The following is a 71,687-nucleotide window of genomic DNA, read 5'->3' as shown; positions in this document are numbered from 1 at the left end:
TAAGCAAAACTTGGTGGGGGGAAGAAATACTATCACTATCCCATGTTGTTATGTGTGATCTCACTGTGGTTCATCTGGGCATGAGTGGGAGCTGGGCACACAGAGAAGGATTGCTCAGCATCTTCCCCAGCCAGATAAGAAGGTTTTCAGATAAGGGAAGGGATTAAATAAATCATCCAATCCAGCAGGCACAAGCATATGCTGGAAACTGTCTCTTGTCTTTTTGTTCCATTCGGGAAAAAGGAGGCAAGAGGTACGAGTAGGACTGGGCTCATAGAAGCAACATCCTGAAGGGTGAGCCACAGTCTTGGGCCTTGTGGCAAAAAGGACTGGACTCTCCTGCCATCACCTGGAGGCACTACTATATCCAATCCATTCCTGAAATGGAAGATACTGCTGCTTTTATTTGGGCGAGCCAAGAGTGTAGCAGGTCAGGAAGGGTTGTAAAAGAATGTGTTCATCCATACAAAAATGTAACATATTAGTGAAAATATTCTTGTAGCAGACACTTATCTGTCCAGCTTAACAAGGAAAATCTTACTGGATGTTGCAGCGATGGTGTGGATTTTCCCTCCTTCCCTCTTTTATCTGCTGTGTCACTTGTAATCTTTGCAGGCAAGGGACCGTGTCTAGCGCGGTTGAGATCCTTCTGTGATACAAAAGATGCTAGTCAGTGCTCATTATCAGTACTGTTTGCTTGGATTATATTGTCTTTTGAGGTTGAATACACAGTGCATTAAAAAGCACACATAGTGGAACTATAAATGTATTTTGGCCCACTCCTCAGATGCTGTAAATTATTCTGTATGCACTGTAAACCTCCTGATAAAGTGCCGCCTTTTTACATGGCATAGTAAAATACATGTTTAAGCAGGTTTAGGAAGAGACATTAATAAAGCTAAGATCACGTGACAGGCAGTTTGATAAAGTGGCTTAAAATAAAAAGCTTTCGACAGACGTATTCAGCAGGATGGGTTTACGAGCTCTCTTTCTGTGCCGATTACAGCATGCACTTTTTGAGTCAGAAGGAAGGCAGGATTAAAGCCAGAGCTTGTCTGAGAACCATGTTGAAGGATGACATTTGGAATTGGCAGGAGGCAGCAACATTTAATGTCATTAAACGCAACACACCAACCATGTTGCTTCACACAGAACTCCCTGGCATTGGTTACGAGACATGAATTGGGCACTGAGTCCTTCCCTGAGCTTCTTACCTTTTTTTCCTTGGCCTGGTATGCTAATGAAAGCCCTGGCCCAGCTCTTTCATCTTGTCCCACATTTTCCTTTGTTGATGTGGAAAAGGAGGGAGGGAGGGAGGGGGCCTGGACTGGAGAAGGAGAGATAAAGCAAGTTTGGTTTTGGCTGAGTCAGAGGACAGCCAGATGAAGAGTTTTCTTTGTAACTTAATAGCTGCATTAATCACTGGGACTGCAGCTACTCCCACTAATGGCCAGAAAAGGGCCTCAATTTCCCACAACTTTGGTGATACCAAATGAGTTCTCTGCAAAAGCGCTCTACTAGCAGGTACAATTAGAGTGCTTTAATAGGCATGCAGGACATTTGGAAAGATTTTCAATTATATTGCATTAAACACAGCATAACCTCATAGCAGGAACAATCTCTTTTTGTCATTTCAGATTAAGTGAAATTATTTTTTATAGTAGTAATGTAATAAGAGCATCCCTGGGCAACTGGCTAAGAGTGGCTGTTTCTTTAAAGGAAATAAGGTCTGGATTTGGCAGTGCTAGGTTCATGGTTGGACTTCATGATCTAAGAGGTCCTTTACAATATAAACAGGTCTGTCATTCTATGATAATGCTAATACTTTATCACACTGCATATACTGACAAGGGGCTTAATGAGAAGCAATCAGTTTGGTTTGGACTGGGTGAAATCATGGGCTGAATTTGCAGAATTCAAGTGTTTAAACACACTTGTGTCAGGTACTGTACATTTCTCCCCGTTTTCCTTTATGAAGAAAAGAAGGGAGAGGTAAGATTTCCTTGGTGAACAGTTTATCCCAGTGGAAGGAAGTTCAGCACTTTACCGGGCTTTGGCAAATGTCTGTAACTGAAGATTTTTGTGCTCCTAACTTTCATCTGGTTCCATATCCCTGGTTTCCAAGCAAAGCTTTTCTAAAGTAGCTGCCTGAGTAACTATAAAACCTAGAGAAAACAAATGGGAATCACTAAGGCATCTTTGGAAAGCTTCCTCTTAAACAGAGGAACAGTTTCCTGGAAACAAGGTGGAGGAACTAAAATGACAGATTATTCATTTTTCTGAATGAAAATAGTACAAGGATGAGGGAAAGTGGAGTAAAAGATCACAACCCCTTGAATTATCCTGAAGTCCTACTCTTCTTGTCAATGCTGCCAGCCTTAGATCCCCAAGTGCTGAATTGTCCCAGTTTCTTTTTGTTTGGATGAGCTCAGCCTCTGCTGTGGGCAGGGATATGTTCAGAGCCTCTAGATTCAGTTCCTTTACTTTCTCCCTGTCAGGTCTCCTGCCAGTGCTCGCACATGGACAAGATGCAGCAGAGGAGTCTTCCCAGGCTGACCTCTCTCACCTCTTTGTCTGGAGCTTACCCTCTTCTCCCCGGCACTGCTGCCAGTTCCCACCTAAAAAAGCCTAAATGCTTTCGTGTCTGCCTGCTCTGTGTTTGCTGGAGCCAGCTTAATGTCTGCCATGTGCACAGCACACAGGCTCCAGTTTCTACTTGCCTGATTGCCCAGAGCATATGTGGGGTTTTATATCCCCCTATAAAAGTTGTATCTTCTCAATCTCCCTACGTCCCACTGATGAATGCATGCAATCCCACCCGCTCCTAGCACCACACTGTCTGGCAGTGCAGGCATTGCTCCTATCCAGCCCCATTGCTGCAGGGTCTGTTTTATACCACCACAGGCTTTTTTGGTTTTTCCACCCCTCTCTCTCTCTCTTTTTGTTGTTGGCAGTGTGATTGCCAGTCTGGACAGTCATTTTCAGTCTGGAAGGCAAGTGAATGTCAGGGAGGAGCTGGAGGGTGTGCAAATAGAAGTGGCATATGTTCCTGGCTCACTGGTGCAACACTGCGGCAGAACGGACCTGTAGCTGCCAAGGGAAGTGGGCATTTCCTTGAGTTTGAAAAGTGGAAAGCTGACTGGATCCATGCTGCAAAGCACTGCCTCTCCACTGGTGGTTGGCCATGTGGGTTTATTTTCAACCTTTATTGTGGTCCCTTCTATAATTGCAGCGTGCTAGACCTGTAAAAACAGCCCCTCCTGCTCTCTGCAGGCTGACTCATAATTCCTTGCTGCCACTGGTGGCAGAACCAAGGCGGGCAGCCATGCAGGGGGCATGTTCCTGCCTGCAGCTCAGCGTGAAGGATGCTTTATGGATAGTGAGGGGATGGGAGGGTGCAAGCGGCCTGCCTCCCACACCCAGTGCTCCGTGCTAGGGCAGCTCCATGGAAGCTGCATCAGGGATGCCTGTGAGAGGCAAATTCTCCCCTCCTGGCCCGGGACAAGGGCCTTGCCTTTGAAAAGCTCAGATAAAGTGTGGCTATGGAAAGAGTCAGTGGGAAACAGCCTGTACTGGGGGAGTTTGGCTGGCATATTTATGTGGTTTCTCATAAAGGTGGTTATACTCTGAGACAAAAAACTCTTGGCTGGTCAGTGTGAAAGTCCTTCACAACTAAACGTGTGATGGAAATACCTGTGGACAGCCCGTGCTTTAAGGCAAAGGCTTGGAATACACAAAAACTTCTATGTGCAACCTGCTTTTCTATTCTCTGCAAACTTACTCTGTTGATTCTCAAATACCACCTACCAGAGGATTTGGAAGATTCCTTTCAAAAGATGGATTTCTAGACCATTGACTGTTTCAGATCACTTCTCATTAACATAGAGGAGAAAAGGAAAATTATTCCTTCTGTCTCTTGAAAAACAGATGATTCTTAGCACTGTTACAATCATATTCCTCAGGGCATTATCCAAACTTACTCTTCATGAGCAATGGTTTGTTCTGAAGACCACTGCTGGAGGGAGAGTGCTGGAGCTCTCCAGATGAACAGAAAGTCTGGGCAAAATGTGAAGCCTCTGTGCTCCTTTCCCCATTGCATGTGCTCACCTAAGCTTTCTACTTTCCACACTGATGTACCTTCCTAGCCTCACTATTCCACATGGGAATGATGGTCAATAGTGTTGCTCCAGCAATCACATGAAGGGAGGTGGGCCGAGGCCAGCAGAGCCAGGACAATATAGACATAAAGGAGATAAACCCACACAATATTTGAAAACAGCAATTTCTGCTATCCAGTGCAGCAAATCCATCCCTTGTGCACAGCCACTGATATCAACAGATTTAAATGCAAGATGTGTTTGGCTCAGTGGGTGGAATTGAACATTTCTCTAATCTGGTGATTTTCAGATTAGCATCCATGATCACAGGTTGCAGAGAGGAACCACTGTCCTCCTTGGACCTTCCAAGCAAGTTGCAGGAGCCTGGGGAACAGGGCAGGGGCCTCAGCTCTCCCAGGTGATGCAAGAGGGGGCAGAGGGCCAGATCCTTACCCTCTTCTCATATCCTTTAATTAGGTGGAAATCAAACAAGCTTATTGAGGACTGGGATAATTTCATTTCATATGTCGGGGGGTGGAGGCCTGCCTGTATTTCCTAGTTATTTAGGACATGTGTGAGGACAACAGGTACAACAGAAGGGACCATGAATGGAACATGCTGTAAAAAGAAGGTAATTGTCTTGATGAGACTGCAGTTTAGAAATACAGCAACTCCATAATCCAAAAAGGAGTTTCTGTGCTGAATTCTTCTATGTTAGAAATAAACCTATTTCATCATAAATCAAATATTTCTCCAGGCAGCATGTTTGTACATACTGAGCTTATGCGCCAGTCACTAAAATTAGTCTGCAGTTCTTTTGCACCTCAGGAGACCTTGGTTCTACTGTGCATAAGTGGAAGAACTAAAAATTCTGCCTGTAATGTGGATGGACACTTACATTTGTTAGTCTAAGTCAAGAGATTTAGATATAAGAATGCCTAGCTGGTGCCAGACAACAGCTAATCTTCTAAGTCCTCCAAGGTACCATAAGCACAGCGTGCTCTTTCAGAGGATGAAATTAATTTCCTTTTCTTGTACCAATCAAAGGAGACCAGGTCAAACACTTAATTCTTCACATCACCCTTGGCCCTCAAGAGGCTGACTGTGCATCCACAATGAGCTATTTCTAGCTCATTTTGGAGCTCAGGAAAGACAGGAGTTTCTTTCCCAATGATGGGATGATGAATGCAATGGAAAATCCTGCTTGTTTCAGTCAGAGCTCCTGGAGGCAAAGGGATCATGCTGCAGGAGGACCACCATGAGGATTTCTTGGTTTTGGCCATGCCTCATGTTAGCCCTTCTCTTTTTAGGAGGTAAGTTTGGCAAGAGCCAGTTCCCCAGTGTGCCAGGCCTCCCTCAGGATATGCTGGCTGGCAGGGTTGCGAGGGGAGGGGAAAGGCACAGCAGCTCTCTGTTGAGGCAGCACCACTTGAACGAAGCATGCCTGAAAAATTCCTAACCACAGATCTGCTCTTAGCTGCAGGAAGATAAAAGGCATATTTTATGGAAGTAACACATTCCGGTGTTGCACGTGTGTGTCAGGAGATGGACAGCATGCACATGAGTGCTTGCTGTTTGTTTGAGTTCATCATTTTGCATCTATAGGATCAAATGTTTATTGTTTCTGCTTAATAACAGATCTTGAGACCATCCTACCTGGCTGTGAGCCACGTAATGGGGGTGTAATATGCTTTGTTATTCTGCTGGGGTTTTCTCTTTTGTTGAAAGACATTTTTTTGAGTATGCTATTTTCTGAGGTGAAATGCAAGATGCAGGAGTAGAACTGTGGTATCTGGGATGATTTAAGGGTAAAAGAGAAGAAAGGTTTGGTTTTTTGACTAAAAGTCTTTTGTCAGATCAAGTAATGTGGCTGGAAAGATAGACAGGCTTTCCACCTCAGTATCCCTTTGTCATGTCTCTTTTTTTCACACCTAAGCTTTCCTAGCTGGTCCCATGCAAGGTGCCAGTTCTCCCATAGCAGGGCAGGACTGAAGTGCTCTTGCACTATTTGCTAATCCAGGAATAAGGGGAAGTCAAACTGTCAGCTTCATAGACCTGTGGTCCAAAATGATCCTTTGAAGATGATCTTTCACTCTTGAAGCCCTTAACCACCCATCATACAGTCATCCAAAGTAAAAGTGGAATTGCCTATCTTTCCAAAAGTTATGCTTTAACTCAGCCACAAAACGTAGGTTTGATAAAAGATTAGATTTACAAGATGAGATTGCATACTTTGCCCTGTGACAGGGACCAATTGTATTATCAAACCAGTTCCTTCTGGCTTTAAAATTTAATCTCTGTGAAAAGTAGCCCACTGTTTTAAGCTATGGCTGTATGCAGGATAGAGCATACTTAGAAAATGGTCTCTGTTACGTCTCTTTCAGCCATCTCGTGCTGGCACATCCATCTGTTTTTTGTGTTTGCTGTTTTCCTGCAAGGCAGTGGTTTGCTGACCTCCTGACAGTGTCTCAGGGCTTTCACAGTTGAGAGGAAGATGTGGAAAAAATATCCTTTACCTGAAGCAAACTGACATTCCTGCAGTTGCAGGGCTGGCAGTCCACAGCTGCATGAATTTCCCTGCTCTCTTGTGCTGGAGGCACAAGCCACGTGTTTGCAGGCTGTGGGAGCCATGGGATCCTGGGTCTCTGTAAACCTGCTGGGTTTTAAGCAGCAGTAAAGCCCACTTTGAGCCCTATCCTTGCCTGCACTGCTCCTCAATCTCCACGTTGCCTTACAAGGCTCTGCTGCCAAGGCTCACTCTGTACCACAGCTCTACTGAAGTAAATCCTTACTATAGGGCCAAGCTGCCCTCTGCTAAAAAAAATTTATAACATTCATAGAGAACAGGTACACTGTATGCAGAAGTATGTTGTGTTGCTCCTTTCTTGAAGAAGTGACCAGCCCTCTTCTTGCATGTACTAAAGAGAAAGATAATGTCAATAGGTCTGGAGAGGTAAGGTCAGTAACTCATACACAGAAATTTTTTCTTGAATCCCTTAAAAAAATGACAAAATGTATTCTTTCAGCAGAAATCATCTGTATTTAAAACTTGTAGGAAAAAAGCAAAATGGTATTTTTGTAAGTCCTTGCTTCGCATCATGGATTATCCTAAGTGCATCCATTGCTGAAGTCAACCTTCCTTCCTGCCATGCTGCCCCCTCACACCCCCTCTCTCCAGGTTTTCCTGTCTCTCTGCACTGAGTTTGGAGCCTCTTGTTTTCACAAGTGATGCCCTTCCTGACCCCTGTCTCTATATCTGCTCACACATTCCTCCCTTATCTTGCTCTCAGGCTGCTCCAGATTCCCTCCTGACCATAAACCATACTAGACCACACGTGTTTACAGAGCCCAGCTTGGTGCCTTCTAACAAAACTGGCTTCCATCCTGACACTGAGTCATATGACCTTCCTCTCTTTTTTCCAAAACCTTCTGTATATGCATGAACCCTTTAAACGGTGGCATCTGAAATGTTTCTCCATCCATCTCCTTATTTGTAAGTCTGCATATATGATCAATGTTTATATTAGGTAGCTGTTATGCTATTCTGAATCTGTTCTAGCTGTATTTTACCTAGACTGTGGTGACCTCTGGGCAAAGGCTGTGCTGTGCATGTTTATAAATCATTAAATACGCCACTGAGGCTCAAAAAATAAGAACATTATTCATCTTTGAAAGGGACTTTTCAAATTAATTTTATGTGTGGAAGCAGCTTGAGAAAAATCTGTGGGGTGAGAATTTAGTCAATAAAGTCAGTGGGAATTCTGCCACAGGGTGTTTTTGAGTACAGTCTTACAATTATTGTTGTCCTGTTGCAGATTTAGGTTATTAGTTTGCTTTGACTTTATTTTTATATAGATAAATATTGTCTATACAAAGCTCCCTTTCTGTCTTAAATGTCACAGATTCATATGTCTTCTGGCTTTGTAAATTTGTAAGTGGGATTACGTTTTGCTTGTTAAAATAATGTGATCTCAATTAAGCATATTTTTTTCCCAAATGGGCCACATGGGGCAACACCTCCTCTTTTAGGGTGATATTCAGCTCCAGGGAGAGAAGACTCTAAAATACTCTGAATGCACGTTGCTATAACGTCTGTGCCAAAATATGTGGTGCTGTTACAAACTTCAGCCATGTAGAAACCCTATTGTTTATCATTCTGAGAGGCTCCACCCCTAACAGTAATTGGAGCGAAGCTCCTGCCATAAATCTTCTGGCATCCCAAGTGAAGCCGGTGCTCTCTGGAAACAGAGGTTATTGCCTCCTTTTGCTGCTGGTCCTTTGAACTTCCTGTGGTCAGGGAATCCTCCTGGTTTCAGCTAGAATAACAATTATGAAACTATCCCTGCTCTCCTGGCTAGGGTTCATGTCTAATTAACTTTAACAGGAGTCATAATTTTAAGAGTGATTTCTCAAAAGCGTTATAACTCAAGACAATTTAAGGCTTGAGAGCGCGCGAGACGGGGAAGGGAGGAAAACAGAGGCACTCCTTGGGGCAGGGCACTTCATGCGTATTAAAGAGATGTGACTCATTCCTGCCTCTAGCTCCAGCAGAAGTAATACCTTCTGAATAAGTTCTGCGTGCTAGATAAAAACTTGTTTGCTGGTGCAAAAATTGTATCGCGCGTGTTAGAACAAGCACCCTGATGGGTTATTCCCATCAAAAACAAGGGCACGCAGCAGTGGATCTTTCAGTGTGTCAGTGTAAATTTTGCTCAGGGTTTTCAGCTGTGGAACCTCATCAGTGTCTGCAGAAAAAAGGGATTGAGGGGAAGGAAATGCAGACCAATGAATGAATGAATGAATGCAGTTGCTCCTCTGGAACAGGACGTTTTTATTCTTGTTATGCATGAAATATGTGGTAGTGTATATAGAATACACCCATCAGTCAATTTGATAGGCAAAACCTGATCTTCTCGAGGACATGTGAAACTAGAAGGGAGATTATAGCAACGTAGAACATGAAAATCCTGGGGACCTCTAGGTCTGTCTTTTTGTGTGTTTATTTAAAAGTAGCTCTGCATGCAGTAATGATAGGTATTATCTTAAGCCAGGGCATCCCACAGACCTCTCATAGGCATGATGCCAAGGAGGACAACATCTCTATGCATGAAGGATCCAGCCTTCTGTGAACATACGGAAATCAGGTTTTGTGACAGAAATCTGAAACTTTTCCTTGAAATCTGAAATGATTGTAGGGAAAACTCCTGTTGCTACTACAGGGGTGATCCCTTTCTTTACTAGTGGCATGAGGATTCTAGAGGAAACAGGGTGGTTTTTATCACAAAACCGGCTCAGAGCAAGTTTAGTCAAATAGAGCCAGCCAGTGTACACAAAATCCTAAACGATGTTCCTGGGGATGGACTGTTGCTAAAGCCACAGTGGACTATGTCACTGAAGGACTGTATCCCCTGCTCCAGATGAAGCAACACAGCAAAATGAATATCTCAGTATGACGACAGACTACAAGTGAGCCTACACAACCCGTGGTCTGCTCGGGAAGCAAACCCTGACCGCCTCGGGAAGAAAAGTCTGACCTAAGCAGTGGAGTGTCTTGTGTCCTTGGAGCTGGGACTTGGGAATTTGGTGGCCTCTGGGAGGGAGAGAGTTGATTTTCTCAATGTAGAAGCCTGGGGGCAAACCAGCATATAAGTGGTATGGACGATCAGGGGCCCAGGAGTGAAACAGGGAGCAAACCGCAATGATAGTGTAGATGTGTCCTAAGGATGATGCCTAATGGTTTTACAGTGTATTGTTGTAAGCAATGAACATTAATCTTCAACTGTAAATCAGCTTGTTTGCTATTTATTCATAAGAATTTTGCATTGTTTTCTGCTTGTTAAATTTCTAATGTTAGCATAGCTATTGTGTTGTCTCATCTCATTAGGGTTCATTTGGCACCTCTCAGAGATGCCAAAATACAGGGGAGATTTTTGGAAAGTATTTTGTCACTATTGTTACTGGCAAAATTATGACCAGCTCTAGTGTTTTAGCATGCTTGAATGTGAATATCACTAGCACTTGGACACATCTATGTCCCTTATTCTTCCATTATAAAAACAATGCTGACAGCTCCACTTTCTCCTAATTGCTATCATCCAGCAACAAGAAATAAATTTGAAAAAACATGCCCTAGGAAAAGCCTTGTCTTCATCCACCCAAGACGCAGAAGTATCAGGGTCTCTACTGAGTCTGTCAGAATTTGTGTGTATGCTGATGAATAACAAAGAAGGTGATTTATATCCTTTGGAATGAGGACATTCCAGGCCAGAGAAGATGTGATGATGCTGCTATCAAACCTTTCTGCGGGACAGTGGTGAATGCAAAAGCTTTGTTACATGAATGTTGATTGGGAATAGTCAACATGGATTTACCAAGGTCAGATCATCAGATCACGTAGGCTGCAGGACCTCTAGAGGTCTCTCATCCCACCCCTGCACAAAGTAGGTCCGGGTAGAGCAGGTTGTTCAGGGTCTTGCCCAGCTGAATTTTGAGTATCTCCAGGGTGGAGACTCCACAGCCTCCCTGGGCACCTGCTCAGTTTACCTGAGTGTTTACCCTCATGGTAAACTTATTTTCCCTAATATTGACTGGGAATTTCCCCTGCTTGACAAAACTTATTGCTCTGTGTGATAAGGGAAGAAGAGGAGTTGTTACCTGCTTTGGTACACAGGAGAGTCCCTTCCTCCCCCCGCCCAGCTGCACAGGAGCTCTCCTTGGGCACAGTGTCTCTCTCATGCCAATTCCCATGTGCCCTTTGCCCAGCTCACAGGCAGGCAGAGCAAGGCCTGAGTGCTCCTCCCTCTCCCAGAAGAGCCAGGTTGTGCTTCCTCTTGTTCTTGTCTGCATCAACAAGCTGCATTAGTTACAAAAGCACAAGAAAGCGCGGTGCTCTACACAGCAGTCTAGTTCATAATTATTATTTTATTGCTTTCTTGCAGACAAAACTTTTTTCGAGGATGTGGCTAGAATCTGTCCTGGAGTAGGGGCCATACCAGTCATGCAACTGGCAGGACTGGACTTGTTCTTAATTTAAACTCATACTCCATCTAACAGAGTGGCATGGGCAAGTGAAATTTCTGCTCATATTGAAGGAAATCATGTATACAGTGTGTTACATAGTTTTCCATATTGAGTGGTTTTACAGGATCTGTTCACAGGTATTTTAAACCCTACTTAGCACATTTAGGTCACTGAGACCAATGCAAAAGGAGGCATTTGTACAGTGAGTTGATCTGGTTTCCCACAATGCCAGTTAGAGGTAATTTTCTAGGAATCCACGCAGAAAAAATCAAAACTGTTGATCCCTCAGTGCCAGCATAAGAGCTCAGAGCTGTGCCAGCATAAGAGCTCAGAGCTATGCCAAGAAAGTTAACACAAAGTAGTCCTTTTACTTCCTTGTTTCCCATCAAAGTCGTTTTGTATGTAGAGGGTTGACTCTGGCTGGATGCCAGACACCCACCAAGGGGAGAGAAAACAGAACAAAGGGTTCCTGAGTTGAGATAAGGACCAGGAGAGAGCATTCACCGAATACCATGGGCAGAACAGACTTGACTTGTGGATATTAGTTGACTTTATTATTAACAAAATCAAAATAGGATAATAAGAAGTAAAATAAATCTTAAAAACACCTTTCCCCCATCCCTTCCTCCTTCCCAGTTCTACCTCCTCTGCCATGGTGGCACAGGGAGACAGAGAATGGGGGTTATGGTCAGTCCATCACAGGTTGTTCCTGCTGCTTCTCAGAGAGAAGAGTCCTTCCCCTGCTGCAACTTCGGGCCCTTCCCACAGGAAACAGTTCTCCATGAACTTCTCCAGTGTGAGTCCATCCAATGGCAACAGTACTCCATAAAGTGTTCCAACATGTGCCATCTTTCCACAGGGTGCAGTCCTTCAGGCACAGGCTGCTCCAGCGTGGGTTGCCTATGGGGTCAGAAGTCCCACCAGGAAAACTGCTCCAGCATGGACTCCTCTTTCCACAGGTCCACAGGTGGAAAGTGGAGTCTGCTCCAGCATGGGCTTCCCACAGATTCACAGGCATCCACCTGCTGTGGTGTGGGTCTCCTCCATGGGCTGCATGTGAATCTCTGCATCCCCATGGTCCTCCATGGTGATGCCTTAGGTTTTAACTTTCATATTTTTCAAATCCTGTACTGCCTAGTGTGTAACTCTGAAGTTTCTTGCAGCCTGTTAACTTCTTCTCTCTCCTGCTAGGTAGACATAACAAAGCCTCTCCAGGCCTGCTCTCCAAGGACACCCAGACTGTCCTAGGCCCAAAAAATATAAACCAAAAGCCTCTTAAGGGGGGCAAGCAGAGGGGAATGACATCATTAAACGGAAGCTTTAACTGGAGAATTAACCCTGATATGCAAATGAACCAGACCTATAAAAGTGTGAAGAACTCGTGACCTGGGGTCCATCTTGGGGTCCATCTTGGCAACAGCCTCTGGCTCCCCAGGGGTACCTTTGAAGGCCCTTCAAATAAATACCTGCCTTTATTCCCTTACTCCTTTCTAGTCTCTGTTTTTAGGCGGCCTCTCAAGGCATCAGTGGGCTGCAGGGACACGGCTGTCTCACTGTGATCTTCACCACGGGCTACAGGGGAATTTCAGCTCCTGGAACACTTCCTCCTGCTCTTTCTCCACTGACCTTGGTATCTGCAGGGCTGTTCCTCTCATATATTCTCACTGCTCTTCTCTGGCTGCAAACTACTTCTGCAATAACTTTTTTTCCTTCCTAAATATGTTATCACAGAAGAGTTACTATCACTCCTGATTGACTCAGCCTTGGCCAGTGATGGGTCTGTCCTGAAACGGTCTGGCACTGGCTCTGGGGAAGCTTCTGGCAGTTTCTCACAGAAGCCACCCCTGCAGCCCCTCTGCTACCAAAACCAGGCCATGCAAACCCAACATAGATGTCAGCCTTGTGGGTTCTTATGCTGCTAATCATGCAAAAGATGAGCATTTTTATGGAAACAGCTGATGTTTCCTAAAGGGAGCTAAATCACCCTAGCAGAAAAGTGGATCTGAATAGAAAAAGAGGAAATAAAACAGTAACTTTATTTCCTACATGTCTTTCTCAGACTTACTTACATAGAGAAGATATTGTAGATACCCACACATCCAAATCAGATGGAGAGCTGGGAAGAAAACACTGATGCAAAGTAGCGTCTTTAGCATCTCATCATATTAGGACTCTAATTCTCTGGTCTCTTTATCAGACTTTTGTAATTACATGGAGCATGGAATGAGAAGGCAGAAAACTAAATGCAATTGATTCTGCTATTTGAACTACAAAGTTTGTGTAGGTGTTTGGGGTAAGGAAACAAAGCACATCAGCTCCTGCATGCTGAGCAGCAGCACTATAGCGATAATTGAGGACTGAGGAGGAGGAGAATATTGCAAGTCTGAGAGAAACTTAGGCAGCACTGGAATTTGGTCTAGACTGGAGAACACTTCCACATTTACATTGCCACATCTTGAAAGCTGCGGAAATCGCAGATGTTTCATGATCCCCAGTGGCTGCCTTGTAGTATTCTGGTCCCTCGATAACAACTGCTCAAAGTTTAAATGAGTTCTAGCAAAGGTTGTGCTTTTATAATGGAGGAAAATACCGCTGCAATAAAAGAGGTCCCATTTCTGATCAACACGACTCAGCTGGAGGGAGGAGAGAGGCTGACTTTGACTTCTCACTTCTGAATTTGTCCTTAGAGAGTAAAGGGATGTGTGTGTGAAAGACAAGGCTGCCTCTTTTTCCTTTCTTTTCTCACTTGTACTGCAAACTTGACAGTAACAAAATCCCCTGTTAAATGATGAGAATAAAAGGACTCTTAGGAAACTTGCTGAAGTCAAGTTTTATTTATTTGAAAAGGCTTTTTCCGCACCCATCAATCCTTAAAGCTGCCTTTGCCAAGTAGCGCAAGGTCTCTTTGGTGTGGTGAGCTCTTGTCGGCTAGGTGTACAAGCACACACAGCTGGAGCACACAACACTGCGATAACATCTGGAATTTGTACAGAAGGTATCTTGGTAAGGAGATTTCCAATTCTACCAGAAGATAAATTGCCCTTTGTAGCCTCAGGGTTTCAGAGAACAAAATATTCCTGTAAGGATGACACCTCCACAACTCAGCTGTGAGAAACAGAGTTTCTGGCGCAGTAAAGAACCAGATCTTTACTTTCCCTGGTTGTTATCAAAGTAGTTGTGGTATGACCCACAAATTGAACATGAAATTACAGGTCTGATTGCAAAAATTAGTGCAATGTGAGTAAATTGGAATTCCTTTATATATATCAGATCAAATTCTCCATTATCCTCCACAATCTTGTATGCACCATAAAAGTTCAGGGAGATGTGCATGAAAACCTTTTTATAAAGTTCTATCCTTCCCTCCTCCATTACGTCGGTAGAGATGCTTGGAACCTTTATAACTGCTCTGATCTGGTATTCACTCTTACAAGGTACTTTAAATTATGGTGGTAACATTTTAATAAGGCTATCAGTGCCTCAGGCCCATGCCATAACCCAGTTATTTGAGATGCTGGGATGACAAACATCTGTTACGATGCGCAACCTTGCTAATGGAAGATTCACTCTAATGAGGGGGAACCCTGGGTGTCCACAGGGCTAGTGTAGAGGCTCCCATTTGATCCTTCACTTTCATTTCCAAGAATGAGGGCACAAGCAGAAGAAAGGGACGGGTGTCAATAAAATCATGGTACTCCTTATCCCCTTGGGCTTGAAGACACCTGGGTGTAAATTAGAGCAGCCTCATTGTGAAGCAAGTGTAAAGATCCCTTGAGAGCTTCTACTGTCCTACTTCTCACCTTGTGCTGCGTGTGGTTGAACAGCTCTGTGGTATCTAACACCAATTATCAAACCTGAATAATGAGGGGCAGATGCACCTTGCCAAAAGTTCATGTTTTATTAAAATAATTCATCCTCACAAATGAATGCATTTTGCATGCATGGCATGTGGCTGAAAAGATTTCTGTCCAACTACTAAAGAATAACCAGTCAGAAATAGCCTTGTATTGCTCTCAGCACTATTAAGTATCTTGCAATATGTTAACTTCTCAAGCTCCAGCAAACATCACCAGCTGTTGATGAAAGAAACAGAATCATGAAGTGAGACTTTAAAGGAACCATAATAATGTAACATTAAATATTTGACCTTGTACAGTCACTGTTCGAGTGCTCTACTTGCAGCAACACGAAATCAAGAGCTGTGTAGAAATACTTGTGTGCATGCTCTGTGGGTCATGGTAGGACCATGCTGGGAAAACAACGTCCCATGCTGGTGTCCTCCACCTGAAGCTGAAGAGTGAGGCATCATGAAACTTTTTGTCTGAGTAGTCAGTCAGGTTTGACAAGGCTGACACCTCCCTTACCACACCCTCTACTTTTGCATGGTATAGAAGGAATTGTGCAGTCCTAAGCTTCATTCTTCCTGATGAATTCAAAGACTTTTTTTTTTAACCCTGCCAGAGACTGAGATGGTAATATTCCAGGGATTCTCTGGAAGGAGCACAGCAGGCGTCCAGTGTTGGGTCCCTCCCCCCTGCCATGTGGTCCTGGGAGAGGGGACCTGGGGGGGAGGCACGGGGTTTCCCTGCCCCTGGTCAGCCTCCTTCCCATTGGTTGTTCTGTGTTCCCCTGCGCGGGCAAGGACCCTCGGGTCCCGGGATTGAGCAGTTCCTTGGCGGATGGAGAAATAAACTTCTCTCTGAAACATCTATCAAGAATCGGTCCATAGATATTTCTTTCCCACGGGCCTCGTTGTTTGATACAGCGTGTTGCAGTATCTGCACTGTAACAGTCCAGGGAGCTGGAAATGACAGCTCTTGGCAGGCAGCTCTGGACTTGATTGCACACAGGCTCACAGTGAGCGTCTTGTATCAGTTGTTCCCTGCCCTCCCCAAACTCTCCAAACACTCACTGGGGCATATCTACTTTTTAAAGTGCATTTTGCTGCAGGGCACTGTCAATCTGCCCATAATTAGGCACCATTTGAGTGTATTTAAGACAGATCTTCTCCAGTGTTGGGGTCTCCTCCCCCTGCCATGTGGTCCTGGGAGAGGGGCCCTGGGGGACAGACACGGGGTTTCCCTGCCCCTGGTCAGCCTCGTTCCCCATTGGTTGTTTTGTGTTCCCCTGCACGGGCAAGGACCCTCGGGTCCCATGATTGCTGCAGTTCCTGGGCAGATCCCGGCCATGTGGCTGGAGAAATAAAGATCTCTGAAACATCTAGCAAGAATCTGTCCACAGATACTTCTTTCCCACGGGCCTCCTTGTTTGATACATCATGTTACAGAATCCCCACTGTAACACTCCATGATAGGGATATACCTGAATAAGTTGTCTGAGCCCTCTCAGTTTGTTGTTAATGACATTTCAGACCATGTCTGCTGTTGCTACAGAGGTGTTCCTACTGGCACCAGCCTCTTTTCACATGGATAGAACAGCTCAGACTCTGGAGTGCTAACTGTCCATTTGCTGGGGAGAATTCTGCCTGAGCAAAGGGAGAAAGTGGAAATTCCCAGGACTGACTTCCATGTCATCACAAACACGGACTTTGTGAATGCTGCCACTCAGCTTAAGCTGCCTCTTCCCAGGCAGCCCCTGCACAGGAGGGCTGGTGCACATCAAGCACCTTACAAAGACTCATAGCCAGATTAGTGGCTTGCACGTGCAAACTTGTCCTTACTGCCCAAAACTGTAGGAGTTAGGAACACAAGAGTCACATGCTGGTTTACCTGGATGATTTGATCTGTTTGGAAGGCCAGAGCTGGTTTTTTTGCAAGCTACCATAATGGGAATCAGTTACGAAGTCATATTCAGATTTGTACTTTGAATGTCAGATGTCACTGGTTATCAATGTGTTTCAGCTACTTTAAATTTATTTGGTTCCTATCCAGGCAAGGAGGGCATTAAAGAGAGGATGCCATTAAATAAGCTCAGAAGAGGCTATGTGAAATAGGAGGGGCTGGCAACTACTGCCAAAAGCAATGAATTACCAAGCCATTGAAGGGAATTTCAGTGCGCCCCTGGGAATTCAGTTAAAGAATAAAATACAGAGATAAAATACAGAGGTTTCCCTGGTATAGGCAGGGACCAACACAGGGTGTTAAGTTCAGCTCAGGTAGTGTCCTTAGTAAAGACCCACTGTCCAGCAGCCTAAAATAGAGCTTTTAGATCCACCATTTGGGGTTGGGAAGGAGCCTTTTATTAAAACTAAAGAGATATGCCTAGCACTAATATGATGTATAAAGGAACTTTCCTATGTTTACTGAAGCAGTCGTCAGCTGCTGACACTTTGCCTCCTTGGAACTGCTGTTTCCTAATATCCTCATGGCATCTGCAATTCTAAGGGAGGCACATTAGGAAACAGGGCTGCAGCATGGACTTTAGCTCTAGCTTGGGTTCAGGTGCCTGTAGGGAATATTACATCTCCTTTAGACTAACTTGCTTACAGAGTTTCTCCTAAGACCCACACAATTTTAATAGATTCTTACCTTAGGAAACAGAATGGAAGGGAGATGAACTATAAACTCCAAATTACTGCATTTTATTCTCTCCTGCATGTAGTTTTCCTTGGGAAAATCATACAATCATGGTCTGGTTTGGGTTGGAAGGGACCTTAAAGATCAGCTGCTTCCAACTCCACTGCCATGGGGAGGGACACCATGAGGGAGGGACACTATGAGACTGCAGTTTGCAGCTCACTGGCCATTTGCACTCAAAAATTCTTTGATACCAAAGAAAGTCAAGGAACTTAGGATGTGGCCTTAGGTATGTCCTAAGGACTGTCCTAAGGACTGGGCCTTTCCAGGAATAGTGGAGAAAGGTTTAAGTGAGATCATACAGCTATGACACTGATATTTTCATGCATTTGGATGAATTTCAAGCAATATCTATGTGACTTGATCCTGCTTCAAGATAACTGAGTCCAGCTAGGGTAAGTACCCAAGAAACATTGATGGTTTCAGCAAATTTAATTATTTGTATTTATTTCTTTCATTTCTCTAGCTATGAAAACAGCTAAGATAGGAGAACTGCTTTTCACCGTATCTCAGTCTTATCCTCTCACCTTCATTTCAGTGGGGCTAACTGTGCAAGTAGGACCACCAGAACCCAGTCATTATTTAAGCATTTAAGTATTTTTCTACGTGTCCAGGTAGCAGTGACTCATCCAGGCCTCTGGGCGTATCACACACATGCTGTCTCCATCACAGATAATGGTGTGTCTCACTGAGCTGGCACACCAGTCCAAGCTGAAAGGTGGGGCTGATTGGAGGTGGTGCGAAAACTCAGCAAGAACCTCAAATCAGCATAATACATTTGGATCTCTAAATATGCATAAGTATAAACAGACAGCTTTCAAAGGGACTTGCTGGGGGAAAAAAAAAGCTTTATGTTTGTATGTCTAAATACAAGTGCCTGGCTTGATACACAGTCCCTCAAAAAACTCTGACTTTTATGTACATTGGTGGTAGTAATTCAGAGATCTGTATTTACGTTTCAAAAAGTTTGGAGTGGAGTATCAAAGCACAAAGTTCAAGTTTTTGTCATTCTGCATTTCCTGCCTATTCTACATCTGTTTTCTACTTTTTTCCTTCCTTCTTTACAGCATTAGCCTCTATATTTGTTTTTCTTACTCATCCTTGATTTATATTCTGCTCCCTTATGGCTTTGAAACGTAATGTCAAACCATCAAATCGTGCAGATGTAATCTGTATTCAAAACAGCATCCCAAATCCATATATATGCACAAATATATATGTAAGTCTGTATACATATATATGCACTCATGATTCATGTTATATATAATACAGCATATGTATTACATTATAAAAGTCACTGTATGAGTTCACATATAATAAGCCACCTTGCATTCTGCCTCTTCGTAGCGCTCTTTACAGCTCCAGGCGGTGCCACCAGGATGCCCTTCAGGACCAAGCAACCCCACGTTTGCTTGGTGGAGCTCTTATGCTTCCACTATGCCACACTTTGCCAATCAGCTCCAGCAGCAGGGCAGGTCCTCACATAACCTGTGCCATGGTGCTCCCACAGAGTCCCAGCAGTTTCAGTGCCACCGGGGAGAACTGCACTCGTTCAGTTTTCTCTTGAATAGTTTAGGAAGTCTTGTCCTTTGATATGTTTATGTGGTTATTACTTACTGTCCCATGACCTATCACTTGGATTTAAAATACCAGGATAATGATGAGTGCAGAAAAGACAGAAACAAGCACAAGAATTTATGCATGGTGTGGGCTGCTGGTGATCTCACACAAGTTTAAAAATTCCAGCAGGCGTCTTGTTGCAGAGCATCAGGCAGCTGATATGTCTGGCCCACGTACTGCACATCGGGATGAACACCTCAGGATTATTTCAGAAAAGCCTGGCAGAGTTATTAATGAGTGACTGCTGCTTCTTAAAATCTGACCATCTTTGTTTTCCAACACCATGGACAAGTGGCCAGACCAGCTGAGGCAGTGCCACTGAGAGCAGCTAAGCAATGGTTCTCGGCTGACACTTGAGACTAATCCAGTGGTCACTGGCTGACAACAAAGGCCCCTCTGGGCATCCTACAGCGAACTGCCTTTGCCGACACCCTGTACACACATGAATGTGTTAAAATGACTTTGTCTCCTAAGATACGGTCTGGGTTTTCGTTTTTAAAAGTTAACCACAACTTTCAGAGCACCTGAAGGCAGGAATCAAGAAAATCTGAGGAGAAAAGACAAGTTTAAATGCCTGTTTCTGAATATCTTCTTTCTCAGGCACAAATGCAGTCAGCAAATGGTACTAGTCCAACATTTCATGCACTGGGGCACAAGTTTCAGCCCTGTTTCAGTAATACACTGGGCTTGGAGTGCCCAAAGCCCTCCTGAATGTGGGACCCTGTGTATTTTGGAATTGATGAAACACGCACGTCGTTTTCCCGACGTGTAACAGCACCCTGTGATGTGCAGGGCAGAGGGCAGCTCCCAGCGGACCGGACCCATCCTCTACGGAATGGTTACCCAGCGCTGCCTTGTTTAGGTGCCAGGTTCTTTCCGGAGAGGCACGAAGGTGTTTGGCGTCGGGGGAACCCCGGCCCCGTCCATCTTCCCCGCAGCGCTCCCAGCCCTCGGGTGAGCCGCCCCGCGCCCCGGGGCTTCGGACGCAGCTCCAGGGCAAGCGTCAGCCCGCAAACACGGTACCGGTCGGGAGGAAGTTTCCAGTGGACTCCAACCTCCGCTGGCGACTCCTGAGGGCAGCACACGCACTGAGGAAGGTGGTGGAAACACCGGTGAGACGGTGACAAAGATCGTGCGGTGCCCAGGCGGCCACCGGGGAGCGACACCGCGGCGGCCGCCGGGCGCGGCGGGGCGGGGGCCGGGGCCGGGGCCGCGGCGGAACCCGGGGCGGCCGCCGAGGAGGCGCGGAGAACGCAGGCGAGGCGCGGCTCCACGCCCAGGAGCGCCGCTTAAAACCACCGCGGAAAGGTGTGGCCTCGCCTTTCCTCTACCGGCGGGGAGGGGACGGGACGGGACCGGACCTCCGCTCTTGCCGCCGCCGCCAGCAGCACTCGCCGCCCGCCCGGCTCCGCACAGCGCACCTGCCCTGCCCTGCCCTCACCTGCGGGCCGCCCCGACCCCCGGCTCCCGGCCCTTCCCCGGCCCTCGGCGGACTGCGAGGGAGCGGCGGCACCGCGGCGGGCGCTGCCGGCCGTGAATGCCTTTCCTGCCGTCGGGTCCGGCTCAGCGTCCCCGTCGCTTCGCCCCTCGCCCCGCGTCGCCCCGGGCGGCTTCCCCGCTACCATGAGCATCAACGGCGGGTCCCACCCGCGCATCAACACCCTGGGCCGGATGGCGCGGGCAGAGTCGGGCACCGACCTGCGCTACGAGATGAGCTCCCATGTTGTGGGGGGCGGCGGCGGCGGCGGCGGCGGCGGCGGCACCACCACTCACACCCACAAGACCTACTACTACCAGAAGACCTACGGCGGGGACTACGCCTCCGATGGATACGGGTAGGTGCGGGTCCAGCCGGCCCCCGGCCCCGCTCCCTCGGGGCCGCCTTTGGACAGCTGCCGTGAGCCCGCTCGCGGTGGGATTCCCTAGGTGCTCAAGCTTGCAAGTTTCTTTTTCCTGTTCCTCCCTGAGGCGTCTTAACTTCTAAAAGGCTTTTAAACGCAAGCGAAGAACTTACTTTTTGAAAACCGCTTTTGGTGGTGACTCTCCTTTGAAGAGAGTAACAGGACTAAAAACTGTGTCTCCCATTTGCGCTGAGGGCTGTAAATGGGTCTGTGCTGGCTGTATTGACCCAACAGTTCTCTGCTGATAAACCCCCGCTTTGCTCAGTGATGCAAAACAAGCCGAACTGAAGTGAATTGTTTTATACCCCATGCACCCAGGCGCTGCCTTCCCCAACAGTTGCATGACTAGGGCTATAAAACCATTTTAAGTAGTGGGAATTGTTCTCTTTTTAATTTTTGAGTTTGTTTCTAGCTTGTGCGAGGCTTGGGAGTTTAAGTCAGGATCTTTTATAGAGCGATCCCTGACATTTGATGGCAGGGAGCAAAGATACAGGACAAGCAACACCGGTTTGCTCTCCTTGCCTGTTACCTTTTTAAATTTCTGCTTGTCCTGTTGCTGTGAGCACAGTCAAGGTCTTGTAGGCAGGGTGCCAGCTGTGAATCCTGGCTTGGGGAATGTCTGTTCTCATGGATGCAGCTGTACCAGCAATCTGTGCACATCAAGTCTGACAAGGACTTTCTGCAGAGTGCAGTAATCATGAAGACTTCTCCACTTATCTCCTTGTCTGGGAGTTCACAGGACTAAAATGCAGGCAGCAGTTACAGTCACTGAAGGAAGCAGCGTTGGCATATGGTACAGCACCCATACAAAGCACAGCTGGTGGTGACTGGTTTGTGTGCATGGAATGGCTGTATTAAACCTATTGGTCTAATTATGGATGCTGCTGACTAAGGAATTGATGCAGAAGCACTGTCATGTATTTTGTGCTAGAATTTAAGCCCTAATTTTATGTACAGTACATAATTAGATTGCAAAAGGGTTAGAATTAAACAGACATAGTAAATAAACAGCAGATGAGAAAAGGCAGGCTTTTTTACGTCAAGCAGATCAATGAGAGTAGAGATCAACTGTAGAGAAGTAGCGTTATCTTAGAGAGCACAGTGTGCTCTGCTTAGGTATGTCAGATCAGTTGCTAGAGCACCACTGAATGAATGACAAAACTTGCATTCTACATATTTTTTGTTTATTACTTTGCCCAGTTCTTAGTTTTAGTTCTTTGTTTGACTTTCGGTTTGTTGTGTGCATAGGTGAGTTAGTTACAACAAATTACAGCTAGACCACATCTAGTTACCGATACAGTAGTATGAGAATATCTATTTATTGCTGTATAATAAGAACAATTCAGTACTTTCCCATTGGGGAGTGCACACACTGGAACTCCAAAATGCCACTGCTGCGTTTCATGTGTGAGGATTTGTTTCGCTAGTGGTGCTTCATTGCAAAAACCTTTACTGTTCACAAGAGACAGCCATGAAAAATGAATGGCAATGTGTGTTACTTCCTGGCCATTCTCTTTTCCCTCGCTTTACACTGGTGCAACTATATTTGGATTCATTAGGGTGATCTCCATATCACTCCCGACTTTCACTAGAGGAGAAATGCTTTCCTTTAATTTAGCATTCTTTGGCTATATAGTTACATATTTTAAGCGAGTCTGTAGTTTGTTAGGCTCTTCTTTCTGTAGCATTCAGTGGTGGTGTAGCAAAAGTAGAAAGGACAGACCTGATCAAAAAGTTAACAACCTTATGTCAACATTTTTTCATTTGCTTTTTATTACATAATATTCATATCTCCTTTTTGGGAAGGTATGCCTGGCAAGGAGGTTGCAATGAAAGTGGAACTAAAGGCAATTATTATTGAGATTAAAAAAAAAAAAAAAAAAGTATATTTATGCATTTACATATTGGTTTATGTGAAAAAATCTGACTGTACCAAATACTTTTAATATTTTTTTGCAACAGAGTATGTGTGTTTGCCACCTTACTGAGTTGCATAGGTTTATTTTTAAGCAGTGCTGATTTGAGTTAAAATGTGTCTCAAAACAAGGGGTTTGTTGTCAGTTAATGAAAAAAGCAGTTTTGCCTGATTTTGCATGTGTGTTGTGTGCAGAAAATCCACTAAATCCTCTGCATGTTGTGCTATTGGGATCAGGGCCGTCATCTATGGAATTGGTTTTATTGATTGCATTTAGCCTGACATACTCAGTGCCAAAGTTTAGTGGCATCTACTGAACTCAGAAAACGGAGGCTTCTTTTTTCCATGGTGAAGATCACTCTACCCTAATTTTTAAACGCAGCAGGATTCAAGTTAGGGTCTAGTCTTGTAAGTTTTGGGGCGTATTCTGCCAAACAAGTCTGTGCTGAGTATTACATTACTCATAGAGCAATATGAGACGCTCCCTACCCTTAGGGCTCAGCGAGGTGCTTTTACAACATTCCCGGTTTCTTCTGGCTTGGGAACTCAGGATGAGCTTGGCCCGGAGTACAGATAGTCAGCTTGACAGTGAGTCACACGCTGCTAAACTGCCAATTCATCAGTCAAATATTTATCAATGTCTTTGCTATGGAGATAGAAAATCTTATAAACCATGAGAGAAAAGAAAAAAATGCAAAGTTGTGCAGTTTTATTTGTCATTTCTGAGATTAGGGGAAAAAAATAGCCTAGGATTCACGGTCACTGGGTGACATGAACATAAATTAATTTACACGGTTCTACTTAAGGATTAATGTAACTTCTGTTCTTCAAGTTAGGACAGGAGCTAGAAATTACATCACCTGCCCTGACACTACTCTGAGGAACCAAGAAACAAAGTAAACGTGGAGAAAACAGACTCAAAGCCACGCTTTTGCCTTTCCCATCAGTCTCGCAAGGATCTGTAGAGTCCTGGCTAAGCTGAGTGGTGGTAGAGCTGGCGTGGTAACTTCCCCTTTGAGCTGCTCAGACGGCGAGGGAGGAATGTGTCTGAATCGCTGCGGAATACCTGCCCTGCCGGCAGAGCCTGCGCCGCGCTCGGGCTGGCAGGGAAATGGTGACGCTGCCACGCCGTGACAAGAGACTCAGGTTGCGCTTTCCCAGGTCACTGTTCCGTAGGGACGTGCGTGAGGTGCGGAGCTCCGTGCCTTTGCAGGTGTGGAAGCCTCTGTCAGGAGAAGGGGGTTTGCTGCGTTTCAAGCGGCTGCTCTCCAGCAGAGGTGTATTTCCATGGTCCACGCTAGAGCCAGAGTTTGGCACCTCCCTCTCTCCGAGGCGGAGGTGGGAGAGGCAGCGTGCGAGCAGCCTGCTGCATCGGGCAGGTACGGCCTTTGGGAACGCTTCTGTTGCTCCTGGTGATTCATACCAGTGGGAAAAAGCACGAGGATTCTCTGTGAACAGGTGTGGCTCGATCGCTTGTGAAAGCCTGCATGCTGCAAAGGCACTAAGACTCAGGGGTCTTAATAATTCAGTAATTCACTAGTGACTCCCAAGTTTTTGCACATTTGTAATGGTATTTAGAGCCTGATTGTGCCAGATGCAGAGGTCTTTTGAGGTTTCCAGCCATCATGCCCTAGTCTATGTGCATACTTGGCAGATGGGACTAGTTTGGTGAGGCCGTGGTGTGCCAAAACTGGTCCTAGTTAGAGCAGACATATGGGGAGAGCCCAGTTATGAAACTCTTGATGATTTGACAGTTTGTATTCGCCTTCTTTGAGGTGGGAGGGGGAAAACTGGACAACAGCATTTTAATTCCTGGTTATATTCTTATGGATGTTATGATTCACCACCTTTATGCCATTGCATTTTCCAGCTGGCAGGTGGTGGCGGATGGGTGGTGGTTTGGTCTGGTGGTATGTGCAGGCACTGTGCTGGGAATGCAGATTCCAGGTCAGGTTTTTCTTCTGACTTGCCTACCCTGGGCATACCAGGTAATCCCTTTATGAATCTTTTGCTTGTTCAAACAAGTTTGGGTGGAGGGGCGGGAAGTGTGAAGAAAAAGAAGCGCTATTTTTTTGCTCTCGTTGAGTTATGGGAATCACTCAGTACTCTGGATCTGCTAAAAGACTTTCTTTTAAAGCTTCCTCCACTTTTTGAATGAATAAAAATAATTTAAAAGCTTTGAATTTTTAAAAGACTGAAAGTTTTGTGGATTATTCTGATTTGTTTTAAATAGTATCTTCAGGACTAGAGCAACCTCTTTGTGCTTCCAAAGCTATAGGGAGCTGTGAAGCTGTGGGAAGGCCCCTCAGAACTGCTGGATGTGCCTCTGTGTCTCCTTTGCCCTGCTTCTCTGGGCACTGATCGCACCCTGGATAACCCAGCAGCCTCTGGATGTGTAGTAGCAAAGGCAGACACCAGAGCAGCCCCCACAGTCCAGGTGACTGTGCTGGGGTGTGCAGGTCTTGCAGCAGCAGGAGGCAGATGAGAAAGCAGAAGGTAGCTGGCTTTCTGTCTTGCTCCTCGGGTTCTTCCTGTCATCCTTGCAGTGATGACATCAGCTGCCATGTGGGGCCTGTGAAGGTGCAAGCTGAGTGTTCAGAGAAGATATTTGATCTGTTCAAAAGACATCACTTGGAATAATTTTTTGACTGCTTGAATAAGTCAGTGGCAGCTGTGCTCAGGGGATGTGGGCACTGCTGACGTCTGTCTCAGCTCTCATAACTCATCATGTAGCCTTGAGCATGTTTCTCAGCCCCTTTTAGGAAAAGCAGGAATAGTTTCTTGTTTCAGTAGAGCTGAGGGTCTTGTGAGATTCACTGGTACTGCTCATGAGTTAAACACAAATCCTAGTTCAGACACTTGGGATTCAACAGTAGAGTAATGGCTGAGTTTAGCTCAGGCGGGGTATATTCCAGCAGGGAGCTGTTGTCTGAGCTGCTATCCTGCCCAAATGCCAGTGGCAGCAGGGGTTGGGCTGTCCTCTCATTTCTCAGGGAGAGCAGGAGCATCGTATAGCAAGGGAGCAATGTGTTCTGCCTTGACATGCACTGAACAGGGTGGCTCCTGTGTGGAATGACGACAGGGAGATGCTATGCTTTTCCTAGGGCTCTTCTGACAGTAGAGAGCAACAGGCCTACATTTTAACATCCCAAATAAAATCAATTCATCTGTGTTTTGAACTGTTTTCATAATTTTAAAATGAAGACGCTACCCCCTTTTGTTTTCCTTTGTTCCTTTAATAGTTAATGGCTATTAAAATTATTTTAATAAAGAACTCTGCTTAATAGGATCTTTTTGAAATTCATGAGTTTCCTTCCAAATAAGTGCCATGATCTAAAATGAGTTGTAGGGACAAAGACATAGTTAAGGTCTGAGGCAGTCCAGGCTGTTTCACTCAGCACTGTTCTGTGGGGTTTACAAAACCAAAGCAGCACAGCAAATTGTCAGGTTATTGCAAATGTATATATTTATTAGTAGGAGACCCTGCAATCTTTTGTTTTGAGTCCTGCTGAAAGACCAGCCTCCAGTTCTTTCAATTTCTGCTGGAATGGTTGATAACACATGCTGTATTTACAGAGGGGCAGTAAAACAGACGAAAAATCTGCCCATATTTTCACTGCCTGGTGTGCCTGCAGCGTCTGATACAGCAGGATTCTATTCATAGGTTCAAGGTTTAGACACTGCCAGAGTTAAATCAAATTGTCACAGCAGCAGTAGGTGTTATAGTGACCAAACATTACTCTAAACTTGTTCAGTTTCATGTAAACAAAATCAGACAAAACAACAGAGACACTGACAAAATACCATGTAAAGTAATCCACTTAATCTGTGTTCTCTGAGGATTGTTGGTATCCTACATTTTTGTGAGAGGCAGAAATGTATTTTTATGTAGCATGTAGCATGGTTTTACTTAAAAAATCCAGCTTTGTTCTTGCCTCCATGCTATGATGCTGTCCAGCGCGTTCAGGGGTTGCCTCAGTTTCTTTGGTCCAGTGTTTTCTGGGTTGGATACAGTTTTACTTTGGCTGTCTGTTTCCTGCTGCCTCAGGGTTGGTTGTCTTATTACTCTGAATTGGAGTTTCTGCTTTGATCTGCTCAGCCTGTTGGCTTCATTAAGAGATGTATTGTACTGAGAGACTTTGACACTGCTAATGAAGTACCTTCCTGTCACATGGGTGAAAAGTATTGAAGGTGTGTCCCTGTGAGATTGTGCTAGTGCCATCTGATGTATCAACATCGGTATATGTATGTTGAGGTATAGTCTCGCTAAGTATTTTTATATTTTAAGTTCAGAGATTGATTTATGCCCTTAAGCATATTTGTACAGCTAAATCCCCTTCAGATTTGAAGTCCTTGATTCCTGTTGGCTTGGTGGAGCTATGCCATCAAACATCAACTCCTGTGCTGGCACCTGCTGTCTCTGGGTGTGCCCCACTAGCCCCATGTAGCTCTGTTTGGTCTTCTGACAGATTTGAAAGCCAATGCCTCTAACAGGCCATGGCCTTTTTATCATTATCATAGGATTGATCTCCATATTTTCACTAGCAAAACTGGTTAGCTTTTTAACAACAAAGATAACATCCAAGATGTTAAAAGCAGCATTAATAAAATAGTGTGCTCTTTTCTGTTTTCAATTTGTATAGCTCCGACTTCTGCCATTATTTTGGTTATATCTTTATCTACTGGATTGGAGAGCCTTAAATATGTGCTGCTTTCTTTTTGTGAAGGTCCCTGTGAACTGTAAACAAGTAACTTGTAGATCTTTATTTGAAGACCTAGATAGGATGTGCTTAAGCCTCTCGTTTCAAGGCCTCTGCTTCTGCTTTTGAAACAATTTTGTGCATCTATATTTAACTATCTTCAGGTTTTTAATTTTTAAAATTATTTGGACAATAATTATGGATGTGGCATTAGGATGAACACAAAATGCTTGTATTTCTACTTTTTTATATTTTAATTTGTTTTAATAGCTTGATTTACTTGAGAATGGCTTTTTTTCCCATTTTCTTACCATGTTAACTATAATAGCTATTGTTTAGACCTTGTCATGGTGAAGTGATGTCTTTGAGTTCAGTAAAGTTACACTGAACCAGTGGAGATAGACTGATTGATGACAGTATAAATCTGGTCACCATCTATAGTTCATTTGGCATTAATGGATTTCCAGCATTTGTAGCTGCCAGAACATGACGGAAAAAGTGATTCAAGAAAAAATACTCTTCCAGTGTTCTAAAAAGAGAAAATTGCTTGGAAGGTTCCTTTCTCTTCTTTATTATGTTTCATTCATGAGAATAATTGTGGGCGTAGTTAAATGTAAATTTCAGATGCAGTCAGATATTTCTATATCTAAACACAGCAGCGATGCCTAAGGAGAAGGAATGATTTAGAAAAGGCAGCTGACATGGAGCCTGGCACAAAATCAGACCCATATGTTATTTTTCATAATTGTTTCCTTTAAGCTGTTTCCAAGACACACAGGGGTGCATAGCACAGTGGGGCACAGTGTTTGTGCAGCCAAAGGGTCACAGTACAAGCCGGGGGCTGCATGCGTACAGCTTGTTTTGTGTCACCCAGTGACTCTCCAGTCTTGTCTCTACATCTTTGAGGGTCTGTTCCCTGGTATCGGGGGAAGCTGCTGAAAAGTTGCTCAAACCTTTTGCATTTGTTCCAGATGAGCTGATACGAGAACAGCAGGCTGCTGATGCATCAACTGCACATGCTGCAGAGGAGCTCTTAACAATATAGAGTGTTTCTCACCCCTCCAGTGATTTTGTCAAGGACAGTTCTGCTGAGTTTTTTTTTATTGTCACAGTTCCTTTTGTGAAGAATGGTCAGAGTCTGTTCAAATCAGTGGAAAGATTTCCATTGAATCCAGATTGCTTGCTTGGCTCTGAGTTGGACAGGTTCACACTGGTAGTCTTTTTGGCATTAGTGTTGTAAGGAATGTTTGACTCTTCAGTGATTTGTAATGGAAAAGGTTACCTACTGTGAGCGCAGGAGTCAGAAAACTAGGCAAGGCTTGGAAACACCTTAGTTCTTACTGTCTGTTAGTGGTTTATTTCAGTTTCACTGGCAAGTGTTTGGTTTTAGGAGCCGCCCGGGCTTGCCTGGGAGGTCTGATCCCATCACCAAGGAATGGTTCCTCATTTGAAGCACCTCACCCCCATTCAACTAACAGTGGCTCACTTTGGTGGCTGAATCCTAAGCACTGAAAAAGCAACATTCTGGCAGTATGGATGCAGTAGATTATGTGTAAGACAACAGTAATGACACCGTTACCTGCCTTGGCTTTTTTTCCCACTAGTGTTGGGAAGTTCTGGAGTTTTATTTGGAGACTTCAAACTCATGCTTTATGTATTTGTAAGAAAGCATGTTCTCTGACTCCAGGCCCTACATCTATTTTTGTAGTAGCTTGTGTATCTTGCAATTAATTCCTAAGACACTGCACTAGCTTTGTGCATTTCTGCTGATAAAAGAGCCCTTCTTACACTTGTGTGGACTTGTGTGCTCATGTGCTTGCGTAGCCAAGGATCCTGCTTTCCTTGTATGCCCTGACATTGATGGCTGGTGGGATAACATGAACAATTACATCACACAAAGACTATGCTCTAATGTACTGACTTTAACGAAGATTGTGAATAATTTGTTCTCGCTGTTAATGCTGCCAAAGTTTTCTCTATAAAAGCTACAAATACCTGTGCTGGAAGAAAAACTTTCTCTTTTATGGCATGCCAGTTTCCATGTTCTACCCTATCCTGTGGCAAAGTCAGTCCATGCCTGCTACTGCAGAACTATAAAGTGGGTCTGCCATTGTGGAATTGTCATTAAAATTTCACAGTGCAGTTAATGTGTGTGTGTGTCTCTGTGAACCTAAAGGAGGTGGATTATTCCGTGTAACTTCTCTTAGCTGTTCTGAATTTGTGTTTCTTGTATTTCTTCAAAATGTGCAATTCCTCTGTATTTACTTCATCTTCTTCTCCCCCACAACAGTCAGAATGGGACCTGCACCATGTCCAGACGCCAGAACACCATCCAGGAGCTTTTGCAAAACTGTTCGGATTGCCTGACACGAGCCGAGCTCATAGTGCAGCCTGTGAGTGCTTCTTGTTCTTCTTACCCAAAGTGATTATGAATATTGCATACATATTCTGTGTTGTTATCTGGACTCACAGGCTCTGCTTCTTCATTTCCTTTCTCCCCATTCAGCTGCTTGTGTGAGGCAACTGGGAGTGAAATAACATACCTCCCTCCTAGGTCTCCTTCTTCCCTCTGTACTCCATTCAGTAAAACTGATTGAAATGTATCTGGTTAATAAAAGGGGTCTTCTTGATTTTTAAAAAAAAACCAAACCCACCCTCAAAAAGATTCTACTGCATCTTATTTTTCACTTTTAGATCAGGACCACTGTCAGTGTAAACACCTGTTACTAGTGTTAGGACTACTCATACTCTCTTAGTGGAAATACCTTCATTACCTTTATTTTATTTTTCCAGAGGATTGCTAAAGAAGTAAATGGAACTAGACTAAAATCCTCCTGGCTGTTTCAGCTCAAATACATACAGATAATCTCTGCAGTATGCTACGCTGGTACAAACCCAGAGTGCCTGGGGGTGGGTTGCTCACTGATGCTAAATTCACTCCTGGCAAACATGGGGTGTCCTCTGTTCCTGCTGAAGTCAGAGGAGGTGCAGGGTGGTGAGTGCATCCTGCTGTTGAGGCCACTGAGATGTGAAACCCATTCACAGTTCTGGCAGTAGATGTGATTTAATGCACACTTTTGGACCCTCTGTGGACAGAAAATTCTTTCAGAAATGAACTCTGTGGTTAGGAGTTCATTTCCTTTTCAGAGATACAGGACGTGTGAGCATGTTTATATAAAAATCAATGCCAGAGTAAACACTGCCTTTTGTTCAGGATTAATATTATTCCAGTGAAGTTGAAAGAAAGATATGTTTAGTTCCAGCTTGGTGCCACAACATGCATTGCTTACTTTGTTTATTTCTTTTCTTTCTGAGGGACAGAACAATGAGGTCCATAACATTTTATTTGCGAAATCAGGTCACAGCTGCCTTATGTTTTGTTCAGCATGGCTGTGTCAGTGTGGGATGAGATCAAAAAGCCATGTCTTCCTGGTTGAAACACCATGACTATGCTGGTCCAACTGCACTGAGAGGGTGCATGGATTTGCCTAGACTTTGGGTGATAAGGTGCAAATGTGATGGGGCATAGAGCTGGACCCAGGCAGATGGTACCACTCATGTTTTTGCAGGAGGGGGAAGTCTTAGAACCTATGGGAAACTTGTGGAAAATCAGGAGCAATATCCACCATCTCCTACTAGGACAGTGTTTCCTTCTCATCTTCTAAACACAAAAGCATAATGTCTTAAGAAATTAGCACACCACGTGAAGCCTTGGCTCCACTGACATAAACATCAAGATTGTTCTTTATGGAAAGTTCTGTTTGGTATTACATTTTAATAATTCTATTCCATATTTTATTTTAATAAGAACTTTCCAGTGACTGTGGATCCTTGCTAGTCGGCCTTCTGCTGGTTAAAGCTGGCAGTCAGAGATTTGGCAGTTGAAACTTTCCAGGCTTCCTAAGAAAAAAAATCAGTCCTCACAACATCTCTTTTAAGAAAACCAAAATGAAACTTAGATTATGAATATTTAATTTAATCTCCCATCTTTTTTTTTTCTTTAGGAATTGAAATATGGGGATGGTGTCCCACTTAGAGGGAACAGGGACCTGGAAGACTGTTTTGCACAGGCAAATGAACAAATGGACATCCTGGATGGGCTGATCAGAGAGATGAGGCAGATGGGCCAGCCCTGTGACATGTATCAGAAAAGGTATTGTCAGGGAAGGGTTGGGGGTGGGAATGTGACTGATAGAAGTTTGTGGTACTTCAAGTATCCCTGTTGTTGCAGGATGTGATAGAAATCAGTAAGGTGGAACTAAATCTGTTTGGTCATGCTAACATGGAGAAGGGCCTTGCAGTAATATATTTCTGATAGAAATTTATGCCTTAGTTATCTCCATGAAATCTTAGTCAGTATATTTTTTCCATGGTCTTTGCTTTCAGCACTTTGTTTTGAATAGTTGGTGGTCCATTAGGAGAGATAAATTGCATTGTTTGCATGTTTTCTGGGTGTTTTGCTCACAGGCATTAAGTGGTTCTTTGCCTTTCAGGCTGCTTCAGCTCCAGGAGCAAATGCGTGCCCTGTACAAAGCCATCAGTGTTCCCCGTGCCAGGAGGGCCAGCTCCAAAGGTGGTGGCTGCTTCTCCTCTCAGAGTGGCTCAGGCTGGGATGAGTACACGAAACGTGTCACAAGTGAATGTTTAAGCTGGATGAGGCAGCAGAAGGTAAACCTGTGCAAAACCCAGGGACAATGCTAAAACCTGGTGTTGTTCATGAACATCACCTCATATGTAGTAATGTTTTGGGTGCCAGTAGAAAAGTAAAAGTACACGTGAATTCTCACATGTTATTCCAAGTTCCTTTTTTTTACCCTGTAGTACTGTAGATATAGTGAATTCCCACTGAAATCCAAACATGGATCACGGTCTTCTTTTGCAGAGGAAATGGTGTGGAAGTTCAATTTGAAAGCTAAATGAAACACAGGTGTTAACATCACAAAAGGCATTGGCATATTTGCATTAGAGATTATTGTGCTCAGTATTTCCCTCCTTCCTTCCTTGCACAGATTTCCTTTGATTCATACTTATTTTAACCCTTTACACAGGACCATCTTCACAGATTTAACCACTGTCCAGTGTTTTACAGTTGTTCTCCCCCTCTACTCTGTCTTTGTCACAGAGAGGTAGAACTGATTGCCATGGGACTAGGCTGTCAGAAGTCAGTGCTGAAATGCACACAGAAGTGCTGAAGCTACTGTTTGTTGCATTCTGAGAACAAATTTGCCAATTCACAGCTGTTGCTAATGTAACGTGGAGTGGAAAACACACACTGAGAGCCCATACTCTGTGCTATTGAGGTGAAAGTTGTGAGTTTGTGGTTGGACAGCCCTTTCTGAGGGACAGGTAGGGAGGATGGAACAAGGTGGCTGAAGTCACACTTAGCAGACTCCTTGTAATTTGAAATTGCATTATTTTTATCTCTCTTTATTAGTTTGTTTCTTTCTGATTCCATCCTTATTATCTGGGTATAGCATTTGCCAGGTGGGTCTTACACAAACCAGATGAGGAGGGTAGAGCTCTGTAGAGCTGCAGTATTTTTAAGTGAGTGCTAGTTATATTCTAGTCTTTCAGTGTGGCATGTTTTAGAGGGGGAAGGGGAAGTGGAGGTGCACTCCTTGTGTTGTAATGTGTGTTAGCATTGTGCCTGGGCAGCAACAGCAGAGGTTATTGCTCTGCACATGCTGTGGGAGAGAAGGCTAATCATCCATGGCTTGAGGAGTGATGTTGGACAGACTCTGGGCATGCTTCCAGTGATGAAAGATGGTGAACATGCTGCACCTCCCAAACACGCCATGTGATGCCCTGCTCAGACACCCCTCGCTAAACACAGGGAGCATAAGCAAGTGCTTTATAGCTGTGTTCCCACACTAAACCTCCTGTGAAAGTAGAAGGCGCAGGCTCTCTCTCTCTCTCTCTCTCTCTTCGCCTTCATCCCTACAGCAAAGCTGAGGTGGGGCCAGTAAGCACTTACCTCACTGGGAAAATATATTTTGAACTTGCCACCATGCTGCTTCTTTCCGTCGTGACTTGCTGTGTCCCATTACTTGCTCACATTGAGACTAGGATAATGTTTCCCCTAGTAATGTGGAAATGGGAAAAAGTTCTGAGCACCTGCAGTTTTTTGCTGTTTTTATGTTTTTTTTCTGGATGGTTTGCTGATGGGAGAATCAGGTGGTAGGGAGGGTTGGTCAAATTTCCAGTGCAGAACTAGGGAAAGTGCAGTGAAATCCAGACAGCCTTTGTTCACATATGGCAGCCAGCCATGACTGCCACTGTTGCTACAGTCTCTTTAGACTTTAAATATAACGACAAGGGTCAAAGTCCTGTAACTTTTAAATGGCTGAATGAAAAATGGTTTCGTTTGTTGGATCGTTTTCAACACTGCCTTTGAACCCCTACGCCTGAGTTCTGGCTTTATTGTCATCTGTTGACTCATAGAGATTAGACTCCAGGCTAGTAATTACTGAATTCAGTCCCAACCCAAGATTAAGATACCTATTTCTTTACTGGGCATGTGCACAGACGGGCATTCAGACAGAGCCCTAGTGTGTCTTTGCAGCATAAAAGAGGATTTGGAGTTTGTGGAGCTGAATTTAGAGTTAGGTGGCTTTTAATATTTGAAAAAAATGAAACAAGGAGCTGCAGTCAGTTTTTGGGTTAGTAGTTAGCAGGTGTATTACTGTTCTCAAGGCTGTTTCTAGAGATTTGCACTTGGCATCCTACAATAAATGTTGCCAAAATGCAAGACAAACAACACGTTTTCTAATCATTTCGGTTTAGCTTCTGTGGGGTATTTTTTCATTTAGTGTTTCTCCATTTAACGGAGGTTTTTGAAGTTTACATGACCAAATTAAAATGGAAATCTGATGTACTGGGCTATAGAACTTAACTGGGCATTGTCACATGAATTGCATGAATAGCATTGTTTGATAAAGTCATTTGTTTTCAGAGTGATAAGAATGTAATTTTACTGTAGAACATAAAATAACAGTTTGGTCCAAAGAAAACCAGATGAAAGTACACTAGTGAGTGTGCTTCATCTAGTCTAACTATAAAAAACTGAAATATTTTTCCTATTTTGTTTCTTCTGCTTTGGGAGCCTGTCACACAGTTTAATTCATGGCAATTTAGAGAAATTGTAACCCCCTATTCTGAACTTCTGTTTATTTCAGTTTTACTCTCTACCACATAGTCTGTTTCCTTCAGTTGAATTCCTTTATGCTCCATTTTAGGCAGTAATGTTGGAAATGAAAGTACCAATCCTGTTTCTTGCTCCTAGGTTGAAATGGAGCAAGTGAAGTGGGGGTTTGATGCAGCATCCATTGAGCAACAAATTGGCGAGCACAGGAGAACTCACAATGCCATCGGAGACTATCGTTGGCACCTGGACAAAGTCAAAACAGATCTGGTAATTACTGTCCTCCCTTACACATTGCTTGGTCTGGATTTATAGCATTGTCTTACTGGTGTTCCACTACAAAAAAGGAATGCTGGAAAGTTCATCCTCTCTTCAGAAAGCACTGGTGTTGTGATAGCAACCACTTTCAACCCTAATTCTGTGATAATTTTGTGTTTCACTTCTTTCCTCAGAATTTTAAAATGAAAATTTAGTAGCTATTTGACATTTTGTTGTTGTGCACCAAGGCTGGCAAATAAATACTGCCATATTTTTTTGTGAGAAGAATGACTAAGAATGATTATTCTCACTTGCTGTCTGAATATATTAAACAAGAAAGTGAAAGAATAAGATGGAGCCTTGAGTCATGGGGGTTTTTTCTGTGAAAAATGTTCAAATTCTGGGCTAAGATTAAAACTTTTCTTAGGTGTGGATACTATTTTTAGTTTGGTTTTTTTTTTCCTCTGAGACTTCTGTTGCCCTCTGAGTTTTGTGATTGGATTGGAATAAAGAAGTGACTGAAAATGCAATTGTTAACTTTCTCCCCTATCAGCCCAGCATTTAAGTATAGGAGAGACAAGGCTTATTTATTTCCATTCATCTTTCATCTTAATTGGCAGGAGAGTTCAATCTAAAGAAAAGATAGTCTGTTCTGAGGCCCTGATCTCTCAACCAAGCTGAAGAGTGAAAAGGATTTTACTCCCTTTTCCCTTCTTCAAATAGGAAAGGTGATACTCTGCCCTGTGGAATACCAGTTCCAAGGCTGGGCATGAAACAGGGATAAAGACTGGAGCTGTCTGCTCACATCATAATTTATACTAGTTCATAATCTCCAAAGCTAGCTCTAGGACTAGCTGGTCTAGGAGTTTGGTGCAGAAAGAAATCCAGTTTTGAGTGTTGTTTTGGTATTGCAGATTATGTGCAGACTTGGTTATATACTAAGCATCCCTGAGAGTAGTAAGTTTGTCCAAGCCTTGGTTTTATTCTTCCTGAGTCATCCAGTGGAGCAAATCTGCTGCTGACAGATGTCTCTTGCAGGCATTTGCAGGTTACCACCTGCAATTATTATGATATTGACACTGTAAAGCAAATACCAGCAAATAGGCAACTTGTAAAAGGCTCACTAAGTGTTTGCTGTCTCTGTTCCAGCGGGAGAAGGCCGCGGTTCATCAGCTGGAGGAAGAATATGAAGGCCTGCTGGTAAGCATGGGATGTGATCATTTCTGATACCCTGTTTGCTTTATTAGCACCTACGTGATTGTCAAGGGACCCTTCAGGTTTTGGCACAGTGGCTGATCCATATTTAAATAATTTTATTCAGCAGTGCTTTGTAGTTTCTGAAAGTTTCGTTTTGAATCACAGACTTGAGATTAATTCATTGCCTGCTGTATAATTGACTTATTCTCACAAGAAAGTTTCTAGTTTACACCTGGTGCAGGGAGTTGATCACTATGCTGGCAAAGAGTAGAACTGTACCTCCTTAATGGGAATAAATATAGTGATGAAATTAGGCTGTATATGAAACTTAAAAAGTTACTCAAAGGTAGGACTAGAACCAAATTCTGTGTAGGGCTGTTCATCTTCCCTGCTGTGGATCTTCATGTAAAACACAGCGAGAATCTTGTGCAAATGGTTTATTTAACCCTTGGGATCAGAATCTGATTCCTGGCAGTCTGATTTCAAGCAACAGGATGTGTATTATGATGTGAAGACAATGAATGTTTTCATGAAGTGTCAACTGTGCAAAAGATACTGCTGTAACATCAAGGATGGACTATGAGCAGCAAATGCAAGTAAAAACGATGTTAAATATTCAGACATTTCTTGCACTTCCCTCCATACCTTTTTGCTTGCCTGCCTACCTGTCTGCTACATGTGTGTTTGAAATAACTTTGAGAAGTTGCTGACATTAGGTTCCCATTGTTCTGTAAATCCTGACATGTTGTCCACTGTCCATTGCCAACAGGTTTCATGGTTCAATAAACCCAGGGACATCTGCTGCCCATTGCCAACAGATTTTACAGACGTGTGGGTTTTCCTGTTATTTTACTTAAAAAAAAAAGCTATGCTGTGCTGTGCTCTTGACTTTCCTTTCTCCACCCAACTCAGGCATTTATGTGTTTATGGCTTCTCATTTCTGTACTTCCTTGCAGAAATACTCCTTTGAGAGAATGGATCAGCTTCGCCAGTTCCAGAACCTCATCCAGGCCACCAGCAGAGAGATCATGTGGATCAATGACTGTGAGGAAGAGGAGCTCCTCTACGACTGGAGTGACAGGAACACAGATATTGCTAGGAAGCAGGAGTCCTTCTCTGTAAGACAGCTCAGCCTCCCCATGCTTTCCATGGGCCCTCTTGGAACAGTCAGGGAGGAACAGCCTCTCTTGGAGACACTCATCACAGGATGTTTCTTCACTCTTTTGAAGTTCCTGGGGTTTTTTTATCAACAGTTTTCAATTAAGTACTGTGTAATAACCTTTTGAGGCAAGGCAGGACATTTTCTGGAAGATTTTGCTCCCATTCAATGAGTTGTCATGGTTTATTTTGACCTTGGAATGCGGCCTTCTTGGTACAGTCCACTATGGACCAGTGATCACATGCAGCTTGTGCTGGCATGCCAAACTAAGGGACTTGAATCAAGCAGTTTTATTTCTCCCTCTTAGGACTATGCAGGGGTCAGAGGTCCCTGTATTTGGCCCTGATTATCTCTCACCGGGAAGCAGAGCTATGCTCTCTTCCTCTGGTGGTTCTGCCAGCAGCACGTAGAGTGCATGGTCAGACATAGTTTGCCCTGCTCCTTGTGGTATGTGGGTGTGTAGGGAAATTGAGCATGTGTGTTTGTTTAACCAGCATTGGTGCTGATCGCCAAATTGAAAAAGGAATGAAAGTTCACACTGTTAGGGAGGTGGGTTTTTTTTTTAGTTCTGTTGTTCTGGATGTTGCAAAATGCAGTCATTTTTGCTTCCATCATTCCTAAGAAAGGCAGAACTTTGTGTGCTTTGCTCTGTGAAGCTGCAAGCCTAGAGACTAGAATCAAGAAGATTGCACCTTCTTTGATTCTACTGTCTTCATAATTAACTTCAGTACACCTAATGGAAACACAATAGTGTTAGAGGGGATAATTTTACATTGTTACAGCTATCTGGGAAATTTTAATCAAATCATCCTGTGCAGTGTACCTTTGGAGCTTGTTTAATGCTGTGTTTTGGTTGTTTAGAAACGTATGAGTGAACTGGAGCTTAAAGAAAAAGAACTCAACAAGCTAAAGCAAGAAAGTGACCAGCTGGTGCTCAATCAGCACCCTGCTTCAGACAAAATTGAGGTGAGTTAGACTTAGTCTGATTTCACTTTCTCCTTTAGTTGTGACATGGGAAAGAGTCTTAGTGAAAGTCCACATACAAAATGCTGCATTTTTACCCAGGAAGGGTTTGTCTGCCCAAAATTGTGTCCATTTCACGCAGCCGTATGAGCTGCTCTAATTATTTTTACTACCTTCCTCTACAAACCTAGCTATTAAAAACTGCATGATGATAGATGCATGTAAAAATTAATTCTAAGCTTAGGGAGTTATCTGAGTGTGTTGAAATTGCTGTATCTCGTTTGAGCTGACTACAGTGCAGTGGAATTTATGGTAGGAAGGCATGTCGTTGCTGTTCTGCTGTCTTAGAAGGCATGTTTTGATAAAAGCCACACCCTTTGTTGAGGGTTTCTGTTTAATCCAGGTGCAAATACTTTCTGCAGCTGAAATTCATAGTGCCTTTCTACAGCTCAGCCAAGACAGTTTTGCTTTCACAGCTTGATGTACACTTACCTTTTAATTAAAAAGGCTGCAACAATTTGGAAGACTTCATTTTGTTAGGAAATGCTGTAGTTGTTACAGTTTCAAGAGTGCATAAGAACCCTGCAACTGAAGAAGCTAAAAGGAAAAAAAAAATTAATCCTTTCTGCTTTTCAGTGTGTTTACTTTGTTAACTGTTATCATGTTGTATGAAATCCAATTTCTCCTGTAGTCAGTTTCTTTCTTAAAAGAAAGATCCTTGTAAGCTCCAGCAGTGAAGTGAAAGCTGCATGTAGTTTTTTAAAGAATATACATTATGGCTGCTTGAGTATTTTGAATCTAAAAACAACCAGCATAAAGTATCATGTTTGGAGGTGTTCCTTGAAAGAAAGAGAACATGGCAATTTGCAGCTGAAATACTTTATTTGCACTACTTTGTGTATTTCACCCCTTTTTGTTAACATACCTGGGGCTTTATGCTGATCAAACAAATTCGTGTCACGAACAGATTTATCTTTGTGTCTCACAAGCAGGTATTTAACTCATTTCAGTTAGGTGGATGCTTAGAAGTTGCAAAACCATTTGCATGAGTTACATTGTTCTGGTGTGCATGAATTTGTTTTAGCAGATTTTTCATTTGCATTTATGTGGAGAGTAGATAATTTTGGTTGAGTCTAGGTGTGGGAGAGAGATCAGTGTGGTGGCCTGAGTTGTGCATATTACTGTTTTTGTTAGGCCTACATGGATACATTGCAAACTCAGTGGAGCTGGATTCTTCAGATCACCAAATGTATTGATGTTCATCTGAAGGAGAATGCGGCTTACTTTCAGGTGAGTAGTGATGTGGAGAATTCACATTACTTTTGTTAAAAGTATGGCTCCCATCACAGATGTATCTGTTGTGCATAGCACACTTGTTGCCATGTTATAAATGCTACCATTGAGCCAGAGATAAACTGGGATTTCTCATTAAAGGAGTCTATACATTTTTAGCAGACATTTTTAAGAGCTACAGCCAAATTCACAACTTTTCTCCCATAGTTCTTTGAAGAGGCCCAAGCCACAGAGTGCTACCTGAAAAACTTACAAGACTCTATCAGAAAGAAGTTCATCTGTGATAAGAGCATGTCATTGCAGACTTTGCTGGAGCAGATCAAAGAGCTGGAGGTACTGTCACACTCTCCTGATGGATTATGTTCTGCTTTTCTGGGAAATCAGCTGCCCTCTTTAGATACCAAATGTAAACCCAAGTGCACTGCAGTGTTTAAATACAGTACTGTATGAACTTGAGACCACTATATTTTTAAGTTTGTAACGAGTCCAACAAATTGCCAAGTTTCTGACATGCTAACAATTGAAAAAAAAATGAATACTTTTATTCTTAGGTGGTAGAATAGATTTTGCCTCAAAGGATAAATGCATTTGATAAATGATTCATCATGTCACTCTATCACCATAGTCTCTTTGAAAGGATATAAGTCAGCTTTTTTAGCTGTTTGCTTATCATGAATTCAGTACTACTGTCCCAAATTAGAGAAAAAATGGTCAGTGGTGTAAAAGGCCAATTGATGAAGTTAGATTTAAAAGTGTAGTTGCTCCCTTTTTTTTTTTGTTAGCATTCATTTTGTTAGATTCTTTCAGTTTATGCATGTGTTTCTTAAACACCACTTTAACCACATTGAAGATTAAAAACCTGCTATGCAAATTTTGCAAACTTTGCATCTTGCCAGAGCTGCAAAGGTACTTAGTTGGATGTTTCTCTGCTCTTTTTAAAACTGCAGTGTTACATTGTAGGCCAGTCAGTCATCCCACTGGAGCTAAAGTAAGTTTTGCTGACTATAAGCTCCACATGTATCCCTCTCTAAATAAAACAGTGGGAACTAGATGCCTTTTCTTTTTAAAATAAAATTTTAACATTCAATTAATCTTTGCAGAATGAACGAGAGAGAATTCTTGAATACAAGAGGCAGGTGCAGAGTTTGGTGAACAAATCCAAGAAGATTGTGCAGCTGAAGCCGCGTAACCCAGACTATCGAAGTAACAAGCCCATTATCCTCAAGGCTCTGTGTGACTACAAACAGGATCTGGTATTGTATCCCTTTTTGGCTGAGAATTAACATCATGTAAACTAGAACATGGCAAATTACTTAGTAAGCAAACCATTGAGCTGACAGGCGTAACCCCTTTATCTGCTTTTGGTCAGCTTGAACTTCTTTAACAGAAGAAATTCTGCTTTTCTTGCCATTATGAATAAACAAACTAGGTTCTGATTGGTTAATAGATGTTGTCATGATTATTATTATTAATCTATTAAATAGCATTTATACTCATATTTCAAATTAGCACATAGAAGTCTTGTTGATAATAGGATTAAAATTGTTATACAGATGCTTCCCAGCATCCACACCTTTTTTTTGGTGATTGCTCATCTTCCCAGTGTCTCTCTGGATCCTTAGGTGAACAATTCATCTAACAAAAAGTGAGGAATATGCAGTTAGCCATTGGTATTCCCACTTTTTTTCTGGATGGGATATGAAATGAATGTTGATGTTTTTCTTCCTCCTCAGTACTGGGGCTGTTTGGGTTTATTTCTGTATTTTTAACTTAACAGTAAGTTTAGATGTGCTTTCTGCTTATGTAGTTTTTCCTGCACCATGGCCACACCCGTGGCTGCCTGGTGTCAGGATTTCTGGCAGTTGGAGCTGATGAATCTGGCTCTGCCGCACTCACTTCCAGTCCCTTTGCAAATAATGGATGCAGCACTGAACATCGTTGTGCCTCCAGCTCACTGGCTTAAAGCCATGCGTGGGTGCATAGCTTACCAGCCCATGTGTCCACAGTCAATCTTTGGTGTTTGTCGGGGTAAGCCCCAGGTCTGATCATCTACAAGACTGGCAACTGCTCTGAGAATTCTGTGGCTCACACCTGGGCTTTTTTGGGTTTTCTTCACATGGAAACCAGATTCAGGGAGAAGGGGTTGATCTGTACTGATCTTTTGCCCCAGTATGAAGCTGAGATGCACACCCAGACCTGGCAGCTGGGAAGCACTCCTGTTTCTGTGATCTAGAAGTATCTTCCTTGTCTGTCTCTCCTGGAAGCCCCACCTTACTTAACTAAACATTGTTGTGCATCCCCTACAGAAAACGGTGCGCAAAGGAGATGAATGTATCTTGAAGGACAACAATGAGCGCAGCAAGTGGCTGGTGACCGGCCCTGGAGGAGTGGATATGCTGGTGCCATCTGTCAGTCTTATCATCCCACCCCCCAATCCATTAGCAGTGGATCTTGCTACCAAGTGAGTTGCTGCCTGGGTTTGGGCACTTGCCACGGGATTAGAGTTCACCCACAATAGCAACCAGTCACAAAATATGTTCTGTGCTTTGATCAGAGTACACTCCCCCTACCTGTAGGGGTGGGGGATTAAGGACTAGAACCTTGACTTGAGGAGACATGCTTCAGTGAAACTTGCTGGGATCTAGGTTGTGGTCTAAAAAGATTTAAATGTTAATGTCTGTGAGGTTTTTCTCATCTGTAATAATGAAAGTCATGTATAAATTAATTTCCAAGATTTTTTCAAGTAGAGAACGAGTCTTAGCACACTCCACATCTGGTGAGTGTTTCTTTGGATGTTTTGTGGCTGTGCTACAAGTATAGATGCATTTTGATTGTGCTTTTTTTTTTTTTTTCTCATGCCAGAATTGAGCAATACTATGAAGCTATTTTAGCTTTGTGGAACCAGCTGTATATCAACATGAAGAGCCTGGTGTCCTGGCATTATTGCATGATTGACATTGAGAAAATCAGAGCCATGACTATTGCCAAGGTAAGACACCAGCTGGCCTTGCCTGCAGACCAGAGACATCCATGACTTGATGTCTGCTGTCCCAAGCAGACCCTTCAGTATCCTGTGCAGATGTATGTTCAACAAAACCATGGGCCTTCCTTTTGCTGGGTTGCACAAACACTCACACATATGGAAGTTGTAATTTTGTTAAAGGAGAAACAAAATGCTTTCCTACTCAAACACAATACAGATTAGCAGGAAGATTAGCTAAAGGAATTTATTACATACTTGCTGTACCTGTTCCCACTGTACAAGGGCATGGATAAACAGAGTAAGAGGTAGAATTTCAGACTGCTCTTAAGTTACGAAATGATGGTAACAAGGATAGATTAACTCTGATGGTACTCTTAGCACCATACTTTCAGAGGCAGCCTAGTTAGGATTTATTCTAAAGCGTGATTACTTTGGGTTTTTTATAGGTTTATTAGTTTGTTCCTTGATGATTAACTAGTCATAAAACTTCCCCAATTGATTTTTTTTTCTCTTTTATTTTAAAATTCCTTCCTTCCTTATTTCAGCTGAAAACAATGCGCAAGGAAGATTACCAAAAAATAATAACTGACCTGGAGATCCATTATCAAGAATTCCTCAGGAACAGCCAAGGCTCAGAGATGTTTGGTGATGAAGACAAACGAAAGATCCAGACTCAGTTCACTGATGCTCAGAAGCACTACCAAACCTTGATCATACAACTGCCTAATCAACCACGACCGCCACAAACAGGTCTGTTGTCTTTCTGGCTCTTGCAGAGTTTGGACTGCTGAGGTTTCTTTGTTCCAGAGGTGGTGGGTGGTGCATTCTTTTTACGTGAAAATGTTCTCTTCAATGTATGAATGGGAACATGTTCAAGAACTGTTTTGCTGTCTCCCAACATAACAAAACTGACCATGCACAGGGGAAGATTTTGTTCTTCCTTCCTTTGGTGGGAATCTGGGAATAGTCCTCCAAAATTCATGGAACTTGCTGGGAGAATGAGAGGAATTTAGTCCATCTGATACATTTTATTAGGAAGCAAAATCTCACTGTTGCATTTCAGGAAGCAAGTGTACTTTTTTGTGAAGGAGAAATTTCATTCCCTGAAACAGCTGCCTAAGGGCCCAGATCTTCTACCTGTGCTCAGTTCTACCGATCAGCTCGGTGCTTGGATGGCTTGGGCACTGCCTTGGCTTCCTGCATGTGGGTGCTCAGTTCTCTGGCAGTTGATGCTTACCCAATTCATTTTACAGTGGTCCCAACTGAGAGCTGTCCCGTGGGTTCCTCAAACACCATTATCGTTAACGAGAGAAACCGAGAGCTTGAGAAGCAGGAGGCCTGGCTGCTGCTGGAGCTTCAGAAACTTCGGCGTCAGATTGAGGCTTCTGAGGTTCAGATGGTTCAAAGAGCTCCTCTTGGAGTGGATCAAGGGGCTATGCACGACTTTTCAGCCAGAATAAAGGACTTAGAGGTAACTGTGGATGTTTTACTTTGAGCATCTCTGTGCTGCAGAGCATGCTGCAGTTCTGTTTATGATCAGCTGGGAAAGACACACATCCTGTGCAGAAAATTCTCAGTTGGGAGCTAATCATGATGATTTGGATTAGAATTTAGCTTCTAATTAGAAAAAGTTGATTCTTGAATTTTAGAAGTCAAATTCTGCCAGGCAAGAAATACAGAAAGACTGATGTCAAGTGGCTGTGAGTTCATGTTAAGCCTCATCCAGAGCTGAGGGCCATTAAAATCCTTTTCAAGGACTTCACTTAACTACCTACCTGTAAAGTGCTGTCTGTGGGATACAGACTGGATACACAAGACTTACTATCCCTTTGCTAGTTCTTTAGATTTGTAGGAGACCAAGGAGAGAAGATTGGTACAAAAAGATTATAGGTTCAGCAGATGAGAAATTCCTGTGAGGCAATGAGGTTGCAAAAGTCTCAAGAGCAGAAGGACCATGGCTTGTCAGAGCTGAGTTTTGGAGTGGAGATGCTCAAAAAGACATATTTTGGACAAAAAAGAAACTGCTCAATATTGCTTGCCTTGAAAAAAGCAAGCTCAGCCACTGCTTCAGTCCTCAGTCAAGCTGGTTATGTAACAGCAGACTGCTTGGATAAGGAGACCAATTCCATATGTGCTGTAGAACAATCATTCAGCCAACCAAAAATGTGTAAACCAGGCATTCTGTTTTTCCTTAGGGGGTGCAGAATGACTCTCAAATAATGGCTGAAACCCTCAATAAGCATAAGGACTTGCTGCCTAACTTCAGAGGCTGTGAGAAGTATGTGTACTTGCAATCGGAGATAAATGCCCTCTTTCAAAAACTGGAAAATATCAATGGTGTTTCTGCTGGCTACTTAGACAGGTAAGTAAATTGAGGCTATACCAATAAATATTCATATTCTCCCCTAATCCTTAGTCCAGAAAACTGCCTTTTGTACCAGTAGTGTAAAATTACACCTTCTTCTCTGCAAATTGTGTACGTGTTGATGGAAACAACACTTAGATTAATTTCTTCTCTTTTCTGGAAGACTTTAAAAAAAGAAAGTGAGAAGAATGGGTATCACAGAAATTTCTTGTGTTACCTATTCTCTTTAGCCAATCATCTGCAATTAATTAAAAATATCACCCTTCCTGCCTTAGTCCATAATGGATTTGTCTTGTATCATTTAATTTAGCTTGAATGCACTGAGGTGTCTGCTCCAGGTTATTCTGCAAACGGAAGATGTGATCAGAGTTTTTGAAGTCAGACTGTCTGAAGAGGAGACTGTTCCTTTGGATCTTGATAAAGTGGAGGCTTATCGGGCTTGTCTGAAGGTGAGGGGCCAAAACCCAAGGACACAGCAAAGCAAAATTCGTAGCTGCCAGCACAGATCTATTGAGCTAGGGGAAACCCTTCCAAAACCACAGGAGATGGAAATGCTGATCCTGTTGTATTTTATGTGTAGACATACAATGTTTTGTAAATCAGGCACAGTGTTGCTGGCTGGTCAAGGGAGGGGATTGTCCTGCTCTGCTCTGCACTGGTGCAGCCTCCCCTTGAGTCCTGTGTGCAGTTTTGGGTGCCTCAAGATAAGAAATATATGAAGTTATTAGAGAGCGTCCAAAGGAGGGCCACAAGAATGGTGAAGGGCTTTGAGGAAGCCATATGAGGAGTGGCTGCGGTCACTAGGTCTGTTCAGCCTGGAAATAGAAGACTGAGGGGAGACTTCATGGCTGCCTAGAGCTTCTTCACAAGGGGAAGAGGAGGGGCAGACACTGATCTCTTCTCTGTGATGACCAGTGATAGGACCCAAGGGAACAGGAAGGAGCTGTGTCAGGGGAGGTTTAGGTTGGATATTAGGATAAGGTTCTTCATCCAGAAGTGGGCTGAGCACTGGAACAGGCTCCCCAGGGAAGTGGTCACAGCACCAAGCTTGATAGAGCTCAAGAAGCATTTGGCCAACGCTCTCAGGCATGTGGTGTGACTCTTGGGGTGGCCTGTGCAAGGCCAGGAGTTGTATTCAATGATTCTTGTGGATCATTTCCAACTCAGGAAATTCTGTGATTCTATGAAATTACTGAAAGGAATATATAGGTTATTACTTCTTCCACACCCTGGTTGTTGCTGCCCCCACAGCAAGGGCAGCTGCATGGAAAGTTTCTGTAATCCATTTGTGAACACTATTGTCTGTGTTTATTTGTATCACTTGTGAATGTAGATTTGAAGGCAGTACCTCCTTTCTTGCATACAGGCTTGTTAATTACCCTTGTTGTCCTCTAGGTGTAACAAGTGAATTTGAGTATTATTGTGTGTCCTGGTTTTGCTAGAATCTATGTCAAATCTTAGAGTGAAAAGTATCCAGCCTGTACAAGGGGAAAAGGGAAATAACTGCTTTGCTGAGCACAAAGTTGTCTTGCAGATCCAGTCTTTTATCTGCCTTTATCTGCCGGTCCTTTTGTGCACCGAATGCATTTGGGAGAACAAGAACTCTTTCATTGTTTTCTGTTCTTACATTTAGTAGGGGAAAAGTGTGTAGGTGGTGTAAATGGAGCACAATCTGCTTACCTTTTTATCACGTTAAATGAGAGCTGCAGTTCAGTTGCTGGGAGTTGTTCTTAGCTGGTGTAAGTTTGAGCTACACCAAAAAAAAAAAAGAAAGCTTGAGCATATCACTGAAGGCTGTAGCCATCCCTGTGTCTGGGGGATGCAAGGCAGAGCCTGTGCTGTATATTTGGTGTTGTTTGGTGATGCACAGTATGCAAGTATATGTACCTAAACAAATATGTGTGTGTGTGTAAAGAAACATCTCCCTGGAAGATGTCTATAAACATGTAAATAGCAAAAAAAAAATCTGTGCAGGTTTTTAGATGTTTAAAAACTGGATATGCCAGTCCTGAGGCTCGATTCCACAGCTGTTTCAAGTGCAGAAATCTTTTATACTTCAGTGAAATTTTCTAGTCAGTTGTTTCTAGGAACAAGCAAGATTCTTATTCTGCTCTAGTAACTGCTCTGCAGAGTTCAGAGAAACTGAAATGTTGGCTTCAGAATATGATAGCATAGACCTTAGGTTTGGAAAATTATTTAGTCTAACTTTAAACACATTTTTAAGCCAAATTGTACCAAAATAGGTGTTTCACTTTAAATAGGTTAAGTTCAGCTGACATCACTATACGTACCTTACTGAGTTAGAAACAGCATCTTTAGATCCCAGCATATTGTGCATGCTGTTCAGTTGGTTAAGTATCAGTATCTTCTCCAGAAAAAATTAAATGACATTTTGGTTTTTTCTCTAGAAAATGAAAGCAGACCTAAATATGAAGAAGTCACTACTGAATACCTTGGAAAATGAGCTGCAGAGAACACTTCAGATTCACTCACAGTCTTGCCAGTCATACACCCTGTATGACATGGACATTGGAAAGTACTGTGACAAAGTTACCCAGCTAATAGACCGCTGGCAGAGGGCTGATAAGCAGATAGATAACAGGTTTGTTCATATTTTTGTAGAGTTTTCCTTATTGCTATTGCTACCAAGAACATCTTAGCAGTGAGTCTAAAAGAACTGTTGTGCACTAATCTTTGCTTCCAAAGGACAAATAGTGACTTCAGGGCAATAAGACTTGAGCAATTGTGAATAGGTTGAACATACTTCAAAAGGAATTGTGTAAGACCAAGCAGAAAAATATAGTTAACCATGCAAATGTCTAACCTATGTGCTAAAGAGTTGTTCTGATTTTCTTTTTTTTTTTTTTTTAATTTCTTACTAGTGTTCTTGGATTAAGTACTTCCAGTCAGCATTTTCCCCTCTCAAAAAAAGCAACCATGCTTATTCCTAAACACCCTATAGTTGAGGGTTAAAAAAGTAACACTAAGAATTAAGTAACAAAATCGAACCTTGAATCTGAATCTTGAACTAAAGGCATATTCTGATTGGGTGGGTAGGGGAAGGGTCGTGGTATGGCTTGTTTTGGTTTGCTTTATTTTGTTTTTATCTGTGGACAAAATGTAGTCCCAACTGGTTTCACTGGTTGTTCAGTGAAAACTGAGAACAAGAGTACTGAAGTCAGCGAACTTGATTTTTATTACTGCAGTTTTATCCATCTCTCACTTTGACAGGAAGGCCCAGCCTCTGTGTATTACAGAGTTACTCAAAAGTGAGGTATTAAAAACCCATATTGGGTGACTGAGAACCAATACAATTCTCATCTAAAATTTTTCTTCAGAATCTCCTTTTCAGAGCTTCCTATAGTTTTACATTAGTTTATTTCTGTGTCTTATTTCTGAAAACTGTGTAAAGAGAGAGAAAGAGAATGCACTTTCAATTTTGACAGGTTTTTCCTTTTTTTCCCCTAGATCATGGGATTTAGAAAGGCAGATCAAACAGCTGAAAACTTACCGAGATCTCTACCAGGCTCTGTGCAAGTGGATCTGTGATGCCAAGCGTCGGCAGGATTCTATTGAGTCCATGAAGCTGTGTGATTCCAACACTATCATGAGATACCTACATGATCAGAAGGTATGTAGCACCTGAATGAGTTGTCTTCAATTATCTGGATTTTAAATTGTTTTGCTATACAGAAAATACCAGTATCAACGCAGTCTGCAATACTGTGGCCTGTTTTGAATTATAAAGTATGCAAGCTACCAAAAAACACCACATATGTAGAAGGCAGGAGGGAGGAAATATTATTGTCCTCATTACTTTCTGTCAGCACTGCAACAGATTATGATACAGATTATGAACAAGGCTGGTTTTGGCTCCTTCACATTCACTGACACTTTTACACATCAGCTTTGAATTAATTCAAGGGACTGTAAGATCGTGCAACTTATGGGACAAATTACAGCACAAAAATAAAAAGCGAGTCACTACATCTAAGCTAAAGTCAAGGAACTCTCCCTACCCAGCTCTGGGTTCAGTTGCTGGGTGTTCTCTCTGAGAACAGCCTTCTCATGCCCAGAGAGCTTGCTGTTGTACAAACTGCCAGCTGCAGGTCATTTCAGGTCTCAGCCTCAGGGGCTGCAGTAGTCTCCTGCTGCAGGTGCTTTCTGATGGAGGCAGCGTGTACAGGAGGAAATACTGGTAAATCTTGCGGGAGTGTTTCAAGGCTCACTTTTCTCTTGACAGAACTTGCACAGTGAAATCTGTGGGAAGCGAGACAAAGTCGAGGAGCTTCTCAAGCATGCAGATCAGTGCTCAGCTGCAATTAAGGTACTTGGATCTCAGCATTTTTGTGGGGTGTGGTTTTTCATGGTCAGGCACATCCCATTGTCTCTGCTCTGCTGACGGGTGAAGAGTCAGCTCCCTGATGTGTGCGTACAAAAATTGGCGGGGTGAAGTACTTCTGAGTACAAAACACAATGAAAGCAATTTGTGTACTTACCACCTGAAGACTATGGGATCATGCAGCAGATACCAGTGAGAGCTTCTCTTCAGGTGAATCAAAGCCTCCTTCTAGCCAGACCAAACTTTCCAGTTCACATGTTAGAAATCATAAGGAAGTCAAGAACAGTTTGGTACCTTAAAAATTAGATCTGATGAGGATCTGATCTAGGAGGCAAGACAAATTCAGATTAGCAGGAGGAATGGTGTGTAATAGCCGTGAAAACCAATAGCATAGAGAGGGAATGGTTTTGTGGTCCTTGCATTTTTATGTCACCTTTATATCCTTGCTTTCTCCAGCTCAATCTTGCTCTCTGCAGCAAAGGTTTTGTTATATATGTGACATGGCGTATGTGATACAAAAGAGATGCAGAGACTGTTATTTCTGATGAAATTTGGGTTGATAACAGTACTTAGACCAGTTACTCCCATGAATCTTTTTCATCTGAGTAGCCCATAACTTACAGAAACACTTGTCTTCTTGTTTTTGTAAAATGTTTTTTCTCCTTTTCCCTTGTCATTCTCCTTCATGAATCTCCACAGGGGTACTTTAACTCATGAGCTTCTGTTTATGACAGGATCATCTGTACATGGTCAGAAATATAAACAAGGGAAAAATGTAGCTTTTCATTAAGAAAACAAAACCAAAAAACCCCAAAACCTTGCATTTTCTGAAATAGATTACCAGAGAATTCTTTGGCAGTTTCTCAATGGGTCTTGCTTTTCCTCTTGTTTTTCAGGATTATGAACTACAGGTTGCTTCCTACAGTTCGGGATTAGAAACATTGCTCAACATACCTATCAAGAAGAGTGTGGTTCAGTCTCCTGCAGTGCTGATTCTACAAGAGGTATCTTTCTTTCCTCCCCATCAGTTTTTTGAATACATTTGTTTGTCTGTGTGAGCCCTTGTGAGTCCTATCCAGCTGTATTCTAATACCTGGCACCATCACTGGTAATGTGCACTAAGCACGTAATACGGCACAAGGAATTAGTGCAGAACAGTCATTGTGCTGTAAAATCAGACCTGGGCTTGTTTAGGCAGTAGATTAGCCCTCAGGAATTTACCTCATTCCTGTGTACTGTCCACTGCATACATATTGTGAGAAAGGTAGATTCGTGCCCCAAGTGGTTTAGTGGCTTTCAGCCTGGGAATTAACTGCTATTAAAAATTTAACTTGGGTTACTTGTGACTGTCAGACCAGAAGAGCATGATGGACCAGGGGATGATGGCTTGAATTTAATATCGCATCAGCCATGGGGAGAAAACAATCTTGAAAAACAAAATAGGTATGCATTTTTCAGAAGGAGGAATTAACACTTTTGGGGTCCTCAGAAAGTTGTGTGAATTTGTGAGGAGGAGAATTTGCTTTTTACTTTGTCAAGTGATGTGTTTGCTAAAGTAGATTGGAATCCTTTAAATGATCTGGACATAGGTACGTTCATGTCTAAGTCTAGTACAAGCTGCTAACAATTCTGTTTCTTTTGAAGGCTAATGAGGCTCAGTCCCGCTATATAGAGCTTCTTACAAGATCGGGAGATTATTACAGATTCTTGAGTGAAATGTTAAAGAGCATGGAGGATTTGAAGGTATTCTAACTCTTATTTTCTTTAGCTTTCATTTTTATCACGGGTTAGAAAACTATCACGGATCAGAGGCAGAAAAGTATAGTGTAAAATAGCTCACAAAACTATATCCAGAACTCAGAGGTATCCTATGAAGGAGGCATATTAGCAGTGTCACGCATCTTTTGTGAAAGAGTACAGTGTTCTGTGAAGTGACCTCCAACGTCACATGTGAAGTGAGGTAGAGACCTGGTCTTCTTGGTAAATAAGGAGGTGCTCATCAAGGCACAACGAGTGATCCTTCCCTGCCTATCCCAGCCTTGACCTCAGTGAGAGTACATCTACCTCAGTGCTGAAAACTTGTTCTTCATGTTTAAGGGCACCTCATTTCAGCCCATATTCTAGAGTGTTTCAAAAGAAGCAACTCCTGTTTTGATACAGCTCAGTGAAAAAGAGGGGCCCGTTTAAGAAGTTGCATATATGGAATGTGATTTTTACCCGTTAGAAAATCACGGAGGTTCTAAAGGTGACTATTTCATGCTTTCTTGGTGAACTTTAGATACACCACATTTTACTATCAATAATGCACCTCCCTCCCCCCATCAAATATTTTTTCCCCTCTGAAAGTCATTATATGCTCATTTCTGAGTAAGGTTTGAATAAATAAGGATTCCAGAATTTGTCTTGATGACATTAAATTAAAAAAGGGTTTTACCTCTCAGTGAAGCATCGAAAAAATTTATTTTTAAATTTTCAGTGTTACAAATTTATATTGTATTGCATATCATTATTTTGAAGCAGTTGTCACAAGTATTTATGGGAGTTTTTCTGTTTGTTTGATTTTCTGCTACCATATTGCAGATGAAAAACACCAAAATTGAACTCCTGGAAGAAGAACTCAGGCTTGCTAGAGATTCAAATTCAGAGACAAGCAACAAACATAAATTCCTGGAGCAAAATCTGCAGAAGTACCAGATGGACATTTCTCAGCTTAAGGCAAAGCTGATGAGTTTGGAAGAAATGAAAAGACAAGCTGAAATGGATGGAAATTCTGCTAAGCAAAACCTAGACAAATGCTATGCCCAAATAAAGGATCTAAATGACAGAATAACCAGGTTGACTTATGAGACTGAAGATGAGAAAAGGAAAAGGAAGTTGCTGGAGGATAGATATGAGCAGCAGAAGAATGACTATGACCAACTGCAAAAAACGAGACAAAATGAGAAAGACAGTCTTGGTTGGCAAAAGTTAGAGTCTGAGAAGGTCATCAAGGAGAAGGAGTACGAGATAGAAAGATTAAGGGTTCTTCTTCAGGATGAAGGCACACGGAAGAGGGAGTATGAAAATGAGCTGGCTAAGGTAAGAAACCAGTTTAGCGAGGAGATGAGTAATTTAAAGAACAAGTATGAAACAGAAATTAATATTAAGAAGACAACAATCCAGCAGATAGCTGCACAGAAAGATGATGATGCAAAAGGCCTCAGAGCCCAGGTTGACAGACTGACAAGAGAGAACAGAGATCTTAAGGATGAGATTGTGAGGCTGAACGATGCCATTCTGCAAACAACAGACCAACGGCGGAGGGCAGAAGAAGATGCTCTCCAGCAGAAGGCTTGCAGTTCTGAGGTGTCACAGCAGAAGCATCAGTTAGAGCTGGAGCTGAAACAGATCATTCAGCTCCGTGGGGAAGACAACTCCAGATACAAGCAGGCTCTCGAGGAGGCTGCCTCAACTATTCAGGATAAAACTAAGGAGCTGGAAAGGCTAAAGCTTCAGCTTCAGGAAGAGGCTAAAAGCCGATGGGAACTTGAAAATGAGTTGGCTAAGGTAAGAAACAGTTATGATGAGGAAATTATTAGCTTAAAGAACAAATATGAAACTGAGATTAATATCACAAAGAACACAATTCACCAGGTCACCATGCAAAAGGAAGAGGAGACAAATAATTATAGAACACAGCTTGATAATGCCATGAGAGAAAATAGGAATTTGTGTGAGGAAATTAGGAGACTGAAGAACACAATAAGTCAGACAACAGATAATCTACGGAAAATAGAAGAGAATGCTCAGCAGCAGAAGGCAGCTGGCTCAGAGCTTTCTCAGAAGAAACAGCAGCTGGAGATTGAGCTAAAACAAGTTATTCAGAGGCACTCTGACGAAAGTATGCGGTACAAACAGTCACTTGATGATGCTTCTAAGACCATTAAGGAAAGAAACAAAGAGATTGAAAGGTTGAGAAAGTTGTTGGATGTAGAAACAAGTCAGAGGAAAGAAGTGGAGGATGAGAACAGTCAGTTGAAAAGAGTCCAGTTTGACCTGCAGAAGGCAAACACGAGTGCTACTGAGACAATTAACAAGCTGAGGATCCAAGAGCAGGAACTGGCCAGACTGAAAATTGACTATGAAAGAGTTTCACAAGAGAAAAAAGGCAGGGATCAAGAAAGTGCAAAGTTCCAGAGCACTGTAAAAGACTTGCAGATCCAGAAACATAAGTTGGAGGAGGAACTTTGCAGACAGAACAAAAATTTAATGGAGGAGACATCCAGGAGGAAAAAACTGGAGGAGGAAATAGAAGGCATGAGGAGATCTCTGAGAGACCAGTCGGTTAAAATAACTAATCTCACACAGCAGATAGAGGAAGTATCTATTGTAAAGAAGAGGAATGAAGATGACCTTAGACACCAAAGAGAAGTATTAGATGGTCATGTGAGAGAGAAGCAAAGATACATGGAGGAGATAAGAAAATACACATCAGATATTGAGACTTTACGTCGTCAGTTGGTCCAAGAACAGGAGCAATTAAAACAGGCTCACCTACGATACGAGCACTTACAGAAAACCTCTGAGGAAAAAAGCAAAGCCTTGAATGAATGCAAAATAGAAATTGAAAGGCTTCAGTCTCTCACCGAGAACCTCACCAAGGAACACTTGTTACTGGAGGAAGAGCTGCGAAATGTTAGATTGGAGTATGATGACCTCAGAATGGTCAGAAATGAAGTTGATGAGAAAAATACCACCATTGCTGAACTAAAGAATCAGCTTCAGATGAGCAGCAAGCAAACCCTGGAACTTCAGGGGTTGATTAATGATTTACAGAAAGAAAGGGAAAAATTGAGACAGGAAATTGAAAAATTCCAAAAGCAAGCTCTAGAGGTATTCACACATACTTTGATCCCAGCTTTACTGTCTCTCCGATATATAATTAATTGCAGTGTCCATTTGAACAAATTAATTCACCCTTTGCTGTTTGAAGTCGCTGTACTTGTGATTAACATCTCCTTAATGACCCTTCCTCTTGTTAATTTTTAAATAAAAATGGCAGGATTTGGCCACTTCCTTAGCCTCTTTACTCCCTGGGAGCTGTTCTAGGGAGCCATAAGCTCTCGTCACCTCGGAGAGCCTTGTCTTCAGCCCTTGCCCCAGAAGAAACCTGTGTTCTGTGCCAGTCTCCAGCAAACCATCCTAGGGAAAAATGAGAGCACCTGGAGAGTGCCACTGTACTTTAACAGTTCCCTGCTGGCTGTGTGCTTCCCAGGCTATTTCAACCAGGATGGCTTAAAGCCATCCTTTGAGGTTGACCTGAGTGCTGTCACAAACTAAACTGGCTAAAAACCCCAGAACCAACAAGCTGTCAAGGTGCTGATTAGCTGGGTAAGATGTTGACTACAAGTGAGGATTGAAAGTCATGTTGTCAGCTGTACCTAAGGTACTAAAAGTCTATCTTTCATGGGCTGTTTTGGGGATTTATGTTCCTAAGTCACTAAGGGCATTTGAAAATTTTACTATTGGCCCTTATTTCTTAAACTTTAGGTGACAACATAAACAAGTTAAGAAAAACATTTTTTAATATTTTGTTCTGCCTGGTTTCCTGTACAAAGAGCTGCTCTTTAAATATATACAAGTGAGCATTTGTGAAAATGTTTTTTTCCTAGACTTGTCCATTATATTTCTTTTCTTGTTTCCTTTATTGTTTTTCTTTCCTTTATTCTAAAAATCCTAATGCTGATTTTTAAAAAATACTAACATTTAGCATTATATAACATCTGTGCATATATATATATATACACACACACACATATATATATGCTTTTATTACAAATAGATAAACTTGTATTCAGTTTAATATGGACTGCATACAAATGTGCATGCCTGTGAGTGGTTTTGCATATACATATATGAAGACATTGCGAGACTTAAAATGCAAGGCAACACAGGTAAAATTGTTTGGAGTGACATGTGAAACTAACAGGAGAGCAAAAATTGAGTAATGTATTTCCTTTTTATCCATGTATGACCAGTCCTTAGCTGATGCAAATTCCCCTGGATCAGTAGGACTGCCAGGACATCTGCTGAGCATCAGACTATTAATGAGCCTTGAATGCTCTGTGTGTTTGTCAGTGTACTGTGAGAAGAATCACAAAGTTATAGAGAAGTAAGTCAGCCAAAGACTGAGGCTGTGGGTAACAGAATACAGTCTCTTGAGTCTCTGGCAGTACTGCAGACACTGTAAGTGAAGGGGTAATGTGCCTTCCCTGGCTTATGTATATCCATAATCTTGGGTAGGGCACTGCTGTGACTAGAGTTTTTTCCAGTGGGAGCTTGCTGCAGGTTAAATGACAGGCTGGAGAGCATTGTAGGTGGAGGGCATAACTCTAACCAGCACAAACTCTAACCATCCTTTCTTGGTTTATTTCTCCTCCACAATTGTAGGCATCCAGTAGGATTCAAGAATCCAAAAATCAGTATAGTCACATTATGCAAGAAAGAGAAACCCTGCTGATAAAAATGAGTGCTTTGGAGCAAGACAAAGCCAGGCTGCAGAGATTAGAAGAGGAACTGAACCGTTTGAAAGTTACCCTGGAATCAGAATCACGTTTGAAGCAACGCCTGGAAAGTGAGAAGCAACAAATTCTCAATGACCTCAATCAGTGGAAGAGCCAGCACTCCCGAACAGAGGAATCCATAAGGAAGATCCAGTGTGAGAGGGAGAAGAGCGAGAGGGAGAAGAACAGCCTGAGGAGTGAGATTGAAAGGCTGCAGATGGAAATCAAACGGATTGAGGAGAGATACCGGTGCAGGCTGGAAGAGACCGCTGTCAAAAACCAGTCAGAGTTGGAGTCAGAGCGTCTCAGGCTGCAAAGAGAGATTGAGAAGCTCAAGCAGCGCCCATATGGGGCTCACAGATCTACGCAGACCGAGGAAGACTTCTGTATTGATGCCTCCAAGCTGGTGTTCAGTGGGCTGCGGAAGAAGATCACAGCCATGCAGCTGTATGAGTGTCAGCTGATAGACAAACTCGCACTGGATAAACTGCTGAAGGGGCAGAGGTCGGTGGAAGAGGTGGCGGCTGACATTGAGCCCTACCTCAAAGGGGCAGGTGCTATTGCAGGGGTATCCCTTTCGCCCAGACAGAAGTACTCTTTTGTTGAGGCCAAACGGAATCAGCTGCTTACAGCAGAGAATGCAGTCCTGCTCCTAGAAGCCCAGGCAGCAACAGGAGGTGTGATAGACCCACATCGAAATGAGATATTAACAGTGGACAGTGCTATCGCCAGAGATCTGATTGACTTCGATGATAGAGAACAGATCTATACAGCAGAAAAGGCTATTACAGGATTTAAGGATCCTTTCTCAGGCAAAACCGTGCCAGTATCTGAAGCCATCAAGAAAAACTTGGTTGACAGAGAAACCGGGATTCGTCTGCTTGAAGCCCAGCTGGCTGTAGGAGGGATTGTTGATCCTGTCAACAGTGTTTTCCTGCCAAAAGAGGTAGCTTTATCTCGTGGGTTGATTGACAAAGACCTGTACAGGATGCTAAACAACTGCCAAGGCAATACAAAGAACTTCATTGATCCCACCACCAAAAAGGCAGTCACTTACATGCAGCTGAAGGAAAAATGCAGGATTGAACCACACACTGGTCTGCTCCTCCTTCCAGTGCAGAAGAGGAGTATGTCATTCCAAGGGATAAGGCAGCCTGTCTCAGCAGATGCACTGCTTGAGGCTGGAATCATTAAGGAATCAACCAGGAATGACTTGGAAAGAGGTGCAATTACAGTGGAAGAAGTGAGTGAGAGAATTATTGATTTCCTTCAGGGCTCTAGCTGTATTGCTGGTATCTACAACGAGGCAACTAAAGAGAAACTTGGCATTTACCAGGCTATGAAAATAGGTTTGGTTAGGCCGGGGACAGCCCTTGAACTCCTAGAAGCCCAGGCAGCCACAGGGTTCATAGTGGATCCTGTCAGCAACGTGAGGCTGCCTGTTGAGGAAGCTTACAAAAGAGGCCTTGTTGGAATTGAATTTAAAGAGAAACTTCTCTCTGCAGAAAGAGCAGTCACTGGGTACAAAGACCCAGAAACTGGAAACATCATTTCTCTGTTCCAAGCAATGAACAAAGAGCTCATAGAAAGAGGCCACGGCATCCGTCTGCTGGAGGCCCAGATCGCTACTGGAGGGATCATTGACCCCAAAGAGAGCTACCGCTTGCCAGTAGAGACAGCCTACAAGCGTGGCTACTTCAATGAGGAGCTCAACCAGATCCTCAGTGATCCAAGTGATGACACTAAAGGGTTCTTTGATCCCAACACAGAGGAAAACTTGACATACTTGCAACTGAAAGATAGATGCATAAAGGATGATGCAACAGGGCTCTGCCTTCTGCCCCTGAGAGAGAAGAAGAAGGTGGTGCACACCTCACAGAAGAACACCCTTAGGAAGCGCAGGGTGGTCATTGTAGATCCAGAAACAAACGGGGAGATGTCCGTTCAGGAGGCATACAGCAAAGGCCTCATAGATTATGACACCTACACGGAACTAGCTGAACAGGAGTGTGAGTGGGAAGAAATAACTATCACAGGATCAGATGGCAGCAGTAGAGTAGTCCTTGTCGACAGAAAAACAGGTAGCCAGTATGACATCCAAGATGCCATTGATAAAGGCCTGGTGGAGAGAAAGTTCTTTGACCAGTACCGTTCTGGCAGCTTAAGCCTGACCCAGTTTGCAGACATGATTTCCTGCCGCAATGGCACTGATGAGGTGTTCCGGCATGAGTCAGTGACTCGGTCTCCCACCGTGCTGAGTGTCAGGAGTTCTTCTTCAGTGATCAGGAGCGGTTCTTTCTCAGAGACCCCAGATGAGTGCAGTCCTATTGCAGCCATATTTGACACAGAAAACTTGGAGAAAATCTCCATTTCAGAGGCTATACAGCGGGGCATCGTGGATAGCATCACCGGGCAGCGGTTACTTGAAGCGCAGGCCTGCACAGGTGGCATAATATGCCCTACCACTGGCCAGAGGCTTTCACTTCAGGAAGCCACTAGCCAAGGCATCATCGATCAGGATATGGCCACACGTCTCAAACCAGCCCAGAAGGCCTTCCTAGGGTTCGAAGGCATAAAGGGTGGACGCAAGAGGATGTCAGCAGCTGAAGCAGTGAAGGAAAAATGGCTGCCTTATGAGGCTGGGCAGCGGTTCCTTGAATTCCAGTACCTCACTGGAGGTCTCGTGGACCCGGAAGTGCGTGGAAGAATAACTACTGAAGAAGCCATTAGGAATGGATTGATTGACGGTCGCGCTGCCCAGAAATTACAAGACACCAACAGCTATCCTAAAATTCTGACCTGCCCCAAGACCAAGCTGAAAATATCCTACAAAGATGCAATGAATCGGTCAATGGTGGAAGACATCACCGGGCTTAAACTGTTGGAAGCAGCCTCCGTTTCCTCTAAAGGCATATCCAGTCCTTACAATGTCTCCTCGGCACCCGGCTCTCGCTCTGGCTCTCGCTCTGGCTCACGTTCAGGCTCACGGAGTGGGTCTAGGAGAGGAAGCTTTGATGCCTCAGCAAGCTCTTCATATTCTTACTCATACTCAACCTTCAGCAGTGGGTCTATTGGGCGCTAATAACAAGTGAGGGAATGTGTCTGCATTTTATTATCGTTTAGATTATGGTATATTCTGTTTACTAAAAAAAAAAACACCAACAAAGTAACTCAAAGCAAAGCCTTGAAGTCTTTTCTGGGTGTGTTACCCTTTTCTTCTGAAAAAGCTGTAAAATGCTTGAATGCAAACTTATAGAATATAGATTGGGGAATGCAAAAGTAATATTTGTGAATTTTGAGTTTCGGTTCCCATTTCCTTTTAGTCTTTGGATTTTAATAGGTCTCTGTATATTTTAAATACTGTGTCATGTGCCTTCTCCTGTTATCCATAACTATCAACCTATAAGGTGATAACTGAGGTTAGAAAGTCTTGGAGTAGTTAACTTTTTTTCTACATAGACCTTTTTCAATTTGCTATTATGAAAAAAAAGATATTAACAGTACGGACAGAAAATGCCCTTAATACTGGTTTAGAATCTATACCATAAACATGAAACTGTCTTTCAGATGCTCTACTTCTTTATGTTTGGCTAGCCATTTTCTGAAGCATAACTTGGTGGATGTAAAGGGCTATTATTAGGCTGGGCTTCTGTTTTACTATTAATCCATATACATTTTCTACTGTTTTGCTTTATTTCCCTGTAATGAAGAAAATAAAAAACATCTAACTGTACCCATGTGAGCTATTCTGGGCAATAAACTTCTCAAGTTTTAAAGTATTTGGTGTGTACTTACTAATTTTATCTGTGGACCTTCTTGGAGGTGCAGGTTGGAGAAAGAACCATTTTTAAAAGTAGTAGATACTAGCTTTGTTGTAAAAAGTGTACAGGCACACTACTTTTCATGATGCTGAGCCATCACTTTTGTGAATGAGGACTTCTGATTCTGATTTTTCAGTAGGAAAATGAAGATATCACCAATAATGGAAGCTATGCCCTAAAAGCAGAAAGCCTGTTTTCTCAGTTGCTTATATTGATGATGATGATAGGAAGCATATTTTGTCTGCTTGTGATCCAGCTCATTGTCTCTGCAGCTACAAGGGACTGAATCAGATTCTCCCTTATACATCCATGTAACTGGACAATGAGCAGAACTAAAAATTGGCTGGCTTAGCTGGCCAATACAGTGGCACAGGAACATCTTTCAAAACCTGAACAATTGCCTCCTCTAATGTCCTTCTGCCTCTTCTGCTGGCTCCTGAAAGCCTAGGTTGAGAAAACCACGGTAGTGTATCAGTGCTTGCATGATGTCTTGCTGTCATCACTTTTACGTAGGCTGCTGGCATCTCCTGACTCCTTTTATCTGAGCTGAGAAACCAGAGCAGGACTAAATGACCGCAGTATTAGAGGACACAACAGTGACATTTGACACCACTTCAGCTCTAATTAATGTTCCTTAGCCAGTGCAGATGACTGGTATACATGGAGGCTGTCCTGTCCTCTCCCCTGTGGCACACAGTGCAGATACCTCTGGGTAGGCACGATATTCTCAGCAGAGTGATTGATCACTTACAAGAATTTAGTATGGCTTTACACAACAGCTAGTACAGTGCTTTAATGACAAAACTATTAGTATAATTTGCCAGTAGCTGAAATAATGTTTTCCTTTAAGTTGTTCAAAGCATATACCTGCTTTTAGCCATGTAGGAGCCCTGCTGCTATATGAATTTTAGTTGCTATAGATAGGAAGAAACTTATGGACATAAATGTTAGACACTGTTAATAATGCTGCCTAATTTTTTTGTAGAATATTCCTTTTCTGTGGTAAGGAATAGCACAGGTTCTGATCCTGCTGTCTCTGGATAAAGTTTACTCTCTAGCCTGAGAAGCATTTCCAGTGTTTCCTGAAGATGAGGGCTGTGTATAAAATCTCTGCCATATATAAAGTATCTTCAGTTACTGGACTAAGAAATTAATGGGACTCGTACAAGTCAGTGTTGGAAACCTCTACAGAAAGTAGGTGAGAAAGTGCATCCTGTCTTCTAGGGAATCTTCACAGCTTCAGAGATTTCTCTCTACAGCTGAGTTTATTAGCTGTATCATAGAGGAAGAGTCAATGTCTGAAACGCTTTCTGACTGCTGGGGAGAAACTACTCCGTAAAAAAAATTAAAAAGCACTGCTTTATTTAATCCCAGACTGGTTCTGCAGCTTTAAATGACTGTGGGGTTCCTGGGGTCTACAGTAAGAGTAAAGCTGGTCATTACTAAAGGAAAGTTCGCTGGTGCATGCACGCACTCCTGTGGTTTGCATGGGCTGAGAAATCCTGCAACACTCCACAGCAGGCTCAGCATGTGTTTTTTTTTCAAGGCATTCCTGGCATGTCTGATACATTGTTTAAAGCTCCATCTTTGCATACTACCTTTCTTACTGCTCAGTCAACATTTTGCCCTCTCCTAGTGACCAAAATAGGAGATAATATCACAGAAATTATGGTGACAGTGCTTTCTCCTTGTAGTGGTTTGGTCTAAAATACTCATTACTGTTTATCTTCTGTGAGATAAGAATTAGGAGAAATGCAAAGCAGGCACCAAACTTGAAAGAATATAAAGAAGTTTATTAACAGACCTAAAAGAAGGGAAAAAAAAAAAATTATACCACACCTTCAGAACTCTCCTTCTCCCCCCACCTTCCTCCCTTCTCCCACTGACTATGTAAAAAGACAACCCTTAAGATGTTCAGTCTATTTACCACTTCCATAATAACCTTGTTCAGTCCATTTAGGAAGAGGAGTCTCTCTGCCTGCGTGTGAGTCCTTTCCCCCGACTTGCAGCTTTTCCCACAACTGCTTTCGAGGGTCCACTCTTGAAGGTTTTTGGGGTACATTTTTAAGGTTGAGCTGTTCAGAAACAAAAACAGAGGCCCTTCTCCTTCCCTGGGAGCAAAGGGTCTTCATCATCTTCATCGTTAGGACTATCTCTGGGAGCATCTCTAGGAACTGAGGTTTCTCCTTTCCCATTTGGAGCAAAAGTCCTCATCTGGTTCATCTCTCCGTCCAAACTTCTCATGAAATTACAGCTGCGTCAGCATCTGCCTATCTCAGCACAGGTGCTTTTGCTTACGAGTTGAACACTCCACCCCCATATCTTCATGAAATTGCAACAGGATACTCTGATATATCATAGCTTCACAACAGAATTTCAGCTTTAAGCATCTCCTCTCTCTCTTCCCTCAGGTTTTCAGCTCTTCACAGCAATAAAAAGGGTTAATCTCACCTTGGCCTTGCAGCTTTGCAGCTGGAACGTTGAATTTTTCTTATCGCAGTGGAGAGGGGGGAGAGCCGAGCCGCTCCGGCTGCCCACAGCAGGGCTGTGGGGGGGTCCCACGGCTGGAACAGGTCCATGGCTCCAGGATGGCCGTGGCCCGGCCCGGCCTGGCCCGGCCCAAGCAGGGCCTGGCCGGGCCCGCTGGCCCCCACACGGGGCCCGCAGCCACCTGTGCCAGCGCTGGAAACGAGAGAGAGAGCCTGGAGGGGGAGTTTGTCTATTCTTAAGTGTGGATCACAGAGGTGGTCACAACTTTAAGTGGCTTAAAGAATTGGCCATATTCAAACTGGCCAGCTGATAGGTTCTATCAGGTCCCAGAGGAAACTGTAAGCACCCCTTAGTAAGGACATCCCTTCCAGGACTATGCTTGCTAACCTATGACACTCCTTCCACGCACTCCAGCAGCAGCTGCTAGTGTGAAATTAGTGGTGGCTTTATATGGCCAGAGGTGTGTGAGACCCAGGTGCCCAGGGCCCGAGTAGCAGCTGAACCCAGAGTAGGCAGCAGGTGGGGCAGGACACTGCTAATGGGGGATGCTAAAGAGATAAGTGGAGAGTTTTCTGCCACCATCAAAAGGTGCCGAGGAAGGAGGTTTGGAAGAATCTCTTTTTTCCATTTGCAACCCTGTGGGGAGGTCAGCTGACAGAGAGAGGCATGACAGGTGAGCACGTGCAGCGGGGCAGTGTGGGGACTGTGTTTGCAGCAGTGCTCAGCATTTCTGGGCTAGGACAGCCTTGCCTGGGTGTTGAAGACTAGGCAGGCTGTGGTTTGTTGTGGGATGTAGCAGGAGCACAGACATGAGTTGGGAGCTGCTGCTGTCTATTTGGGGCAGGATGTTCATAAGATCTGTAGCTCTTTTGCACCAAAGGTGGAATGATCTCTATACGTGCATTTTAAAAAGAAAGACTGGCAACTTTGGATGATCTCTGTTGCTGAGACAGCAATTACTTGACACTGAAAAACCTGAGTGTACTTGGTTCTGCCTGTAGCTGTGAGTACTTCCCTGTTCAGGAGGAGTGCTGAGCTGGGTGTTCTCACTAGGAGCCTCATACTTTCCAGCCACTCCTCTCAATTTGCTGCTTCTTGCTTCCTCCTTGTGCCTTGGGGTAGGTGATGCTCACCCTGTTCAATGGCAAATGTGTGCCCAGTGTGCTGACTCAGCCGCAGTGCCTGGGGAGGGTTCTCATTAGCGGGCTCAAATCTTTAGAAAATTGGTCTTTGCTCTGAGCAGGATCGCAATTCATTCATGAGAGTTTTACTGACTGATTTAATGGCCTTGATGTTGTGAATTTCCTTCGTTTTGAGGCTGGGAAATGACTGCTGGTTAGGGCCCAAAGCATATAATGCACCATAAGGTTTGCACAACACAGCAGTGCCCAAGACAGAGTTTTGTCTGTCTTAGGCTATTCGGAAATGTGCACATGCTATAGTTAATTAATAGTCCAACCTTATGAATATGGAAGAGGGGTGGGGAGATTTACAGAATAGCAGCAATATGACTTAGTATAACGATGTTTAAATTGCTAGTAAATTATAACTATTTAGGCAGAATGTGGGTTTTGGTTGGTTTTTGTTTTCAATTTGTTCCAATTTTTATACATTTTTATTATATAAATCTGGAAGAGTCCTGGCATTTCTGTAATCCTCGGCTGTCTCTGAGCTGAGCAGAATTTATGTGTTGTGTAACGCTCTCAGAATAACACTACACTCAAACCCACTTTTTTTACATGCCCAAACAATATGTGACTAATTCCTGCTTTGATGGGGAGTGACTCTGAGAGGCAGGGTGAAAGTGTACTAGTGTAAAATTTGAGGAGGATCCACGTCCAGCACATGCACTGATACCAGCAGTGGTGAAGATTAGGAGGTCAGTGGGAATGGAGCAGCAAAGCCTTCTCTTAAATTCTCCAATATGTACAGCACCCTCATCATGCAAATCATGGAATCACTGAGGACAGTAAAGACCTCCAACATCTTTAAGTCCAACTGTTAACCTAACACTGTCAAGTCCACCACTAAACCATGTCCCTAAGTGCTACATTTAGGGCTTTGGGGTCATCATCACTTAATCACCATATGGCAAATGCTTAAGTGAGAGTGGCTGGGTTCCCTGGCACTGAAAAGGCTGCTGGAACACAAAGCATCTTTCTCTTCCTTTTCTTCAACAGTCACACTCGTGCCATTTCTCTCACCAAGGCCTAGGAACACATCCCATTATCTGCCTGTGTGGTGCAAACTCTCATACAAACTCGATTTCTTACAGAGGTTAAATGACTTCTGATATTGCAGCACAGCTAAACCAGTAAATACATAGAAGCTGCTGCTGAGTACTGTTATTTGATTACAAATAAGCCCCCTACTGTACACGAAGCTTTCCACTCCTAAGACTTTGCATTTAATGGCTGAATTGATGGTAAATAGAGGATGAAAGTATTCCATAAGAGGTGGCTGTCATTCAATGTGAACATTATATCCAAGATCATGGCATCCATCTAAGCCAGAGAGACCTCTACCCAAATTGCCCTTCTACCTCTTACAGCTTTTGTCTCTTGGGAGACACAAAGTAAGAGGAGAAGCACATCTGGCCACAACTCTGCTTTGTGAACTGACCCTAGGGGCTTTTGGATTCCTACCTGCTTTCCCAGCTGTTTCTTTCACTCCAAAAAATCCCTAAGGTCCTCTGAGGCCAGGCTCTGCATTAAGTCTAGGCAGATCAAGTTTCTCTTTTTAAAAATATTGCAGATTTAAATTTTTTTTTTTAAATAGGCCAAGAGTAACGTGGTTGTTGTTTATTTTTTTTTCTCCTATGAAAGCAAAGTACCGGAAAATTTTTACAAGCAGCCAAGGGTAGAACTGGGATAGCGTTTGGTTTCTTGTCTGAGGAGTTTAAAAACATAATCCAATGTTTCTTTTTCACATGGTTTTATTTTTAAAACTTTATTATTAAATTCAGTTCAATTTTTAAAAAGTTGCTATAAATATTTGCATTTAGGAAATATCAGGAAAATCTTTAAACCTCTCTAACTTTTTTTTATCTGTAAATCTGTTGACAGCATTTAGCACAGCTTCAAAATCCTTGTAATTGATCTAGCATTGTTAGTTTTTCTGGCAAAATATTTGGGGGGTGTGTATGGAGGAGAATAGGATGAATGCACTTATCTATAGCCTGGAAACTTTAGAGCCTCCATTTCTTTCAGGTTGCTATTAGAGATTGCAATCTAATATTGCCAAATTTATTCAGCTTGTCTGTGGACCCTCTGCTGTGCAAGTTGGAGGAGGAATGAGTCCCAGCATTGTTAGACACGTTTGACAACATTGGCCTTTGCAGATGACCTGGTTCTATTATGTGAATCTTGGGATGGAATGCAAATTATTTTTTCTGAAATTTTATAGGTCTCTTGGGATCTGACAGACCTCAAAACACAGGTGGAGAAGTGCCACAGCTTTACATCCAGCCTGCAAACAACTCCTATGTGAACAGTGGCTGTCTGGTGTGGACGATAAATCATATGCACATCCCTCAATATGATTGATCCAGAGAGTTCCAAAAAATAATTTGGTATACCTGGGTTGGAATATCTAAGATGCCTCTACTAGAAAAACTGAACAGGTGGTAAAAGCAGATTGAGCAGGCTGTACTCAAACCATTTGACAAACTGGGAATCTTGAAGGAATGCGCTATGCCATGACTGATGTGCTTAGCAGGCCAAGTTAATGGGAAAGCCATGTATCTTCAAACCCTTGATTTGGCAATTTGAGGGATCAGGGATTGGTTACTCTTTTCTACCTGTGATGCCATCCTGTGTTCCAGCACTTGGGACGGATGTCAGGGTATTGCCACACCTTGTGAAGTGGTTCCTAGTGTTCAGGTCCAGAGTCTGCACCAAATTGCTCAGTTGTCAGAAGACATCATGGGATTTGTCATCTGGTAGGTGTAGAGAAGGTATAGACAAAGAGTTGGAACAACTATGGCTTGTGGCAGGTGATGATTAAGAGAAAATTCCATCTATTTGGGACCCCAGAGCAATCACGGTGATCTCAGAATTTGTGGGTGGTGAAGAACTAGTCTTGGGATGGGAGATATCTTCACCAAAGCTCATCTTTCCAAGGCCTTGAGAGTGGCAAATGTAGGATTTTTTTGAATGGGACCAAGTTCCTTGTGTTGCACACACCCAGGGCTGTGGGATTGCAAGCTTTGGAAAGGGTAAAATTAGTGACAACTGGATTGAGCATCATTGGAGTATTTCTCTCAGAAAGCTCATCACTGTGTTGCAAGTAAGCCACCCCACATTTCTGGCAAGAGGTAGGGAGGACACTCAAATTAAGAACTGTTGGTGTTCTCGAGCAGAGAGTGAGACTTGCTCACATATGGGTGGGCATTGTCCTTTAGTTCAAGATGGAAGGGTGAAGAGGCACAACCAGTTATGCAAACTGTTGGCAGAGGAAGCTAAAGAATGGCTAATATTTCAGGAGTCACTTTTAAAAGACCATAATAATTAATTATATAAATTAATTATTTAAACATAAAAATGAATTATATAAACATGACCTATCAAGGCAGGTCAGGCCTTTCTAGTGGACGTAACTGTTTAGATATGAGAGTAAACCATCACCAGTTGCTGATGCAGTGATGAATGGCTGAGAATTCTGCATCTTGAGGAGCAAGTCCAGGAGGTGGCAAATGCCAGTAATATAAAACTCATTTGATTTCTTATAGGTACATGTGGAAAAGTGCTGAGGGCAATTACAGGCTACTAGCTGAATTAGTACTCTCAAGTTCCCGCCTAGCAAAGACTATCCACTGTCATTTGAATCAGGCTCTATTTACATCTGTGGACATTTTACTTATATTCACAAGTCAAGCAAGAACCATTTTCAGTTCTCTGTTAACCAGAAATTAGACCTGTTCCAGAGGATATAAAATAGCAGGCTGTGTCTCAAGTTCTCCACTAATGTGCACAGAGGCTGCATAAAAGGTCAGTTATACATTTTCTTGATTTTACTTGACATTAATAGTGCATTACTTTTCTTTAGTTATTTTTACATATACTTACTGAGAGGTTTGTAAGTTTGCTTTCCACTCCTACCCCCTACTTCCCTCCCGCATGACACTTTTGGCTTCTCCTTCTTCTAAAGGTCATTTTTTGAGCAGATTTTCTGAGATTTGCCTGCTTTGCAGTCCTTTAATTTTAGTATTTGAAATATCTGTATCTAAAAGTCAAATTCAGACTTGGATCTTGAACTGTCTCAAAGTTTCGGTAAGCAGAAATATTTACGTAGATCTTTCTTCCCTCCACCTTGCTTCTGGAAACAAAAGTGGCTCCTACAAGCAAGGCTTCCCCCTTCTGCTGGCAACCTTGGGAACATGTTCTTTTAAAAATTCTCATCACACCCTGTTGAGCTCTGAGTGTTGCACAGTGCTGTGTGCATCTGCTCCAGGGGTAAGTAGGACTCTGCTTGTAGCAGGGACGTGATGTTTCCCTTTGTCCCAGCCACATCCCAGATATCCACGTAATTCACAGGAAGATTGTAGATACGTGTTTCCCTGAGAAGGTGCAGTTAAGCCCTAGCACCAGGGCATCTTTCTGCCATCTGCCAGCTTTCCTCCAGGCTTGGCTTTCCTGCTGGGCTCTGCAGTGAGCTGGAAATGGTATTTGAAGAAGTAAAAAAAAAATTTAAATGCTGCTTCCTACTATGTTGGCAAATGGCAGATGCACTGTCACATACATTGGTACCACGCTGGGTCCTGAAACTGGTACACAGGTTCCACTGCTGAAGATACAGGTTGTGTGTGCTGCATAATACAATAAAGCCCAGTCTTCTTGGGGAGCCTCCTTGACCCTGCTCACTCTTACCTCCTGCCAAGGCAGTTGAAAACATCTGGGATCATTCACTTCTAGAAAAGGGCGGTTAATGGCAATAGACTTTGATACAAGCTCACTATGCAGTTAAGGTGAATCTTAAGAGAATTTTTAAGTCAGAATTATCATGAATTATGAAACTTTTATTTATTTTTTAGTTCTGGAGGAACAATAAAATATCTATTTCTAGTTCATTTTTATAGCAACCCTGACTAGCAGGAAGGGAGAAGCTTAGAAAGCAGCAGCAGTAGCCAAGGATATTACTGGGCTGCGTGGCAGGCCTCTTGGTGTAATCATAGTAAAAAATCAGGCTGTGAAATCATCTGGAGTTCTTTAGTCACTATCAGATTTTTGGCAAGGCTTTTTGCTGTAAAGTTGGTTGTGTAGTGTTGGAAGGTAAAGTTTTGGATGATGTTACTGTCTGCTATCATTTTATTTCTTTTTGTTCTGCATCCCAGTTATTTTGAGTACTAAAACTGATTTAATGCACCAGCCACGCTGTATCGTCTTTGGGACCCAGAAATCCTTTCTTACCCCCTAGTGCTGTGATCCCCAGGGGACCCTGAGCAAACAATGAAATCTTTGCCAGGAAAAGCCTTTTTGCCTGAAAACTGGTTTCTTTAGCATTTTGAAGCGAACGCTAACTCACACACTTCCCCATGACTGTCACCCACTCCTGAGATCCCATGTGCCCTTCGTCACTCTGAAAATGACAAAGCACTCCAAATAAAGCTTCTCATCTTGCTCAATATTTCTTGGTGTTTCAGAGGATCTTTTTGCTATTGTTTGTATATATAAGTGAATTCAATGCTCTCCAGTAATCTTGTTTGATATCACCAGATGGTTATTTCCAACACAAATCAAGAACTGCTTCAAAGCTGGAGGTTTGCCCATAGTGTTCCACTGGCATGCTTTTAGTTAGACAACTTCGGGAACAAGAGTATAAATTTGATTTCAGGCCACCTGAACAATGTATGGAACAGATTTTTGCTTTTCCAGCTCCTGGTCACCCAAGAAAAGATCCTGATAGATCTTCCCTTCAGGGAAAGGCATTTTCTGCATGCTATTATGCAGCGGAGTCCAAGTATTCCACTTCCAGGAGTAAGAATAAGGTGCTGTTTCACAGCAAGGATGTTGGCAATTTCCAAAAAGGGAAAAAATAAGGTAAAATGTTTTCATTGTGGATTCCTAAAAATCACTTAAAAAAAAAATTACGTTTGCTTTTACAGGATTTTCTGGCACCATTGATATCAAATCAAAGGCCCAAACTCAAAATGACCTTGTTTGTTATCATATGCTCACCTTCTCAGTCTCTCCCTTGCCTCCTATAAAATCTTGACTAAAGCAGAATTAAAGGAATGGTGCTGTAAATGAGTTGCCTGAAACTTTGTGTGGTACAGAGCACATGACATCAAAAAGATTGTGATCCTCTGAATAACAAACATTAAAAAATATTTTGCAAAGATCACAGTCAATACTAATCACCCTCTATGGTAATAATTTTCTTAATTTTTAGAGTAATAAATAAAATAATCTCAAGGCTGCAGTGTTTCTGCCTATCACGTAGCTGTATATTTGAATCCTGTCCTTTGGCTGATGAAGTGACATTGCCCAAGTGCTCTGTCTCCTTCCTGAGTAATCTGTGCAGATACAGCAACTTTAAGGAGTAGGCAGCTTTTGGCAGTCCTAGTCTTTCAGGTAAGCCTGCTGAAAATCACTGAACTTGAGCCTGGTTTTCGCAGTCTTCTCAGTGCTTGAATGCTCAGTCCTGCTGGAATCAGGAGGACTCATTTTTGGGAAAGGTATTTTCATGAGTGAGCAGGAACAGTAATTTATAAAGGCATTTTTGTTACAGTGGTGGGGTCTAGAATGTGTTGGGCCTGTTGGCATCTCTTGGGAGCACCAGCACTGGGATAAATCCTGCATTCATCCTGCTTTTGCTGACTTTCCTTATACAACCTGAGCAGAGAAGAGATGCAGGTGGAAACCAGTGCATTAAGCCCCCCACCCAAAACAACAACAAAACTACAACAAAAACACACACACACACACAAACAGGCATAGAAAAAGTGTGCTCAGGAACGGTGGGGATTTAGGACTGGCTGCTGCTGACTGTAAGCCACACCTAAAGAGAATATGTAGGAGCTGTAGTGGGTCCCAGTGGCTGTTAGATACTTAATGAACAGTGATGTGTCTCAATGCATGAAATCAGTGGAAGGCGGTAAAAAAGCTTGTCAGTTGCATAGAGGTGAAGCCACGCTGGTGTTTGGGATGAAATTTATCCTAAAGATAACATTTTCAAAAGGTATAATGATTTAATGCCTACTTGTAGTGAAATGTTACTCTTGAAAATACTCATTTGCAAGTGCAAAACACTTGAACAAGGGTGAGGTGGTTATGTACTAATTAAACAATTGATACTTAGTATTAAAGGTGCAATATGAGGCAATGCAAAATATCGGCATTTCCACCTCGAAAACCAACTTTACCTTTTTCTTGAGGTAAACAGTTATTCATGTGGACTTTTTTAATACAAGTAAGAACTTTCAAGCCTCTGTAAAGTGTATTAAAATCTCTCTCTCTCTTTTGGAACCACACAAACCCAAAACTATTGAAGTCCAGCTAACTGATCTGCCTAATCCCTGGTACCCGGTATCTGATAAAGAAAAAGGATAATATTTAATGAAGAGAATGACAACTGGTACATACTTTGTAATTATGTGTGTTGCTCAAGGATTCTGATTATTTGCCACATATCTGAATAGACAGAGGATCTTTTAGAGTCTGTTGGGTCTGAGACAACCTGTGAACTATAAAGCAAGTCCTGATTGGTAACTCTGGAGCAGGGACATCACTGATAAGGTGAAATAACCTTCAAGCTGATATTCTAGTACCTGAAAGTTGGGAAAAAGATAAAAGTGCTTCTGTGAAAGGTAGTTCTACAGCAGTTGTTGGCCAGTGGTAGTACACTTTGCAATAACTCACACATACCATAGACCTTATGATTTTATGTACATGCATGTACTAGGCTGGTCTAAAAGCAGGTTGTTGGGGAGGGAAATAAATAGGATAAGAAAGCACCTATCTTTAAACCGTAATGATCCTCTAATGTTTCAAAGAGAGGCTGTGAAAGAAACATACCTGGCATATTGGTTGTGGATGGTCTTGTGCTCAGCCAAGCCACCAGACCTTCCTTTTTAGTACTACCAGTCAGAAGACAAGGATTACAGTCTGATTAAGAAAGCACTTGCTACCTAAACACAGAAGGAATTTTAAATTAAAACCTGTCCAGATAAAAGTCAATGAAGGTATTGGAGGCATCTGGGGGTCATGGGGTGGAGAAGTGGGCAGCTGTGTCAAAAATGTAATTCTCACTGCAATCACTGATTTCTTGTAGCACCTAGTTTTTATAGCCATTCTTAGTATTTCATACATTTCACTCTGTTAACTGGCCTTATCACTTTCAGTTAG

The 71,687-nt window shown here is 42.9% G+C and overlaps 1 protein-coding gene across 3 annotated transcripts; it reads left to right on the top strand.

Moving 5' to 3' along the window:
- The first annotated feature begins 20,596 nt into the window (after positions 1-20,596).
- On the top strand, positions 20,597-59,811 carry LOC121674555 (desmoplakin). 3 transcript variants are annotated; one of them, XM_042048997.1, is made up of 24 exons: positions 20,597-21,108; positions 30,080-30,182; positions 31,794-31,942; positions 32,283-32,457; positions 35,072-35,200; positions 36,338-36,388; positions 37,342-37,503; positions 38,406-38,510; positions 39,702-39,797; positions 40,008-40,133; positions 40,901-41,053; positions 42,107-42,261; positions 42,663-42,789; positions 43,329-43,533; positions 44,037-44,254; positions 44,979-45,145; positions 45,459-45,597; positions 47,557-47,750; positions 48,617-48,779; positions 49,392-49,475; positions 50,387-50,494; positions 51,135-51,233; positions 52,071-52,568; positions 55,920-59,811. In XM_042048997.1, exons 1-24 carry the CDS (start codon positions 20,897-20,899, stop codon positions 59,112-59,114), a joined length of 6,813 nt encoding a protein of 2,270 aa, XP_041904931.1. In that variant the 5' UTR covers positions 20,597-20,896; the 3' UTR covers positions 59,115-59,811. The 3 variants fall into 3 exon arrangements, with proteins under 3 accessions (XP_041904931.1, XP_041904929.1, XP_041904930.1); XM_042048995.1 differs by having other exon boundaries at positions 52,071-54,362; XM_042048996.1 differs by having other exon boundaries at positions 20,802-21,108; positions 52,071-53,036.
- Positions 59,812-71,687: the final 11,876 nt, after the last annotated feature.

This window comes from Corvus kubaryi, unplaced genomic scaffold, assembly GCF_017639235.1.
Source record: "Corvus kubaryi isolate FWS band 111438036 unplaced genomic scaffold, C.kubaryi_AGA036_p1.0 69, whole genome shotgun sequence".
In the NCBI taxonomy this organism is placed as follows: Eukaryota; Metazoa; Chordata; class Aves; order Passeriformes; family Corvidae; genus Corvus; species Corvus kubaryi.
The sequence above is the reverse complement of the archived record's forward strand: the minus strand, read 5'-3'. Positions and strand labels throughout refer to the sequence as shown.

Coding starts and splice junctions, on each gene's coding strand:
- LOC121674555 (XM_042048995.1), top strand. CDS start 20,897: ATGAGCATCAACGGCGGGTCCCACCCGCGCATCAACACCCTGGGCCGG. Junction 42,262..42,662: donor GCAGTGGATCTTGCTACCAA/GTGAGTTGCTGC, acceptor TTCTCATGCCAG/AATTGAGCAATACTATGAAG. Junction 45,146..45,458: donor TCTGCTGGCTACTTAGACAG/GTAAGTAAATTG, acceptor CATTTAATTTAG/CTTGAATGCACTGAGGTGTC.